General features: G+C 44.4%; 2 protein-coding genes across 3 annotated transcripts; one reads left to right on the top strand and one right to left on the bottom strand.

Annotated features, from left to right (window-relative positions):
- Positions 1-14744: 14744 nt before the first annotated feature.
- On the bottom strand, positions 14745-21190 carry LOC311236529 (caspase-7-like). Its single transcript, XM_084324208.1, has 4 exons — positions 20749-21190; positions 17960-18123; positions 16994-17123; positions 14745-16486 (listed from the first exon to the last, which is right to left on the bottom strand). Exons 1-4 carry the CDS (start codon positions 20972-20974, stop codon positions 16239-16241), a joined length of 768 nt encoding a protein of 255 aa, XP_084180334.1. The 5' UTR covers positions 20975-21190; the 3' UTR covers positions 14745-16238.
- A 12303-nt stretch (positions 21191-33493) lies between these two features.
- On the top strand, positions 33494-51936 carry dusp11 (dual specificity phosphatase 11 (RNA/RNP complex 1-interacting)). 2 transcript variants are annotated; one of them, XM_084325337.1, is made up of 10 exons: positions 33494-33543; positions 34233-34370; positions 34977-35052; positions 35228-35359; positions 35891-36014; positions 36128-36188; positions 36865-36911; positions 39947-40022; positions 45863-45991; positions 48400-51936. In XM_084325337.1, exons 2-10 carry the CDS (start codon positions 34345-34347, stop codon positions 48965-48967), a joined length of 1239 nt encoding a protein of 412 aa, XP_084181463.1. In that variant the 5' UTR covers positions 33494-33543; positions 34233-34344; the 3' UTR covers positions 48968-51936. The 2 variants fall into 2 exon arrangements, with proteins under 2 accessions (XP_084181463.1, XP_084181464.1); XM_084325338.1 differs by lacking the exon at positions 33494-33543 and adding an exon at positions 33793-33924.
- The last annotated feature ends 20153 nt before the right edge of the window (positions 51937-72089 follow it).

Here is a 72089-nt window from a genome sequence, read left to right as displayed (position 1 = left end):
TGAAAATGCGCGTGGCGCACGCCTCTGAATCCAACCAAAGCGAAAACGATCGCTTCCAGCCCGCGTGCAGCCGGTGGGCACAGCTACGTCCGTTAACATGGGAGCGAAAGTGAACCGCCTGCCTTTGTGCGCGACTGGTGTGTTTGCGCTGTCAGGCCTCTTGATTCCTGCCTGCTGAAGGAGACCCAGTAATTACACATCATTAGTCTGGGCCACGGAGCCATTGTGTGTACACACACACACACACACACGCATGAAGGCCATTGACAAAACCCAGAGTTAGACAACCCTCATGTATCATGGAGACCACAGCGATTGGGGGGGAGGAGGGGGGGGTGTTTAGATATAGAGCGATGGCTAGAAACTCTCGCCTCCCTGTTAAACCACAGTGAGCTCAGTATTCTCAGCTGCAGCTCTGCCAGCAGACATGCTGATCTTAGATCTGTGTAAACAGCCTGTAACATACCATTACTGAGCTCACCCCTCACACACACACACGCGCACAGAGACACGCACACAGACACACACTCACCCTCATGCACACACAGACACACACTCACGCACACAGACGCACACTCACGCCCTCATGCACACACACACACACACTCTCACAGACAGACTCACACACATACTGGCTGTCTCAGGTTACACCCCATTTCTCCTATAATTAACTTCCACAGAATAGAGCCCTGCGACGTGAGGCTATCCGTCCCACCAGCCCCTCCTCCACGGCGTCTTGTGTCGCAGGGCCGGGTTCCTGGTCGACACGTCTTGTTGTGTCGCAGGGCCGGGTTCCTGGTCGACACGTCTTGTTGTGTCGCAGGGCCGGGTTCCTGGTCGACACGTCTTGTTGTGTCGCAGGGCCGGGTTCCTGGTCGACACGTCTTGTTGTGTCGCAGGGCCGGGTTCCTGGTCGACACGTCTTGTTGTGTCGCAGGGCCGGGTTCCTGGTCTCCTCCTGGACAAGTCTTGTTGTGTCGTAGGGCCGGGTTCCTGGTCGCTCTCCTCCTGGACACGTCTTGTTGTGTCGTAGGGCCGGTCTCCTGGTCGCTCTCCTCCTGGACACGTCTTGTTGTGTCGTAGGGCCGGTCTCCTGGTCGCTCTCCTCCTGGACACATCTTGTTGTGTCGTAGGGCCGGTCTTCCTGGTCGCTCTCCTCCTGGACACGTCTTGTTGTGTCGTAGGGCCGGTCTCCTGGTCGCTCTCCTCCTGGACACGTCTTGTTGTGTCGTAGGGCCGGTCTCCTGGTCGCTCTCCTCCTGGACACGTCTCGTTGTGTCGTAGGGCCGGTCTCCTGGTCGCTCTCCTCCTGGACACGTCTTGTTGTGTCGTAGGGCCGGTCTCCTGGTCACTCTCCTCCTGGACACGTCTTGTTGTGTCGTAGGGCCGGTCTCCTGGTCGCTCTCCTCCTGGACACGTCTTGTTGTGTCGTAGGGCCGGTCTCCTGGTCGCTCTCCTCCTGGACACGTCTTGTTGTGTCGTAGGGCCGGTCTCCTGGTCGCTCTCCTCCTGGACACGTCTCGTTGTGTCGTAGGGCCGGTCTTCCTGGTCGCTCTCCTCCTGGACACGTCTTGTTGTGTCGTAGGGCCGGTCTCCTGGTCGCTCTCCTCCTGGACACGTCTTGTTGTGTCGTAGGGCCGGTCTCCTGGTCGCTCTCCTCCTGGACACGTCTTGTTGTGTCGTAGGGCCGGTCTCCTGGTCGCTCTCCTGGACACGTCTTGTTGTGTCGTAGGGCCGGTCTCCTGGTCGCTCTCCTCCTGGACACGTCTTGTTGTGTCACAGGGCCGGTCTCCTGGTCGCTCTCCTCCTGGACACGTCTTGTTGTGTCACAGGGCCGGTCTCCTGGTCGCTCTCCTCCTGGACACGTCTTGTTGTGTCGTAGGGCCGGTCTCCTGGTCGCTCTCCTCCTGGACACGTCTTGTTGTGTCACAGGGCCGGTCTCCTGGTCGCTCTCCTGGACACGTCTTGTTGTGTCGTAGGGCCGGTCTCCTGGTCGCTCTCCTGGACACGTCTTGTTGTGTCACAGGGCCGGTCTCCTGGTCTCCTCCTGGACACGTCTTGTTGTGTCGTAGGGCCGGTCTCCTGGTCGCTCTCCTCCTGGACACGTCTTGTTGTGTCGTAGGGCCGGTCTCCTGGTCGCTCTCCTCCTGGACACGTCTTGTTGTGTCGTAGGGCCGCTCTCCTGGTCGCGTCTTGTTGTGTCGTAGGGCCGGTCTCCTGGTCGCTCTCCTCCTGGACACGTCTTGTTGTGTCGTAGGGCCGGTCTCCTGGTCGCTCTCCTCCTGGACACGTCTTGTTGTGTCGTAGGGCCGGTCTTCCTGGTCGCTCTCCTCCTGGACACGTCTTGTTGTGTCGTAGGGCCGGTCTCCTGGTCGCTCTCCTCCTGGACACGTCTTGTTGTGTCGTAGGGCCGGTCTCCTGGTCGCTCTCCTCCTGGACACGTCTTGTTGTGTCGTAGGCCCGGTCTCCTGGTCTCCTCCTGGACACGTCTTGTTGTGTCGTAGGGCCGGTCTCCTGGTCGCTCTCCTCCTGGACACGTCTCGTTGTGTCGTAGGGCCGGTCTTCCTGGTCGCTCTCCTCCTGGACACGTCTTGTTGTGTCGTAGGGCCGGTCTCCTGGTCGCTCTCCTCCTGGACACGTCTTGTTGTGTCGTAGGGCCGGTCTCCTGGTCGCTCTCCTCCTGGACACGTCTTGTTGTGTCACAGGGCCGGTCTCCTGGTCTCCTCCTGGACACGTCTTGTTGTGTCGTAGGGCCGCTCTCCTGGTCTCCTCCTGGACACGTCTTGTTGTGTCGTAGGGCCTGTCTTCCTGGTCGCTCTCCTCCTGGACACGTCTTGTTGTGTCGTAGGGCCGGTCTCCTGGTCGCTCTCCTCCTGGACACATCTTGTTGTGTCACAGGGCCGGTCTCCTGGTCGCTCTCCTCCTGGACACATCTTGTTGTGTCGTAGGGCCGGTCTCCTGGTCTGTCTCCTGGACACGTCTTGTTGTGTCGTAGGGCCGGTCTCCTGGTCGCTCTCCTCCTGGACACGTCTTGTTGTGTCGTAGGGCCGGTCTCCTGGTTGCTCTCCTCCTGGACACGTCTTGTTGTGTCGTAGGGCCGGTCTCCTGGTTGCTCTCCTCCTGGACACGTCTTGTTGTGTCGTAGGGCCGGTCTCCTGGTCGCTCTCCTGGACACGTCTTGTTGTGTCGTAGGGCCGGTCTCCTGGTTGCTCTCCTCCTGGACACGTCTTGTTGTGTCGTAGGGCCGGTCTCCTGGTCGCTCTCCTGGACACGTCTTGTTGTGTCGTAGGGCCGGTCTCCTGGTCGCTCTCCTCCTGGACACATCTTGTTGTGTCGTAGGGCCGGTCTCCTGGTCGCTCTCCTCCTGGACACGTCTTGTTGTGTCGTAGGGCCGGTCTCCTGGTCGCTCTCCTCCTGGGCACGTTGCCTCATCATCACGGCTGATGGAACCCTAAGCTGGAGCTGTAGTGGATCCTAGTTTCATTATAGACGCAGATAAAAAAAAAACATGGATTAATAAACTGAATTTATTAAAAAGATATTTGCAAATACTTGCTGTGTGTTATTTTATTTGGATGTGTTGAACACTTAACTTGAACACAAAAACAAGAGGTTTCTAAAATGAGGTTTTCTTTTTATTGTATTAATGATCATGTCGAACATGAATTATTGATTAAATATTTACATTAAGACTATTTAGTCCTGCTTTAACCCTTTCACTACCAAAGGGTTAACCCTTTCACAGCCACACTGCAGAAGGTTAACCCCTTCCACTACCACACTGCAGAAGGAATACCACACTAGACGGTTAACCCTTTCACTACCACACTACAGACACAGGTTAACCGTCTAGTGTGGTAGTGAAAGGGTTAACCTTCTGTAGTGTGGTAGTGAAAGGGTTAAAGCTGCTGTAGGCAGAGTTGGGAGAAGAGTGAGTTGACCTGCCCAGCAGAAATAGAGCAGGCTCTGCATCACTTTTCAAGCCCATGTGCAAAGGTTTTCCACAGACTCCCAGAGGCACCCGGTAGCTTTAAGCTGGAAATTATTTTGTATTATATATATATATTTATATCCCAGGCTCTGATTGGCAGGTGGTTTGCACATACTGTTATTTTTTTTTTAAGGAACGCAATGATGCCTGGTCTTAGTTTTCCCGGGGCCGTCTAGTTTTTTACCAACGGATTTCCAGTTCAAGTTCTGCGATCTGACGTTTCTGGTGCGATCTGATTGGCCACTGACGTTTCTGGTCATGTGACATGTGCGCCCAATCGCGTGATGCCTCCATTTCCGCCTCGAACAGCCTGCAAACTACCTAACGCCTAGTTTATCACTGGTTAAGCTTAGGCAACTCTTTCGAAGTTGGTTAAGGTTAGAGTTTGGAATCAGGGCTGGTGTTCTATCGCCCTGCTCTAAGACAAACTCTAACCTTAAAGGGGAACTCCAACATTTTGGGAAATTAGCTTATTTAACATCTTCCCTGGAGTTAGACAAGAAGATGCATACCTTTTTTGTCTCTGTGCGTGCATTTTAGCTTTGGGAATAGACGCTCCGTTAGCATAGCTTAGCTTCATCACTGGAAGTGGGGGAGGGTTAGAGCCTTACAGTGCCTTACAGTGTATTGCAAGGTCTGACATTGACCAAACTTGATATGCATGACCTTGGTGGGCTCTAGGTCAACTCCTGAAAAGGGGGTCAATGTCAGACTTTGCAATCAAAAGTTAGGGGGCTAATAACCCTTGCCATAATTTCAGTGCGCCCCTAACTTTTGATTGCAAGGTCTGACATTGACCCCCTTTTCAGGAGTTGACCTAGAGCCCACCAAGGTCATGCATATCAAGTTTGGTCAATGTCAGACCTTGCAATACACTGTAAGGCACTGTAAGGCTCTAACCCTCCCCCACTTCCAGTGATGAAGCTAAGCTATGCTAACGGAGCGACTGTTCCCTAAGCTAAATGCACGCACAGAGACAAAAAAGGTATGTATCTTCTTGTCTAACTCCAGGGAAGATGTTAAATAAGCTAATTTCCCAAAATGTTGGAGTTCCCCTTTAAGCTTACTCTAACTCTAAGCTTAACCGGTGATAGAAACAGGCGTTGCACGATTGGCGCAGATGTCACACGCCCAGAAACGTCAGTGGCCAATCAGATCGCAGAACGCGGAACTGGAAATCCGTTGGTAAAAGTAATCAGGCGACCCGGGGAAAACCACTTGGCAGGTCAGAAATATCTGATTGCATCGATAACCAATCGGATGTTTTTGGCCGGTGTTCCTGGGGTCACATCGGAAAACTAAGACTACCGTCACATTCACCATCAAAAGGTGTAAAACCACCTGCCAATCAGAGGCTGGGAAATATATATTAAAAAAATTTCTGATAAATTCAGCTTAAAGCTGCTGCTGGAGCCTCTGGGAGTGTGTGGCAAACCTTTGTTGCCGCATGGGCTTCAAAAGGGATTTTGCTCCATTTCTGCTGGGCAGGTAAACTCACTCATTTCTCCCAAGTCGCCTACTGCAGCTTTAACCCTTTCACTACCACACTACAGAAGGTTAACCTTGCACTACCACCGTCTGTAGTGCTTAGTGAAAAGTTAACCTTCTGTAGTGTGGCAGTGAAAGGTTTTAGGCAATGAAAATCTATCCGTCACCGTTGTAGCTTTCCACAAACCTCAATTTGAGCTCCTGTTGTGGTGACTTATTATCCAGTCGCTTTGTATTTAGTGGCATTTACTATTTAATTCTGCTTTAAACTTCTTCCAAGTGATCTCACACACTTGGAAGAAGTTTAAAGCAGAGTTCTCTGCTTTAAAGATATAAATAGAGTCCTCTCCCTGGAGAGCCATAGGGCTCCACTTTAGAGACCTTTGTTTTGCCCGTGGCAGGCATGCAAAACGGAGATCAATGTTCTTGCTCTTATCATTGTGTGTTATCAACTACACACAACTACCACTTACATGATGATGACGAACAGGGTGAGATGTTATGACTCTGTCATAATGTAAAATATATGCCAAAAAAGAGAAAAGTACATACCTGAGATAGCCCGTTAAAATGTTGCTAACAGGTGAGGATGTCCTCTTATCAGACAAAGGGTCTGTGTTATGGATCCGGCCTTTTTAGAGTTTAAATGTTCAGAGAGAAAAGAACGTTTAACATTCAAATGTTACTATAGTATCTATACTATACTATCTATATCTACATATCCCTTACTCTTACTAGTTATACCACTGGCCAGTATGACTTACTATCATAGTGTCTTTTTTTACCTGTGCCACTCTACATAATAATACTATAGCACTGTACATACATCTGATTAGCACTAATACTCAGTAGTACCCATTTATACTCCAGTTTAATCATATGTACATTGTACATACGTATATTGCTATTGCACTTTACTGTTACATTTGCATCTTATTCTGGTTAGATGCCAACTAATAAAGACGATACATTTCAAAATAATAAAAAAGGCAATGTAGTGTAGAATCAGATGGTAAATGTTTGATAGAAATTAGAGATTGGTAGTTCACTATACCTGTGCCTGTTACCGCATCGCCCTCTACTGGTCACAATATGAATAGAGGACAGTTCCTGCACTGGAGCCAAAACTGAAATGAGGTTTTCTAATATTGATTAAAACTTGGAAATTATCTTCTGCCCTGATCAAGTTTATGATTTAAAGTAATAATCTCTTACATTTTCTTTTTTAAAACTTAATTTTTTAGCGTTTATCGCTTTTCTGGTCAAGCATGACCGACAGAAACAGGTTGAAATGGGATGTAGAGCAGGGGAAGACATTCTGAGAAATGACGGCGGGTCTGGGAATCTAACTCGTGTCCCCCAGATCCGTGACGAGCACGGTTTTCCCCGACGCAGAAATAGCACCGAGATATGCGGTGAGCTACGGGAGCTCCCCCATCTCTTACATTTTCATATAAATAAATGTCTTTATCGCAGACTCATAATTAATTATCAAAGTGTTCCTTTATTCATTTAATGCAGGTGTCATAGGAGCATGGGGGAGGGGAGGTACAGACAGAAGAGGTAATAATAGCAATAGTAGTAGTAATGAACATAGAACATAGTGTTTTTTTTTCTTTTTACATGTTCTAAACACTGGTGTCTGGTAGGACATTCCCAGGAAAATCATACGACACACAGGAAGTGATGTGTTTCACATCACCACCAGTAACTGCAGTTTGTTTGGAATGAATAGAAGAGGACTGCCTGGTCTCCACTAGCCAGGGTTTAGCCGCGCACTCTGGCCTCGTCTCCACTAGCCAGGGTTTAGACTCGCTGTGGCCTTGTCTCCACTATCAGGCTTTAGCCGCGCTCCACTAGCCAGGGTTTAGCCGTGCTGTGGCCTCATCTCCACTAGCCAGGGTTTAGCCGCGCTGTGGCATTGTCTCCACTAGCCAGGGTTTAGCCGCGCTTTGGCCTTGTCTCCACTAGCCAGGGTTTAGACGCGCTGTGGCCTCGTCTCCACTAGCCAGGGTTTAGCCGCGCTGTGGCCTTGTCTCCACTAGCCAGGGTTTAGCCGCGCTGTGGCCTCGTCTCCACTAGCCAGGGTTTAGCCATGCTGTGGCCTCATCTCCACTAGCCAGGGTTTAGCCGCGCTGTGGCCTCGTCTCCACTAGCCAGGGTTTGAGCGTGTCCATTGTTTTTAGAACCTGGCCAAACCTCGCTGAACCCTGGCTGAGACAGACACCTTTCACAACCTGGCCAGACCTGGCTGGGACTGTTGTATCATCAAGTTCAAGTTTCTTTATTGGTTGTCATACAAAAATACAGAATACTTTTATATGAAATGCTTCTTTCTGTTTTGCTCCTGAGAGTTTGCTAGATAAAAATAGATAAGTATAAAATAGAAAGTCAAGTAAACTCATGGTTTAGCTTGTGTACCACAGTTGGTGTTTTGAATTTTGAAAGGTTGCCTAGCAACCCGCGGAGTTTACAAGAAACGCAATGGAGACACAAACCCAACAATACCATACCATACTAGACCATGGCTAGACCCTGCCAGGCTGAACATAGCTAATAATGGAGACAAGGCATTATTACTCAGTAGTTAGCATGAATGTTCAAGGTGGAAAGCAAATCAATACAGTACAAAAATGCAACAGCAATGACCACATATCACCAATAGATGGCGCCAAAACAAACAAGATTGAGGATCATGCGGATGACCACTTTAACAAACGAGTCCAATAGCTACTTACTACCTTATTTGTACAATCAGTCAATCAGCTGCGTACGACAATGCGTTACCAGATAAGATAAGAGGAAATTAATCACAGGGAAATGACTGTGTTGAAAGAGATAAGAACAGCACAGCAAGAGATAAGAATATGAACATGACCCACTTGGAACAGTTTATGTACAGGATTATAGTAACACAGTTATACAGAGTTATGTAACAGAATTATATACATAGCCTTATAGTGTGCAAAGACATATATTCAGGTTTGTGCAAAAGAAAAGTTTTGCAAGGGTTTAGCCGTGCTGTGGCCTCATCTCCACTAGCCAGGGTTTAGCCGCGCTGTGGCCTTGTCTCCACTAGCCAGGGTTTAGCCACGCTTTGGCCTTGTCTCCACTAGCCAGGGTTTAGACGCGCTGTGGCCTCATCTCCACTAGCCAGGGTTTAACCGCGCTGTGGCCTCGTCTCCACTAGCCAGGGTTTAGCCGCGCTGTGGCCTTGTCTCCACTAGCCAGGGTTTAGCCGCGCTGTGGCCTCGTCTCCACTAGCCAGGGTTTAGCCATGCTGTGGCCTCATCTCCACTAGCCAGGGTTTAGACGCGCTGTGGCCTCGTCTCCACTAGCCAGGGTTTAGCCGCGCTGTGGCCTCGTCTCCACTAGCCAGGGTTTAGCCGTGCTGTGGCCTCATCTCCACTAGCCAGGGTTTAGCCGTGCTGTGGCCTTGTCTCCACTAGCCAGGGTTTAGCCGCGCTGTGGCCTTGTCTCCAGGGTTTAGCCGTGCTGTGGCCTTGTCTCCACTAGCCAGGCTTTAGCCGCGCTGTGGCCTTGTCTCCACTAGCCAGGCTTTAGCCGCGCTGTGGCCTCGTCTCCACTAGCCAGGCTTTAGCCGTGCTGTGGCCTCGTCTCCACTAGCCAGGGTTTAGCCGCGCTGTGGCCTCGTCTCCACTAGCCAGGGTTTGAGCGTGTCCATTGTTTTTAGAACCTGGCCAAACCTCGCTGAACCCTGGCTGAGACAGACACCTTTCACAACCTGGCCAGACCTGGCTGGGACTATTGTATCATCAAGTTCAAGTTTCTTTATTGGTTGTCATACAAAAATACAGAATACTTTTATATGAAATGCTTCTTTCTGTTTTGCTCCTGAGAGTTTGCTAGATAAAAATAGATAAGTATAAAATAAGTATAAAATAGAAAGTCAAGTAAACTCATGGTTTAGCTTGTGTACCACAGTTGGTGTTTTGAATTTTGAAAGGTTGCCTAGCAACCCGCGGAGTTTACAAGAAACGCAATGGAGACACAAACCCAACAATACCATACCATACTAGACCATGGCTAGACCCTGCCAGGCTGAACATAGCTAATGGAGACAAGGCATTATTACTCAGTAGTTAGCATGAATGTTCAAGGTGGAAAGCAAATCAATACAGTACAAAAATGCAACAGCAATGACCACATATCACCAATAGATGGCGCCAAAACAAACAAGATTGAGGATCATGCGGATGACCACTTTAACAAACGAGTCCAATAGCTACTTACTACCTTATTTGTACAATCAGTCAATCAGCTGCGTACGACAATGCGTTACCAGATAAGATAAGAGGAAATTAATCACAGGGAAATGACTGTGTTGAAAGAGATAAGAACAGCACAGCAAGAGATAAGAATATGAACATGACCCACTTGGAACAGTTTATGTACAGGATTATAGTAACACAGTTATACAGAGTTATGTAACAGAATTATATACATAGCCCTATAGTGTGCAAAGACATATATTCAGGTTTGTGCAAAAGAAAAGTTTTGCAAGGTGTGCAAGGCTGGTGGAAATGTACATACAAACTATAATACTGAATATGTTAGAGTAGTTTCTCTGATATTTCTCTGTTCTCTGATATTTCAGCAAACACCCCTGATGTTGTTGTTGTTAATGAGAATAACAGGGAGTGAATTGAAAATGGGGGACCCTGATGTAAACAAGACAAACGTCTTTCTCTGGTCTGCATCCCCTTAACAATTGTATGTATTGAGCCGTACTCTATTGTACCCATTCTGCAATCTGTTAAATAAAGTTTTCATTCATTCAGTCAGTCAGTCAGTCAGTCAGTCAGTCAGTCCAGGGGCGTATTTGGCACGGGGGACATTGGAATGGGTCCCCCCCATTTTTTCAGAATGCAGTTATGTCCCCCCCCCTTCTGACTACCTGTCCTACTATTATGCAAAGAGGAGTAGATGGGGGTCGCATTCTTGCCCTTATCTAGAGCTAAACCAGCAGCAGTGACGACACCAGCAGTGTGTGTGTGTGGTGCGTTCCTGAAATCAACTAAGAGTGCACTCGCTATTTGCATATCAATAGCGCCGGTCGTCAGGTGTGTTAAATACGACCGGCGCTATTGATATGCAAATAGCGAGTACTTACCTGGGCTTGCAGTTAGGAGCACTTGGGAGTTCAAAAGTGCGTTCATTCTCAGCACTCTGTTATAACGGCGTTCAAAGATGTGCCAGATTTCATATGTATTTCAGCCGAAAACCCAGTTAAAATACACCGTAAACAGGCTTTAAAATTATGTGGAAAACCAACCGATCTGGCAACGCGCCTGTACACCCCCTGCTACGTCATCAGACTCATCACAACAACAGCTGAATCTGCGTCTGCGAGAAGAAGAACTAACAAAATGGGCCGTTCAGACAATATCTCCTTTAAATATGTTCGAAATGTCAAACAGACCTGGGTACCTACAGGCTACAGTCTATCACTACTTTTGGGAATCTAAGCGTTTATCCAGGTTCTGGGGCCAAGTGATTGATTGATTGAACACTTTATTAACATATTGCAGAATGGGTACAGTATAGTACAGCTCAGTCATGAATTGAAAATGGGGGACCCTGATGTAAACAAGACGAAAGTCTTTCTCTGGTCTGCATCCCCTTAACAATTGTATGTATTGAGCTGTACTGTATCAGGGTCCCCCATTTTCAATTAATCAGGACATACATGACATACAGATAGACAGTACTGCTACATCTATACATTTATGACATACCAGATTTGCAAATACAGTACTGTTTGTGATACAAAAAAGATACAAAAAATGCGGTATTGCACCCCTGGTATTTAAAAAAAAATCTAGGTAGAGAGGGGGGGGCTGCCATTAAATTTTGAACCTGAGAGTGCTGGTCTGGCTTCATATGACACACATGACATACAGATAGACAGTACTGCTACATCTATACATTTATGACATACCATAGCTTTTGTTGTTGTTGTTGTTGTCATATTCAATGGAAGTATTGTAACATCCTTGTATTGTAAATACATTTCACAATGGGAGCCATCAGAGATGAAAGGCGTTCCTACTGGTTTAGAGGAAGATAATTGTTTTTTGGTTGTTTGAACCCTGGAGATCTCTGAATGCAATGTAATTCTGTATGTATGAGCTCAGTGTGTCGTTTACATGGAGAAATGGCGCCACCGCCTGGGAAAATGCGGTATTGCACCCCTGGTATTAAAAAAAAATCGAGGTAGACAGGGGGGGGGGGGCCCCCCCTAACCCCCCCCAGCGACGTCACTCGCCACGCCCACAAATCTGTCCCCCGCACACCTGGAGAGAGAGTTACGCCAGTGAGTCAGTCAGTCAGTCATTCATTCATTCTCATTCTGGAAGTTGGCTGTACGTTTGACTACAGTCTAGATAAGAAGCCTTTACAACCAACATTTTTAAGTATCAACTGTTAGAGCATACCATATCACAACTGGGCTACAACTGTAAACTTTTAGTCTTCATATTTGGAAGCCTGGGTCATGTTCACAAACTTCACAAGTTGGGTGTTAGAGGCCTTCAGATGGCCGGTCTTCCGAAGGGAAGAGGCAAACAGGTAGCAAGATATTTCTCAGTGTCAGCTATTTATTGGCAGCCGCTCAATTTGGAGAAGACGCTGCTATCTGTATCTATGAGCTGTATGCTACTTGTCTGGTTCATCATCATCCTGTGTGTGTGTGTGTGTGTGTAACTTTGGTTGCCATTGCCAATTTGGGCACAAATGTAACAGAGTAACCCACAATGTCCAAGTGCACTGATAATATTTGTGTCCTTTAAACATTGTATTTATGTGGACATGAATAAAGATTCTAAGTGTGTGTGTTATTGTTAGAGTCCACGCTACAGACTAGCACCCCAGCTGGGCTACGGTCGGGTGGGTCTGTTGCTTGTGTGTTATTGTAGAAAGGTATGGCAGTATAAAAAGAGTGCTCAAGCGTTCCTCGACACACCTGGAGGGGCCTCCTCTCCTCTCACCACGAGGTAAGGCACAGGTACAGTATCTAGGTGATTATCATTATATAGAGGCGCACAAGCTGCTAGCCGGAAGGGCTATACAGTATCACGCAATACTATCTGCCATGTAATGTAATACTTTTCCTGCCAGGTAATGTTGGGTAGATAGATTAGGTTAAGTAGTAGGAAAAAAAGACTGATGAAAGACGGCCACTGTTCACCCTCTTCGACGCCAATTACCTAAAGCCTGACATTTCTTTCTTTCCCGGTCAGTTCTTATGTGGAGGTAGACTCCCAAACAAAGAGAAGATTCATTTTATCCTCCATCTCTTTATGTGATCCACTCTAGTTTGGAAGTTGCATTTGCCTACATCACATAAACACTCTCTTTTTCTGATGCTGAACGAGTCATGCATGCACTCATTGGTCTTTGCTGACGGAGAGGCGCAACAAACGCGGGATATTTGTTCATTTTTAAGGCCCTTATTGGTAAGCTACCTCCTTATCTCACATCGTTATTGGAATGGAATTTTGGTACCTATGGAACCCGTTCTTGTGACTGGCTGGTCCTTAAATAAAAAAGGTGATATTCTCCTTCGAAATATTCTTTCACAGGCACGCCTGGCATTACGATGCCTGCGTCTGCCAGCAATTACTGCTGCCATGATCACCTGGGCTGTGACGCTGGCATGATGCCTTATAAATAAACATTTAGATTTATGCCCTTTTATAGCGCTTAGGGCTTTGCTCTTAGTTACCACCATGCCTGCGAAGACATGCCTGATGTTGCCTTGCACAAAAGAATGATCCCAGTCTCTTCCACACAGTGAGGCATACAGTTTATTAATTGAACAATGGGTATCGGATCGGTACTCGGTATCGGTCGATACCCAAAGCCCAGGTATCGCTATCGGTATCGGGACTGAAAAGGTCGGATCGGTGCATCCCTATAGTCTAGAGAGCAGCTTTTTTTCATGGCAGGACCCCCCCCCACACACACACACACACGAGATAAATCACACGTAGGCATATGCACTTGCTAATTGGGGAAACAATTTAATAAAAAGACAAACAAAATTGGAATTATTCTTGAAAATAGCATGGCAAACTTGTACAGTATATTCTATTCACAAATTGTCATTTAATAAGAATGTCGCTGGCTTTACACCGTGAAACCTTTATGCAATTTTAGTTGCTTGAAACGAGTTGCATTTGAGTTGCATAATGTCAGGCCCTCTGTGACACACTTGAAGCTGCAACAACTACTAACCTTCACAGTGTTTCTATTTCTATTTCTATTCTTTCACTAGTATGCACTCTCCTACTAAAGAATCTACCGTGACTATATTATTACCTACTATGCTAATATGCACTCAAGTCTGTATAGCACTCAAGTTCAACACTGTTTGACGAACAATGTTACTTAACCTTTAGCTGCCAGAGTTGTACCCTTCCTGCTGACTTGTTGTACACAACTTTGTTGCTTTAGATAAAAATCATCAGCTAAATGACTAAATGTAAATGTAAAGTGGCAAACATCTCAACTTTGTGAAACTGGTTTCATGCAGCAGCCAATCAAAATACCCATAACGTGTCAGGTGATGATGTCAAACTAATGACTATTGATTTATTTTCAAATGATTCACTCTTGAGTCGTCAGTCTTCCACCCACAGGTCAGGTTTTTTCCTAGTGTGTCAACAAGCATTAGTGCACGAATAGCTCTCTTCCTAGGCTGCGTTCACACTGCCAGCCTGAGTGCTGCGTTCACACTGCCAGCCTGAGTGCTGCGTTCACACTGCCAGCCTGAGTGCTGCGTTCACACTTCCAGCCTGAGTGCTGCGTTCACACTGCCAGCCTTAGTGCTCAATTCTGATTTATTGCTCAGATCTGATCCTTTTTGTTTGGCTGTTCACATTATTATATATATATATTTTTTTTAAATCAGGCCAATATCATATTCCAGTGTGAACTGACCCGCATGCGCTTAATGAACAATAAAGAAGATGGAGGTAAAGAATTTTGTGAGAACTTAACAACTAATGAAACATTTGAATAATATCATTCTAACATAATAATGATGTTGTTACAATGCATAAAGTCCCAATACAGAGTATTTGACCATATACATGTAATCAGGGGCTCTCAAACCTTTTTATACCACAACCCCATTTTATTTAGGAATTTTTTTGGGCAACCCCACACTAAATGTATCGCGTAATTTCAACGTGGAATTAAGGAATATCAAAATAAAAGCACACATTGTTGAACTTGATCATGCATATTTAGTAGAAGATTTAATTACAGCAGTATGTTATCAATACACTTTTATAAAACGAGGCATATTTAGCCAAAATATGTTGACAGAACAGTAAAAAAAAAAAAATTATAAAAAGAAAAAAAAGGTTTACTTGCCAATGTGCTGACCCCAATTTGGGTCGCGACCCGTAGTTTGAGAACCACGTAACTCACCTTTACAGTCACATTTGGAAAACATGGAAAACAACTTTCGTAACTTATTGCAATCATAATACGGTCTGTTCTGTTTCACTCCAGTGTCCTCGGACAACAAATGCAGACGTGTGACGTGTCTCTGCAGAGCCGCGAGACACGTCGTCAAACATGTTCAGGCTCAGCGAACCGACTAGAAGTTAAAACGTGCCTCCGTGTCTAGAGAACATAACGTAACAGATATACAGATACAATACAGAGCAAACTGCTGATGTTCCCATTAGTAATGTCGCTATACGGAGGTGTAGTGGTTACATCATTGTTGTTTCCGGCCGGTCCACCTCACTTGAAATTGCAATGTATTTCCAATGGACACATTTCTAAATCGTCTCGTTTAAAACAAATAAAGCATGAACATTGGCACGGTGTACCTTTCTGCGTGTATTCATCCACAGTCTGTAGCTCAACATGAAACGTAATAATCGTAAAATAATTACGTATCATTTTATTTCAAACAAAAATGCAATAATGTTAGTGATAGAAGGGGACTCATTTTGTACAAAAATGGAAAGCTTGCCAATGTTCATGAGGCAGAATTATTACAATAGCCGATAATACATTTTCCAAATGGTAAATCGCTATTTGATTTGATTTGATCTTTATTTATCTTGAACAACCACAAACACACAAACTTGAAATAACAAAAAATAACAAAAAATAAATAGAAAGTTAAATAAGAAACTAAATAAAATACAAATACAAATAAAATAAAATATATCTTCCTAGACATGGAAGCAATTGTCAACATAGCTCAAGACAAGGTTTTGTTCGAGAAGGGACAGAAAGAAGCAAAGCTTATCTCCTGCCCCTTCCTAACAATATAATATTAATATGTAATAAGTTATCTATCAATATCAAAAATAATATACCTATCCACTACAGCAAAAGATAAATAATTACAAAAATAATAGTTCACGTTATTTGCAAGCTATACGGGTGGACCGTGCGGGAAACTACACCTCCCTATTCAAATGTATAGCTGCATACCCCAAACAAAGGCAGATGTACACATATTAGGGATGGACATTTAAAAAAAAATGATATACTCGATTAATCGTGTATTACTCGTGGAGGGAATTTATTTTATTTAAAACTTAATTTTGTTCATTCACGTATATGTTTAGTGAACCCAACAAACAGTTATAATCTTACACATACATGTGAAACAAATATGTAAAAGTTTGAGTTTAGCTTCCTTTTTTTTGTGTGTGGAACACACACACACACACACACACACACACACACACACACACACACAAGCTTAACTGGCAGAGGCAGTGCGTGTCCTGTTGAATGGGAACACTTCCTGGGTCATTCGTGTTAAAAAGCAGGGCATTTCCTTTTTCCCTCCCAGTGCGCGGCCTGTGGCCTGGAAGGTATAGGCCACGCGGTGGGAGAGGCGTGTTAGCAAGCGGGTCAGCTCCAGGTCACGACCCCCCTCTTCCTCCAGCAAGGTACAGAGGGTCTGGAGGAAGACGGCTCCCGCTGGGTGCATGAAGGCCCCGTAACCTGAGGGGGGGGAGGGGGGGGGGGAGAGAGAGAGAGAGAGAGAGAGAGAGAGAGAGAGAGAGAGAGAGAGAGAGAGAGAAACATTATTAGCATAGAAAATGCCATCCGGTGTGATCTATTTATTATAGTTATATAATGTTAATTGTCAAGGGGTTTGACAATAACTAACTATACTCTACAAAAACATACATTTATGTTTTTTAAAGTGACCTTTGCTTTTTCCTAAAGTGACCTGTAGTGTGTTTGTGTGTGAGAGAGTGCAGGATGTGCGTGTGTGTGTGTGTGTGTGTGTGTGTGTGTGTGTGTGTGTGTGTGTGTGTGTGTGTGTGTGCGTGTGTGTGTGTGTGTGTGTGTGTGTGCGCGTGTGCGTGTGTGTGTGTGTGTGTGTGCGTGTGTGTGTGTGTGTGTGTGTGTGCGTGTGTGTGTGTGTGTGTGTGTGTGTGTGTGTGTGTGTGTGTGTGTGTGTGTGTGTGTGTGCGTGTGTGTGTGTGTGTGTCAGGGGGCTACCTGGCGCGGTGGCGTACATCACGGCCGTATCCATGGGAACAGAGAGATACTGAGAGAAGCTGTCCTCTGTGACGTCACTTCCTGCTGAGTCTACCTCCACCCCCCCGTCCAGCTCTCCTCCGCGACACGCCTGGGGGGGAGAACACACTGAGGAATGAGGCTCAGCCTCAGAGCTAAATGCATTGTACTTTGTACTTGTACTCCTTTTACTCCATTGTACTTTGTACTTGTACTCCTTTTTTTTTCTTTTTTTTTTTTCTTTTTTTTTTGATCTTTTTCCCCCTCCATTTTTCCTCCGATTTTCTCCCATCCCAATGTTAGTCGTATGCCAATTCCCAGTCCCTTCCTGGTCGCTGCGCACTTACCCCCCACAGTCGGTCTGGGAGAGTGGAGGCTACCACGTGCTTCCTCCGACACACGTCCAACCAATCACCGCTTCTTTTCACCTGGCAGCGCGGATTCTCACTGAGAGGGCGTAGCGTGTGGGAGGACCACACTATCCCCCTCAAGTCCTATCCGCGCTTAGCAGGCGCCCCGACCGAACTGTAGGAGTCGCTGTTTACAACGACTCGGACCCACCCCGCCAGCTTCTCCCACCCTCTAATACAGCCAATTGTATTAGTGCAGACGGCCAGCCAAGCGGGTGACTTGTACTCCTTTTACTCCATTGTACTTTGTACTTGTACTCCTTTTACTACATTGTACTTTGTACTTGTACTATATGTTTTGAAGTAACTCAAGGCTTGGACTCTCCTATGCATTGCAATACAAGAATCTCATATATAATATTTACCTTGTTAATACATTCATACATTATCAAATACCTTTCTGTTTCTATTTAAGTATACTTTTGAGCGGGAACCTTTTTTTTAATGAATTGTGTACTTAATTATCACTGCATGCTTGACTGTGTTCTGACTTTGTGATTGCAGTGTGATTGTAGCACGTGATGGTGATGACGCTGACCTGGATGAAGAACAGTTTGGTCTTGCCCTCCATGGCTACGTTATGGAAGCAGCTGAATATGCGGGACAGCCTGACGGGTTGCCCGTCTGCTCCGAACACACAGCCCTCCTCGCCGTGAGACGACAGCACGGCCAGGAAGCAGTCCTTCACAGGCCGCTGGCTCTCTGCAGAACAAACACACATCATCGCCGTGGTTACCGAAATGTCACAGGGTTATTAAAACATTTATTTCTGTTGACTGCTGCTCACCCATTGCTCACACCTTTCTGCCTGCGGAGCAAGACAGGACGAGACATGCGATGGCATGTATGTGCAGATAAGCACACACACACACACACACACACACGCACACACACACGCACACACACACTACTACTACATAGTGTACATAACTTCCACAGTGCTCATTAAACAGACATGCTGTCTGAATAGATAAAGGGACATTTTGTCTCTCGGTATGCAAACTCAAACATAGTCAGTCGACAGGCGTGTGCATGCTTCCTTCACAATATGTTCTGGACAATTTCTGTGATAATGCATTTAAGATGAGATATGTTCCTTTATTGATCCCCTTGTTATCATTTCATGATACCAGTTGAGAGGAGTCCTCCACAGTCATGTTTTAATCAGTTGTTTTGCCAGACAGTGGAAAGATCGGTGTCTTCTTCCCCCCTTAACCCTTCATTTTTTACCTTAACGTTAATAATAATAATAATAATAATAATAATAATAATAATAATAATAATAATAATAAATTGGATTTAAAGTGAGAAGCATTCTCAGACTCAAGGACACTTTACAAAGACAGAGAGTAAAGAGTAAAAAAAATTAAACAAAGACAAAAGCAACGGGATGAGTAGTTTATAAGAAAAGAGTCAGGGGGGAAGCATAATCATAATATTGCTGTGTTTGTATCAGGGTGGGTGGCTGGTCTAGGTGGGTCTTGGTCTTGGTCTGTGTTTGTATCAGGGTGGGTGGCTGGTCTAGGTGGGTCTTGGTCTTGGTCTGTGTTTGTATCAGGGTGGGTGGCTGGTCTAGGTGGGTCTTGGTCTTGGTCTGTGTTTGTATCTCGGTGGGTGGCTGGTCTAGTGGTGAGTGCACCTGCCTCCCGCTATCACAAATTATTAGTTCAAGTCCCAGTCGCGCTGTTTCTATTTGGACTTTCGCCGATACGAATTACATAACCATTACGCACCGTACATTATGTACCTTTTTTCCTGTGGGCGAGGTTAGTACTTCGTTATGCTTTCTGATGAGACAGTGTTGCTCCCCCAGCACCTGATGACTTCAAAGTTTTAGGACTTTATCTAGTCACAGGATAGTATATTATCTAGTCACAGGATAGTATATTATCTAGTCACAGGATAGTATATGATCTAGTCACAGGCTAGTATATTATCTAGTCACAGGATAGTATATTATCTAGTCACAGGATAGTATATTATCTAGTCACAGGATAGTATATTATCTAGTCACAGGATAGTATATTATCTAGTCAGAGGATAGTATATTATCTATAGTCACAGAGTAGTATATTATCTAGTCACAGGATAGTATATTATCTAGTCACAGAATAGTATATTATCTAGTCACAGGCTATTATATTATCTAGTCACAGGATAGTATATTATCTAGTCACAGGATATTATAGGATATGATCTAGTCACAGGATAGCAGGGGCGGGGCTAGGGGGTGGCTACTTGGGCTCAAGCCCTGAATGTTTTCTGAAAAGCCCCGAATCTATTTAAAAAAGATAAAAAATAAAGATTTTTGGACAATTAAGCATTGTTACATGAAAATATGTTTGCACCAGATTTAGCAGAAGCTAATTTCCATCTGTAGTCTATCCAGCTGCTAACTGTATTTGAGTGAGTTAAGTCTTGGTGTTATGGTAGACTCAGACCTAAGCTTTAAATCACAATCAACAAGTTGACAAAAACTTAATTCTTCCACCTTAGAAACATAGCTAAAGTACGGCCATTTATAAATCAAAAGGACGCTGAAAACCAGATCCATGCCTTTATCTCAAGCTGACTCGACTACTGTAATGCACTTCTTACCGGCCTCCCGAAAAAATACGATGATAACTATTTTATTGCAATGCACTATTGCATTATTTTATTCTATTTTACTAACTATTTTATTGCACTGCACTATTTTACTTTGTATCAGTGATAATCAAACCGTAAACAAAGACGCATATTAACACTTTCAGCGCCAGATGGCGCTGTTTACTGTTACTGTTGAAAGGCCAGCGCCTTTTAACATGGGGATACGTGTTTGTGTGGCTGTGTTTGCAGGCCTAAAGCTATATTATATATTATAGCTATGGATCTAATAATATAGTCGATTGTCATTGAGTTTCTTCCGGTCAAGATGCAAAAAACAGATAATTTTTCCATCCATACATTTCCATACAAATACGGTAACCATGTAGCCTAGTAGAATAACCATGTAGCCTAGTAGAATAACCATGTAGCCTAGTAGAATAACCATGTAGCCTAGTAGAATAACCATGTAACCTAGTAGAATAACCATGTAGCCTAGTAGAATAACCATGTGTATCAGAACAAAAAGATATTCTAAAAAAAGAAAAGAAAAAAGAAATGGCTCCTTTGTTGTTATGGCATTCCTCATGAAAACCATTAATAATACAGAAATAGATGTTTCCCTTCCAGGAAGACGGCTTGGAAGACTGCAACTGTTCTCCAGGGGCTCGGCAGCCACGCGTGCAGAATGTACAGAATGTACAGAATGTTGTGTCGGCGTGTCACCGCGCGCGTCCCCACCTTTCTCAAACAGCGTGCAGATCTCCTCACCGCCCAGGTCCGTGTGTATGGTCACCGCGAAGCCCAGTCTGCTCAGAGTGCCGTGGAGCCTCTTGGTGTCTCTGTTGGCCCCGGACCTCTTACACAGGTTCACCCCGGGGTCAAAGTGCGCCACGGACACCAGGACCGCTCTGTTGTTGGACTCTGCGTCGCCGTCCCCCCCGCCCTCCTTCTTCCACAGTGGCATGGTCACAGAGAGGGCGCCGGCCGGTCCACGTGGGAGAGAGAAGAGTGCCGTCTGGTTCGGCTCTTGTGTCGAGTCCTGTTCTTTTTACGTCCTTAGTTCTAACGGTGAAATGGACAATAGGTAGAAAACTCAGCAGCAAGAGTAGTTAATAATAAAACACACCGGTTGGAGAGCCGTGAGTCCGTTATGTCTGTCTCCTGCTCGCTCTCCGTGTCTCTGCCTCAGCGGATGACCTCCTGCACCTCTGTAAAAGGTGCCACGGACACGCCCTCTTTCAACACCTGTAAACCCGTATATGGACGTCTTCCTGTCGAGGATCGCGTGCCTCTGTGATTATGGTGTCGATGCCGTTACGTAACTGGTCTTCCCCGTTTGCCTCACGCTTTTTGCTTCTGGGAAACACTGGACACACGCTACGGTGCTACAGCCTTGAGTGCATATTATTAAGATAAGATATTCCTTTATTGATCCCCTTGGGGGAAATTCAGGCATCATAGCGGCATGGGGGAGGGCGGAGGGGAGGTACAGGTGGTATAAGACATGGTACCGGTGAGCGGTGACATAATTATAGTACAGCGGAGAAGTGAAAATTAAATAGAATAAAAAAGCAGTGTAAACAATATAACAAATCAATACAATTAACTCTGGACGTGTGCATAGATGAGGGTGTGTAATGTATGCCCTCTCAGTTATATTTGCCCTACAATAAATAGTTACAATATATAACAATCCAATAATCTAAATCTAATCTAATATATAATCTAAATGACTGTTTAACAGTTGAGTGCATATTAGCATTGTAGGTAGTAAAAACTGTAGATTCCTTAGTAGCGGAGTGCATACGAGTATACATACTAGCTATCGAACACCCTACCTATGGACATTAGGGGGGGAAATATATATATTTTTTAAACGTACCTCTTCACCTTAGCCTTTTAATACACTCCGCTGCTGATTGTACTGTAGATTGCACTATTTTACTCTTTTATTACAGGTTCTAAACTGTCAGGTATTGAACTGTGTGGGTATCAAGCAGGAAGAAAGACTGTCAGGTTAACTGTGTGGGGGACCCAGGCCTGGAACTGCGCCCTGAGAGGGAGGTTCCAAGGGTCAAAGTCAGTGGATATCAAACAGGAAGGAAGACTGTCAGGTTTTAAACTGTGGATATCAAACAGGGAAGGTAACGACAGTTTTTAAACTGTTAAACAGTCATTCAGAACTATCTTATTGCACTGCACTATTGTTCTATTTTACTCTTTTTTATTATTGTCTATTTTAAAAACGGCCATAGAATCAAACCAAAACAAGGTGGCCTATTGGGATGTTGGATCCTAATGTGATTTCTTTATATGTCTGCACTTCATGTGCTCATTTTGTGCCATTTTGTATTGTCTGCTGTTGTGAAGCACTTTGAGCTGCAATCCTTGTATGAAAGGTGCTATACAAACAACGTTTATTATTAGTATTACTAGTAAATGGTTAGTATTATTTTCTCTCACTTCAGGTATTCGTTAAAGTCGACAACGGAAGATGGGCAGGTTTCAGCTGTTCTGACTGTGGTGGGAATATAGGCTGTAGGATAATAGAATTCCTTCATAATAAGTGTAGAGATCAGGCGACAATATTTCTGTCTTTTTTCTCCCTCATTCTAAATGTTTAGCAGGCCTTGGTGTCATTAATACACCTTTCTTTTCATGATCTCAAGCAATATGCAATTTGATGATGTCATTGCATTTTCTTTGATCCTGGTAACTTGTAACTCAAAGAAACTAAAAAATAAACTCCTTTGTGGAAAATGTCTACTTTTAGTAGTCTTGTGATTAGAACGCCGATATCTAGCGTTCTGTTGGAATGAGTGTGTCCACACACTAGGACGGGTTCCTATAGCCTAAATGAACTTGGTGATTCACATTGTGGTTTCACGTTGAATGATTGTTTGCTCTTGGTGGAGCCCTCTGTAAGCCTCATAGGCAGGCCCGTTTCTTGCCATATGGAGACTATGCGGTTGCATAGGGCCCCCTAAAATGCTTTTTTTAAATTATATATATATATTTTTTATTCACTCAATACAGTATATCCTGTAGGGATGTAACAAATCATCAGCTTAACATGTTTTACCGATAGGCTACTGCTTATGACCGCAAGTGAGTGTTTCTTTATATAAAAAAAATGTAATACATATAAGTAGCTTACTGACAAAAATGTTGTTGCATTTTCAAACTTTATTTAACTTTAACTTTATCTTAAATAGTTCCATTTAATGTCAATATTGTAAGTCAGAGATTTAAGGAAAATGCAGTATCTGTCTCATGTATGTGCATTTGGGAGATGTTATAATGCAGATTCGGTAAATCCTGTAAGGTTTCAGGAGTTTCTTGATGTAGGGGAGCCCCAGTGTTTCCTATTTATTATCACTTTCTGTCATTGCTGGGGTCAACTTGAGATGTTTGATTTGAATTTGTGAGAAAAAAAGATATACGTTTTTCTCACGTAGTTTCACAAAATAGGGGCCCCCAAACAACATTTAAAATAGGGGCCCCAAAAAGCTAGAACCGGCCCTGCTCATAGGCTCCGGTCAGGTGCAGCCACACTGCTGACTCTGCTGCTGCCATATATCATATTCATGACCTACGGGAAAATATAACTTTCAGTTTCATAATTACATCCATGTGGTTCTGCCCAAGACGGTGAGGTCATGGGGTGTCTGAGAAGGAAATGAAAGGAACTGAGGTAAGATAGAAAAATCACATGACCATGACCACACATTTCAATTCATCATCATCAAACCGTTATTTTTTTATCCACTTTTTCTCCTCTTTTTCAATTTTTCTCCCATCCCAATTTAGCCGTGCCAATTCTCCCCTCCCCTGTCTTGAACGTTGCTCGCATATGCCCCCCACTGGCCGGTTGTAGGGAGGATAGAAGCCTTGCATAAAATGTGGAGGCAGCCTGTCACATCTTTTCACCTGCCAGCGCAGACTCTCATTTGGCGAGGTGTAACGTGTGGGAGGCTCACACTACCCCCGCCATTTTCCTGTCTCTGCTGTGCAGGCGTCCCCCAACCGACCTGTAGGAGTCACTGTCCACAACGTCCAGATTACCACCCATCGACTTCCACCCGCTAACTCTGCCAATTGAGTTAGTATGACGGCTGGCCCAAGCCGGAGGCAACGCCGACAGCCGGAGTCGAACCCGGTGTCTCTAGCGTTGGTGACGAGCGCAATGTCCGCTGCGCCTGTTAGATTTTGACCATGATCAGCCAGTATCACCTCTTCATCTGTGTTCGTGTAGTTTCTGCGTTGTGTTTATCTCTCGACCTTCTCATACTGGCTGTACATCGTGGTCATCCCCCTTATATGCAATCCGTAATCATAAGAATTCGACACTGGCAACGTGATACCTTTCTTGGAAAAACGTTGTTTATTCCATAAACAAAGCCTCGTAATCAGATGTAACCCCGTTCTGTATTGTCATTGTTCAGTCTTAATTCTCTTCTCCATCGTCTCTTCCAATGGTTCGAGCCTCGTTGTTAGCCAAACCACCATTTCCTGTTAGCTGAAGCTAGTGATGATGTGTCACTCCCCTCCCCCACCCAGCGAGGGTGGAGAGGGATGAAAGTCTCTGATCAACGTGTCCGCTCTTCTGTGTGGTTCGTATCTCAGTCTAACCTACACTGCCAGAAACTCACAGCTATAAACTATAGTCCTTAACAACGGCTAAACCCGCCCCCTTGTCTTGTTACTATGTGACATGCTGTCTTCTTTAACCCAAATCACTATAGCAACTGTAATGTCAAACTCTCCCCATAGCTCTCTCTCTGACCAACAACCCTGCCTGCTCTCAGTGCTTATCTCGTTTGTTTATGGTACAAGCTGCCAAACGACCTGTCTGTAAACTATGCTGCTGGACTCTCACCCTATGCAGACAAAGGAATATGCGGACTCCCTGAGGCTTTTGACAGTCCAGAGGAGTTGAAGAGGAAGGTGGAGGATCTGGCTCAGCTGATTAAGGAGTCGGAGTACCTGGTTGTCCACTCAGGGGCAGGTATCAGCACATCAACAGGCATACCCGACTTCAGGGCCCGGCTTGCAACCTGGGGTGATCGTGCCTTTCAGGTAGCTGCTTCCAAGCTATGGAACGCCCTCCCTTTCTCGCTGAGATCAGTAGAAACATGCAACTCTTTAAAAAAATAAAAGAAACAGCTAAAAACGCTACTGTTCAGACAGGCGTTTGGCTAGTTCTATCTTGGTCTTATTTTGTATTATATCTCTAGTTGGTGTGTTTAATTGGTTCTATGTATTATTAATGATGTTGTTTGATGCTCTTAATTTCTTTTGATTGCAAAGCACTTTGTGATCCTGTATCTAGCAAGGTGCTATATAAATAAAATGTACTTCCTTACTTACATGAGATGTGTAAGTGTGTGTGTGTGTGTCAGTCATATCTCAACAAGTAATGGCCAGATTGCTATGAAATTTGCCAGATTCATAACCCCTTGGATTGGTGATTCCATGACATTTTTCCTAGCGCCACCATCATGCTTATATTTTCAAATGAGTGCATCTCCTGGCCTGTTTGTTATACAGTCATAAATTGCACTCGCTGTGAACATTCATGACCCCTAAAGGAAGACGCATGTTTATGACAGTGACCCAGTGACCTTTCCTGCAGTGATGTCCTAACCCAGTTGTACAGTAAATGACCAAGTATGGCTTTGTCAGTATTCCAATGTACAGTGTCCCCCACCCACCCCCTACCCAACCCCCCCCCCCCACCTCCAATGTACAGTCCCCCCCCCACCCACCCAACCCCACCCCACCTACCAAACCTCCTCCAATGTACAGTTTCTACGTCAAATGTATATACACTCTTTTCTGGACACTTTTTGTATCACAAACAGTACTGTATTTGCAAATCTGGTATGTCATAAATGTATAGATGTAGCAGTACTGTCTATCTGTATGTCATGTATGTCATATATGTTATGATGAATTGAAAATGGGGGACCCTGATGTAAACAAGGCGAAAGTCTTTCTCTGGTCTGCATCCCCTTAACAATTGTATGTATTAAGCTGTACTGTACTGTACCCATTCTGCAATCTGTTAATAAACTTTTCAATCAATCAATCAATCAATCAAACCTCGGAGCACTGGGCTCTGCTTGCTACCGTGGAGACACAGAACTGACTGCCCTACTTTTAAGATCTATAGATCAGTCTGAGTAGATGCTGTCACCCACCGATATATACATTATATACACATTGAAAAACATGGACATCCTTCAACACAGAGCCAGAATGAGTGAATTACCATGTAAAGGGCTAGGACGAAAGTCAGCCTTTGTTATCCTCGAAAGGTATTGTAATTATGCTGACCAGTCCACCCGAGTAGATACAGGGGTCGAGAAAATGTTTAAATACCAAACGGTCTCGACATTAGGACACACTACAGACCCGAGCTGTGTGTCAGAGAGATTCTTTGTATCCTGTGAGAGCTACTGTATCCTGCCGCTGTTGTTCTGCTGAATAAATTGACTGAGAAACCTGAAGCCATTTGACTTTCAACCCGCATCCAAGCGTCTACTTTCTTGCCGTGAAATTGGTCATTCTATCATCGTTGTTTACAAAGTCACCGCTGATTTGTAACTTCACCCTCTTTTCCAATGATGACGAGTTAGAGATCAAATAAAGACAAACATAAAAACAAGATTAAAAGTAGTAATACAACCAGATAAAAACAAAGCTAAAATGGGGGATATCCCCTGAAATACAAGATAACTTATTGGATCAATTAGTGTGGATTTTGAGAAGTCTTTCAAGTTGGGTCTAGTTGATTCTGTTATCATCTGGGTTAGGGTTAGGTTACCACTGACTTCCTTCAGGTGATCCGTGTTACTATTCAGCCAGTTCAAGTTAGAATCTCCCACCACCAATAGTTCATAATCAGAATTTTTTTTATATGAGGCTTGCTAGAATGTCTACAGTTTCTGGCCTATACGCAATATCTTGCTTATAGACCTGTTCGCTGTTTACAAACATACCGTGTTTCAGCCAATCAGCAATACCAACTGAGTCACGTGACTACGTGACCTGCGTGTGCTGCGCCAAAAGAAGTACAACGGGGCTCTATGGAGAAACCATGGCACTCCTATAGCTCCCATCATCAGTGCTACTGACAGGGTCCACCGACCTCCGACCTGTCACAGCAGTATGAAAGAAGTGTGACACTTTTATATGTTTCTTGTAAAACAGGCACAAATACGAAAATGATGAACGCAAGTCCCTATTATTAGGCTCCTCAAATATCGTCATTCTTAAACTGTGAAAATGTATGTACTAATATTTGACAACATTGAGTAATAGCCAACCAGGGGATGCTGCTGCGTATCGATGCTCTGCCATCCTTGACAACTCTTAAAAGTATGTGCATTGCAGTTTGTGGGGTATCACTCTGGAATGGTCTGGATGCGAATATAAAATTAAGCAAAAATATCAATAAATTTAAAGGTAGCTATAAACAAGCACTTATGGACACATATAAGAGAGAGGAGCTTGAGTAGTAATGTGACTGCCTATAATTTTTTGTCATTTGGATATTTGGATAAACTCTACTTTTATTTTATTTTTTATTTGTTATATTATTTTTATTTTTATTAAATTATAATGTCAAATATTGTAAGGAAGGGGCAGGTCTTGATAAGTTGTTTTACTTCCCCCTGTTCCTTCTCGAACACTTATTGTATGGAAATAGTCTTTGACTATTTACCTTTTTGTTTTTAAACTTGTTTTATGTTTCTATGTTCGAGACAAATAAAAATCAAATCAAATCAAAGATCCACAGCGAAGGGGATTTGAGCTAAACTTGCAGTTTGGCTGAAATATGTGGGGAGGCCTGATGAATCCTGATGGTTTTATGGGCTCTTTGCTTGCTTGGTGGTAGTTTGAGTAAATATTGGTTGTTGTGAGTTTGTTCTTCTTTCTTGGTAATGACATTGCTTTGGGCTATGGTATCTGTGTGACGCAGCATCCTGTCATACTGAAGAATAGTGGTGCATCCTTAATTGTTTAAGTCACCATCATGTCTCTGTAATCTACTACTACTGTGCTAAACACACTGAGTACTACTATATACTATACACACTGAGTACTACTATGTACTAAACACACTGAGTACTACTATGTACTAAACACACTGAGTACTATGTACTATACACACTGAGTACTACTATGTACTATACACACACTGAGTATTTTTGTTTGTTTTTATTTAACCTTTATTTACCCAGGCAAGCAAATAAGAACAAATTCGTATATACAAAAGCAGCCTGACCAAAAAGCAAAGGCCTTTTGATGGAAGGGGGAAAATTACAATAAATAAGGGAGAGAGAAGGAAAGAGAGAGAGAGAGGGAAAAGGAGAAAGGGAGAGGAGAGTGAGAACCAGAGGGAGAGAGAGAGAAGAAAGGGGGAGGTAGGTGAGGGGGCTTAGGGGGGAGGAGAGAAGAGTATGAGGGATATGCGTGCGATTGGGAGGCAGCCAGCAGGTGCATTGATTGTTTGAAAATGTTATTATTAACAGATTGCAGAATGGGTACAATACAGTACAGCTCAACACACAACTGTTAAGGGGATGCAGACCAGAGAAAGACTTTCGTCTTGTTTACATCAGGGTCCCCCATTTTCAATCCATCTTAACATATATGACATACATTGTTAGGGTTTGAAACCGACCTCAACAGCACGGCACAGACAGGTAGTTCAGAGTTAGCCAAACACTAGGGCGTATTTATTTACAGAATCAAAAAGAGTCAAGTAACAATTCTGAACAACAAAAAAGGAGAATGCCTTCGGCAGAGTTATCCGCGGCTCTGCAGATCCTCCCGGTGTTAGAGGTGGGGAATCGGCGTAGACGCCGTTGCGGCTCTGCAGATACTCCCAGCTCCAACTCGGAGTGGAAACGGAGAGAGAGAGAGAGAGATCAACAACAGTCCAACAGTACACAGAGGCAGTGCAGTTCAGTCCTCCTTTAGCTGAGTCCAGTATGAAATACAAGTGACTTGATCTTCGGTATAAACTACACACAAGTTAGCTGAGTCCAGTACAAAACAAAACGGTACCTCTTCAGTGTTATCCAAACACACAATTTAGCTGAGTCCAGTACAAAACAAAACGGTACTTCTTCAGTGTTATCCAAAACACACAATTTAGCTGAGTCCAGTGCAAACAAAAACGGTACTTCTTCAGTGTTATCCAAACACACAAAAACAGATAATCCAAAAGGGTTTGGTTCCAAAACTCACCAAAGCGCAAACGCGTAAAGCGGGCAACGAGGCGCAGTTCCAAACGGATGATCAAGATATTCACCAGCGGCAATCCAAAGATGTCCTGGAGGGAAAGTAGACGAGGCACAACAACGGGGGGAAGGCAGGCAGAAGCAGTAGTGTTCAAAACGACCCGACCACGATTGAAAGAAGGTCCCAGTATATGAAGCCTCTGGAGCGCTAATCACAAACTACGACAGGTGCGTGATGGAATTGGTAATCGCTCCAGAAGCGTGTGGCGGGGAATGCACCAATCAACACAGTACCTTGAAGAAGCGTGTGGCGGGGAATGAACCAATCCTCACAGAATCCTCACATACATGACATACAGATAGACAGTACTGCTACATCTAGACATTTATGACATACCAGATTTACAAATACAGTACTGTTTGTGATACAAAAAGTCCGAAAAAGAGAGTATATACATTTGACGAAGAAACTGTACATTGGAGGAGATTGGGTAGGTGGGGTGGGGGGGAATTGTGCAACAGTCAGTTATGATGTTGCAGATTTTGTTTAAAAGCAGTGAGCGATCAGGCGGACTAAGCGGACTAAGCGCTCGTCACCAACGCGAGAGACACTGGTATCGAATCCGGCTGTCAGAGTCCGCGGGAGGGAGAGTCAGCGGGAGGGAAGCCTGTGGGGTGGTAATCTGGTCGTTGTAAACAGCGACTCCTACAGGTCGGTCAGGGCGCCTGCACAGCGAGGGAGGGAGATGGTGAGGGTAGTGTGACCTCCCACACGTTACACCTCACCAATGAGAGTCCGCGCTGGCAGGTGAAAAGATGCCGCTGGCTGTCTCCTATGTCTCGGAGGAAGCATCTGATAGACTTCAGGGCTCCCTAGACCGACCAGTGGGGGGCATATGCGGGCAACAACCAGGAAGGGGAGGGGGGAATTGGCATAACGACTAAATTGGGATGGGAGAAAAACACAGAAAAACAGGAGGAGAAAAAGTGGATAAAAAAAAAAAAGCAGTGAGTGATGTGAGGGCAGTGAGTTTAACCCGGATGAGTCAGGAACCGCCCAGCACTGGTGATGAGTGTATGACACACCCACACCAACGCACAACTAGCATTACTGATTAGAAGTCTCTCAACGTCATTGTAAATGAGAGCTTGCTCTCAATTATCTTTCGAGATCAAATAAAGATTGAATGTGCCCTAACCGCATTCCCTGATGAGAAGTGACTGTGCTGTGTGTGTGTGTGCCCTAAAGCAGGGGTTCCCAAACTTTTCAGGCCGGGGCCCAGAAAATAAGGCGTCAGAGAGCCGCGGCCCAATGCACATCGTCTGGCTTTTTTTTTTTTTTTTTTTTTTTAGGCGACCGATTTTTTTAGCCAAATATCACTTCAATCCTATTAAGTTAGTTCAAGTTAGTTATTCATTTATATGTGCTATTTATGAGAGGGCTAACTTGTTGCAAAATAATAATGATAATAATAATAGCCTCATTAAAATACTATTGTTGCTTCGGTTGTTTTCAGCGTTTTATGTGCATAATCTGTTATTTAGTTTGAAATGTTCGTTGAAATAAGTAGATTTTTCGTTTTTGTTTATTTATTAAGTTAATATAAAACCATATAGTCACATTTTAGAATACAATAGAATAGAATTTTAGAATACAACTAGAAACACTGTCCTGGCCTGCTTCTAAGTTCAGTGGCATGACAAAAAAAATAAAATAAAAAAAAATAAAAAAATAAAAAAATAACAAATAATTTTTTTTTTTTTTTTTTTTTTTTTAAATCATCTCGCGGCCCATCCGTGGCTGCTCGCGGCCCACCTTTGGGTCGCGACCCCGACTTTGGGAACCACTGCCCTAAAGCACCGGTCCACACCAGTCGCACGTGTGCTTGTGTCCACGCTGAAGCGTCATCAGCACAGTTTTGCTCACGTGGGCTCTGTGGCTGATGATGGCCCGTTCTCACCAAAAGCAGCAAATATGCGAGGAGGAAGACAAACTGGAATGGTCCAACTCGCTGCTTGATGGGCGTTCACTGAAATAATGTAGGCCGGTTCCGTCGAATAGATTATGTCACGATGCCCGCACATTCTTCTATGCATGGTCATGGCCAATTGTTGTATTTTTCCCTTTATCGACATTGGCAACTACATATAAAACATATCCATTGCATTTTAGCCTATCCAAAAACCTGCAAGTAAGTCAGTACAGCAGCTAACGGCGTGTTTTGGGAGAGTGACAAACAATTCCATCATAATGTTATGTCTATTAGTTATCTAGCTTATAGCCTATGATTAAACCCATCAGAACCCCCCTCTCCCTCTCCTGTGCTACGACACTCGAATTCCCCCACAGGGATTAATAAAGATCCATCTTGGCGGCTGGGTGGCGCAGTGGGCAAGGTGCTCGCCACCAACGCAGGAGATACTGGTATCGAGCCCAGCTCTCTGCGTTGCTTCCGGCTTGGCCGGCCGTCGTACTAACACAATTGGCAGTGTTAGAGGGTGGGGAAGCCGGTGGGTGGGTCCTGGTCGTTGTAAACACCTACAGTTCGGTCGGGGCGCCTGCTCAGCGAGGAAAGGATCTAAGGGGGGTAGTGTGATCCTTCCACACGTTACACCCTCTCAGTGAGAGTCCGCGCTGCCGGGTGAAAAGAAGCGGTTGATTGGCTACACATGTGTCGGAGGAAGCATGTGATGATAGCCTCCGCTCTCCCAGACCGACTGTAGGGGGTAGAGTGTGCAGCGACCAGGGGGGGGATTGGGAATTGGCATAACGACTAACATTGGGATGGGAGAAAAACGGAGGAAAAAGGAGGGCGGAAAAGATTTAAAAAAAAATAAAAAATAAAGATCCATCTTATTATCTTATTAAACTCCAACAATGTCTGTTTCTCTGCAAGTTAGTTGTCCCTGTTCTGTGGCAATACGGTGTAAACTACAATGCAGAAGGTGCCGAACTTGGACACGTGGCTCCAGTGTGCAGGAAACATGTGTCGAGTTCACCTTAAAAAGGTGCAGAGGGCGCCCTCGTGGCGCATACCATAGTGCCTCGCGCACCTACGCGGCCGACCCGGCCCAGCTCCCGTCGTTATTTGTCGCATGTCCTCCCCACCTCCCGTTTGCCCTCTCTTCTGTCGGTCCTGCGTGACCAATAAAGCTGTAAAAATGCTAAAAAAAAAAAAAAGTGCAGCAGTGACATAATCCTGAGATGTGTGAAGAGCCAGTGAACTGTGGAGGTTCACACGAGGCAATGTGTCTTGAATGACCAAGGAAAGTACAGGGAATGTGAAGAAGGTGGAGGACAGGGAGGCAGGTTAAACAGTTTGGAAGAGTGGGGGACAGAGGAGTGTATCTGGTTGGCAAAAAAGTTATTGGCATGTATTGTTATGGTATAGTTAACTGCAGTGGGGAAGTAGTAAAGAAGAGTCAGAAAATAGAAGTAATGGAAGTATGCTGCTCAGAAATATCTGAACACGAAGGACTGTTCAGCATAACAGTAATGTAACAGTATATGTCCCTATGTCATAAATGTCATGTCATAAATGTCACTATGAATTGAAAATGGGGGACCCTGATGTAATAATAATAATAATAATAATAATAATAATAATAATAATAATAAATTCAATTTGTACCGCACTTTACATTTGTGAAAATCTCAAAGTGCTACAGGAGATAAAGACAAAAAGTTAAATGAATAAAACAATTAAAATGAATAAAACAACCAATGAAATGGAAGAACATAAAAATAAAATAAAATTATAATAAAATGAATAGAAGTAAAAAATAAAGAAAAATAAAAAAGTAAAAGAAAAATTCAGGCAAAAGCCTTGTTAAAAATAAATGTTTTTAGGCCCCTTTTAAAAGCCTCGACGGATTGTGGTGCTCTCAGGTGGATGTAAACAAGACAAACGTCTTTCTCTTGTGTGTATTGAGCCGTACTGTGTATTCTACCCATTAATCTGTTAAATAAAGTTTTCATTCATTCATTTCAGCTAGTAGAGGAGTTACTAAGAGAGGATTTCCCGCCTTCTCTCTGGGCCCCTGAGCCTAAAATACGATGTGGATTTTCTGTTTCTGTTTTAATTTGAGTTTTATGAAGAAGGAATAAAGACTTCTTCTACTTAATAACAATTTTCGTATGACCAAAAGAAGTGGCTACAGTCCAGTAGGTGGCAGTAGCGCAACAAGTATGGATGCCAGCCGCGTCAGTCATCTTCACAGAAGAAGCAGCAGCAGCAGACCCCAGTAACGTGGACAATGGACGGAGGCTAACTTCTAGGTAACGTTAGATAGCGCTACTTGCCTACTTGGTGATTAATGATTGAAATCCTGCGTGTTATAAAGAGACATGTCGCTACACATTTAGCTGAACAAGTTGGTATAATCGTATCGGAGCTGTAGTAGCATTGCATCTTGCTTCCAAGTCCGTAGCTATCTGACGTGCTAGCGTTAGCTGTTTATCAACAAGCTAACTTTAGCCCGGCTCTATGTTTTAACCAAGCAAAAAAAGGCACAGCATGAGCTGTTTTATGATGAATTGAAAATGGGGGACCCTGATGTAAACCAGACGAAAGTATTGAGCTGTACTACTGTACCCATTCTGCAACCTGTTAATAAAGTTTTCAACCAATCAATCAAGAGCAAAATAGACAACGTCAAGGTAAGAAGACATAGAACACCAAATCACAGTTCTTCACATTAGGATCCAACATCCCAATAGGGCTTCCTGTTTATGGTTTGATCGTCACACATAATAATATAGACAATTTTAAAATAATAAGAAAATAGTGCAATAAAACAGTTAGTAAAATGATGCAGAGTAAAATAGAATAGACAGAATAAAATAATGCAATTCTGAATGACTGTTTTAAAACCGTCTTTTTACCCACTTTCTTCCCTGATTGATATCCACACAGTTAAAAACTTAGCGTCCTCCTCTCTCGTTTGAAATGTTTCTTTCTTTCTCAGACTTGCAACGGCTCCGCCTGTCCCTTGGGTGCAAGTTGCAAGGTTCCTATCCTGTAGCCGGGGACTTGCTAAAGCACTAACGCCAAATAACCAAAGCAAGGGAGTCAAGAAGATGACAAAAAATGGGATACCGGACAGGTAAGCGAGGGAACTGTCAGCTGCCCCCCCAAAGATCACTGTCCCCTTCCCACGCTTAAGTCTTCTAGGCAAAGGGTTACAGCCCCACGCCACATGGGGCCAGACATTTCTTAGCAATGCGTTGAGTACAAGCCGTCCCGGCACGTCAAGCCCGGCCAACTCCTGCCACTGTATGATGAAGGCACGAATGCCAACACCACCCGCAGCACGGGACGGGGCCAGTTAGCCTGGGCATTGTCCAACTAACACCTCTCCCAAAGGCTAACCGGCCATGTCCTCTTCCATTCATTGTACTAACATGCAGCCAGATAGCTTTCTACTGAACGCACAGAGAGGAAACTGGTATCTATCTTCTTGTCTCTCTCTGGAGAAGACGGTAAGCTAATTTCCCAAAATGTTGGCGTGTTCCTTTAACAAAGCTTTGCAATCAGTCTAGTTACTTGATTCAAACATTACTGACATTTGCCTTGCCTTTATGAAATCTTACGGTGCTGTGCTTTGGAGAAAACACCTTTTTAACATAGTGAACAAGGCGCCTATTAGATGATGATGAATTGTGGTCTGGTTAGGCTACTGTTGCCAATTGTTTTTTCTTTTCCATGTTAGATGGCTGGACTATCAGTCTGTTGGGAAACGCATCCCTGGGACTCGATTCATTGCCTTCAAAGTGCCCTTGAAACAGGTCAGGAATACTAGTTGATGGTAACTAACATTAGCCCACTCTCACATAACTCACACTGTCTGGTCTTTCATAATGTTACGTGCAAATGATTTTAACCTGGAGAACTCTTGTTTCTTTGGTGACGACAAAAATCAGTATCTTAAAATATGACATGTTATGAAAACCTTTATTCCAGTCTCTCAACTGCCGTGTGCAAATGTCTGATGCTTTTGGACCCTGGGATTTGCTGGATGCTCTGCAGAAGGAAAAACAAGAACTTGGCTTGATTATAGACCTGACGTTCACTACACGCTACTACAAAATGCAGGTACTGTCGTGGAAGTTTATAATACTAATAGATAATGTGAGCAAATAACAATTTTCTGAGTCCAAAGTTGAATAAAAATGAGAGATTTATTCCTGTATGGCCACACAAGGAAAAATGCTCAGTTCACAGCCAGAGAAAACATGTAACACAAAATGTCTGACCGAGAAGTGAGAACGAAGTCTGGTTGAACATACAATTAATACATGAATATGACGTAGGAGAATGGAAAATAACAAAGAAAAGACAAGATGGTGGTTAGAATGATCAATACTACGACTATGTTATGGCTATCTTAAAAGGAAAACAGAGCAGTTCCCACAAGCTATGTTATGGCTTCTGAAGAAACACATGGTGTGACCCACAGCATCTGGCCTCTGATAGAATACATATTGTAACACAGCCTGTATAATGACATGATAATATCTCCCACCACAGTACACATACGTTTTCTTTTAAACTCTTAATTATCTTTGAAATGACTGAAGTGTGTTGTTGTCACTTAGCTTTGAGACTTGTGTGTGTGTGTTTTAGGACATGCCAGAATCCTTGTTGTGTGTGAAGATTTACACGGCGGGTCACGAGATTCCCAGCGACGAGACCATCCTGATCTTCAAGCGGTCGGTGCGCAGGTTCCTGCACGACAACGCAGACAACGGTTAGCACACCCCGGGAGAGAGAGTGGATGGGTGATGAGGTGATGAGATGCTCATGCTAGCCACGCGCTTTTGTTTTGGATAAACATTTACAATTTCATCCTTTCCATGACAGACAAGTTGGTGGGAGTCCATTGCACCCACGGACTTAATCGCACAGGCTATCTGGTCTGTAGGTACGTGTGAACTGTGTTACAACTGGCAGTGCCAACGAGAGTTGAGGGCCCAGTCTGCAATTCTTTTGAAAAATGTAAATGTGGAGTATATTGACATGCATACAAAAATACATAAAACAAACAAAAGCTCTTTGGAACTTCCCTAATCCAGTGTACATCAGATTGGGGCTTGGCGATATCATGGCCAAAATATATCACTATCTTTCTTAGTTTTGAGTGACGGTATAACAGTATTTAGTTTTCCACTACAATGTAATGTCACATCTTTATTTTGTAATACAATTGCCATGGTGCTATTTCATTCAAAATCATATTTTTTTCTTCTCAATACTGCTGCAAGGATCACTAGTTGATTAGCTAAAAATATATAGTATGTGTTTTTTTTATTATTATGTATATATATACTGTGAATGATGGTATTGTAAAAGTCCATACCTTTGCATGGATCCGTGACGGTACACCTTCATATTTTGTATACTTTTCACAGCCACAAAATACAGCAAATACAATCTAAAAACCCTTCTTTACCTGTATAGTGTTAGTCATTGTATCACGTGTCTTCATCGTTCCTTTTTGTTTTGGTGCCGGTGGTTTGTATTTGTTGACATTCGGATTACGGATTGGGCCATGAAAACAATAGCCTGAACTGCGGTCACCTGCTCTGTCTGCCCTACAGGTATCTAATAGATGTGGATGGGATGGACCCAGTGGCGGCTGTGGAGTGTGAGTATTGGCTTCACTAGCGTCAATTAACCTTGATAGAGAAAAGAGGGCAGGGTTTGAGATAGGTCAATCACAGCCACGCGCAAAACACAAGAGAGTATTACAGTCAATGGTCCTCATTCTCGAACGGACATACGTAAAACTTGCCAATGAATTCCTTCATAACTCGATTTACGTACTTATTCTGCGTTCTCGAACGGCTTCGTATTGTAAATTCTTTGTAGGATTTACGTTCTCTAAAAGGCAGTCGTAAGTCGGACAGACTGGTGTGCACCCGTGGTTTTCGGCAGCCTTTTCTGGGACATGTCAATGGGGATTGCCGATACTACAGACATCTGTGGAATTAAATAATTATAATGATAATTAATATTACAATATTTCTATCATTAATAATTACGTTTTGCATTTATAGTCCTCACTCAATGAGGCATCGTGAGCATTACACACACACTGCAAACTAAATAAATAAGAACTAAACCGATTGCCGTGGATATAGCTACTGTATAGTGGAATATACTGTATTACATTTACATTTACATTTAGTCATTTAGCTGACGCTTTTATCCAAAGCGACTTACAAGTTCTGTACGACAAGACAGCAAGAAGGGTACAACTCTATCAGCTGAGTAACAATGTTCATCAAGTGTTGCGTGTTACAGTGTAGGTTAGTTTATTAGGACAAGTGCATGACAGTAAGGTTAGTCAGGGTTAGATTTTTTTTTTTTTTTTTTTTCATTTCAGATAATGGTTGAAGAAGTGAGTCTTTAGTCGACGGCGAAAGATTGGACGGGATTCGGCTGTCCTAACTGGGATGGGTAGTTCATTCCACCATTGTGGGGCAAGGACTGAGAATAGGCGGCTTCTCTTTGATGACCCTCCGGGAGCTTGGATAGGAGTAGGTCTGAGGCGGCCAGAAGATGCAGAGCGTAGGGGTCTTGAGGGTGTGTAGTTAGAGACCATTGACCGGAGGTAGGCGGGAGCGGTTCCCTTTGCTGCACGGTATGCTAGGTCGAGGGCCTTGAAGCGGATACGTGCAGCAATGGGGAGCCAGTGCAGGTCCCTAAGAAGTGGGGTGACATGGGCCGACTTCGGTAGGTTTGATATCAGGCGGGCCGCTGCGTTTTGAATGAGTTGAAGAGGCTTGGTGGCAGTGGCCGGGAGGCCAGCTAGCAGTGCGTTGCAGTAGTCGAGGCGGGAGATGACTGTTGATTGGATGAGGAGTTGGGTGGCTTCTTTTGTCAGGAAGGGGCGTATCCTTCTGACGTTGCTCAGGAGGAATCTGCAGGTTCTGGTTGTCGCTGCGATGTGAGCAGAGAAGTTCAACTGGTCGTCGAGGACAACACCGAGGTTCTTGGCGGTCGGGGACGCGGTCACAGCTGCATTCTCGACTGTGATGGAGAGGTCGGTCAGGGGGGAGGATTTGGCCGGCAGGTGGAGCAATTCTGTTTTGCTTAGGTTCAGTTTGAGGTGGTCGTCATCCAGGCGGAGATGTCGGACAGACAGGCCGAGATCCGCTCAGAGACGTGGATATCTGAGGGAGGGAAGGAGAGGAAGAGTTGAGTATCATCGGCATAACAATGATATGAGAGGCCATGAGACGTGATAATGTTACCCAGTGATTTAGTGTAGAGGGAGAAGAGAAGGGGTCCTAGGACCGAGCCCTGGGGGACACCCGTCCGGAGGGGGCGGGTGGCCGACAGAGTCCCTCTCCATGACACTTGGTAGGAGCGGTCGTTGAGGTATGATGTCAGCCATGTCAGCGCAGATCCAGCCACTCCCATTCCTGCGAGGGCCGCGAGGAGGATCTGATGGTTGACTGTGTCGAAGGCTGCAGATAGATCTAGGAGAATCAGGACAGAGGAGAGGCCTTTCGCTTTTGCTAAGTGAAGTGCCTCTGTGACCGCAATGAGGGCCGTTTCTGTGGAATGGCCAGTCCGGAAGCCAGACTGATTGCCATATACTGTCTTCTCTATATTATTTATTGTTGGTTTGATGTGAGGCAGCCTCAGCGCATCGTCCCAGCAAAGTAGGCTTCTATTATTATAATGACTTGTTTTATTTGGTATTATAGTAGTAAGTCCTACTGTAGAACATGACATATTAGCATGACATATTAGCATGACATGTCATTTAGTAATGTCAATACTGAACGACTGCGCGATTGGCTTTTGACAAGCGTGCAGTCGTTCAGTATTGACATTACAATGAGATGTCATGCCAATATCACTTCGATATGACATCCGTGGAATTAAATAATTATAAATACGACACTATTTGTATCATCAACAATTATGTTTTACATTTATAGTCATGACTCAACGAACCATGTCAGAAAATAAATAAATAAAAAATAACTATTTATTACTCTGCCTCGAGATAGCCACCTGTTGTATAGCCACCTGTGGTATAGCAGCTGGTTATGTGCAGAGCCCATTTCATCGATGCCAACCGGCGCCTCTTCTGACAACAAACCTATCCATTGCGAGTCCAGGTTACACACAAGACCAGATGTGGGCTTCACGATTATACATGTAGTGAGATGTGTATTGGAATAATGTCTGTTGGCCTCTGTTGATGAAGGGGCGAGACATGGCAAATACACACAGCTGCCCTGAGTTGGGCTTGAGTTTTTTTTTTTGGTCAATGCGCCTACCCGCAACCCCACTTTTGGTTGCGACCCGTAGTTTGAGAACCGCTGCTCTACTGAACTCCTAACCTGAATTGTATTTGATTAGCCATGTTTTAACAATGAATTTTTTTATCAACCAAGAAGATTTGACCACACACATGATTAACTTCTCTGGTTCCACCACAAGTCCTCTCTTGGTCTACTTGAGTGTTCTCCTAAATATTCCTCACTGAAAAGGGAGGGTTTACAGGAAAACATGCACTGGTGTTGCATCTCTCTTGAGTGCCGTCCGTTGCTTTAGACATACAGGTATATACTGGTACGTAGGGCTATGTGACAAAGAGAGCTCAATGCTAGTGGTGGAGTGATGTGGTTTTAATGATCAATCACACAATGTCTTTTCCAGTGTTCAACTCTTCGAGGGGCCATGCCATAGAGAGAGAGAACTACCTAAGTGATCTACAGTCGGGACCCAAGAGGAGGTGAGGACCCTTTCCGTCATGAACACAATACTTGTTTTATCATGTATTCATGATCATGGGAAGCCAAAATTGTAATTGAAAATGAACCTCAATGAATTCAAATCAAATGTATTTGTAAGGCCCGACAACACACGTTAATGTCCCCATGGGCCGGACACGTCTTCTTTAAACAAGTCGAGAAGAAACATCACAATGAATCAAGAACAAAACAAAAACACCATGATATCCAAAATAAAATTAAAAATAAATGAATTAATGCAACACTCCCAGACATACCCCAAGCAAAGCTAAGGTAAAACTCACAAAAAACCTAGCAATAGGAAAAAAGGGGAGAAACCTTAGAAGGGCCATTCAAGGGGGGATCTCCCTTCTTAGATGTCGGTAATAGTAGTGTTGCTATAAAACAGGCGAAACAGTTGGTAAGTATGTACATATATAAGTGTAATGAAACGCAAATAAGTACATGCAATAGAAACTGGGTAGAACATTTTGAAAGATCAAAATAGAGCTGATGACGGATTCATTTGAGGTGTGGGGGCGGCGTAGAGAGGATTGTATCCTCCCGGCCATCACCACGGGACGTCCACCACTCCGGTCATCCCCACGAGACATCCACTCACAGGGAGATGGGGACAGGCGTTAGACAGTTTGCGTGTTTGTGATGGGCGGACATAGCAATAGATACATGTAGTAAGAATATGTGTGAATAGAATAGATGTATATGTGAATAGAATAGAAGTACTTAACCCAGCAATGAACTAGAACAGGCATGGTTTAGACATTGCAGGTCGGACAGAAGACGGTATGAAGCTGATCCATGACCTCAATGGTGCACATAACCAATGTGGGGGTAGAACAGTCACTGCAATCTTGGCCATCACTCCGAGACATCCACCACCTTGGTCAACACTACGAGACAACCACTCAGAGAGATGGGCAGATGGGGCAGGGGTTAGAGAGTTCCCATGTTTGTAGTGGGCGGAGTTGGAGCAATAAATACATGTAGTGGGCATATATATGCATACATGGTGACAATAGAATCAAAGTATACAAGATAATTGTGAAATTAAGTAATGGATAGAACTAAGAACTACTGCAAGCGTATGTATATAGGATGAGATACAAGACAATGGCTCAGGGCCATATGCCCCGGGGGGCGGGAGAAACCACTCAAGGCAGAGCAGGTAAGGTTCAACGCTGCAGGCCAGACAGAAGGCGGTATGAAGCTGTTCCATGGAACCGGTGGTGCTCATGTCCAGTATGAGGTAGAAGGTCACTGGAATGTCTATATCGATAAATTCACTCAGAGAGACAGACAGGGTTAAAAAATGCTCCCATGTCTGCAGAAAAGCAGACATGGGAGCAGATAACAGACATCCTAACTAAACTAGACGGATTACCCAGCCCTACTCTTTGACGAGGAACATGATGGTGGTCTTAGTTTTCTAATGCGACCCAGGGAACACCACTTGGCAGGCCAAAAACTACAGCTCCCTGCATCAGTAACCGATCCAATGTTTTTGGTTCCTAAGATGTGTTCCCAGGGTCACGTTGGAAAACGTAAGACCACCATCGTGTTCCTTGTCGGAAAGTACAGGCTGGGAATTTTTCTTTTTATAATTCTTTGTGAAAAACCCGGCTTAAAGCTGCCTCTGGGAGTCTGGAAAACCTTTGTTGCACATGCGTGGACTTGAAAAGTGGTGCAGAGCTTGCTCTCTTTCACCTGGCCAGGTAAACTCACAGACGTTGTCTAGTCAATCCTTTGAATTCATAGCGACATCATGAATATGTCGCTATGGGGTCAAAGTGGGTATCAAACAGGAGGGAAGATTGTCGAGTTTTAAACTGTGGATAGATACCAAACGGAGAAGGTAAAGACGACTTTGAACTGTTAAACACTGCAGTAATCCAGAACTATTTTATTGCACTGTAAAAAAACTTATTTTATGTCTGCACTTTATGTGCTCATTCTATGTATATTCTATTCTACTATTTCATTGCACTGCACTATTGCACTATTTTACTCTGTCTATTTGATCTTACTATTTTTATTATTGTCTATTTAAAACTGAATCAAACCATAAACTAGTTGGCCTGTTGGGATGTTCGATCCTAATGTGAAAAACTGTGTTTATTTATGTGCTCATTTTATGTGTCTTTTTCTAGTTGTAAAGCATTGAGCTGCAGTTTCTGTATGAAAGGTGCTATACAAATAAAGTTTATTATTATTATTAATATTGACAAGCATTTCAAGGTCTCGGGATGAGAGTTTCAGGGAAAGAGAGCACCAGACCCTTATAAACAAAGACCATAGACTTATCCCTACCTCAAACTGCCTTGGCCACTGCTGCCAATCGTTGGAGAATTAACAGCTGGAGAACTTGAGAACTGCACCGACTCTTGTGCAGCGCGTCACTATGTCATGGACCATGTATATACTATCATCATTACTGACCGATTGTCATTCCACTACCATGATGTTAGCAGCTTAGCATAATACGCTACAGCAAGCCAGCCAAGGCATTAACCTGGTAAGGTTTTCTTCCTTGGCTAAATTATATTCTTTTTCTAACAACAGAAATAGTTGAGGAATCCTGTTTGTCAGGAAACAAACCAAAGAACTATTTATTTGAGTTGAATCTAGGCTTCAGGGAGTGATTGGAAGTGTTGTTTATTTATTTGTACTGTAAAGTCCTGTTGCACCCCGCACCAAGCTACTCTCACCACTTGTATTAAGTAAACTATACCACCATGGTCTGGGTGAATACTCTTTTATCATTGGCCGGGCAGGTGTGTTAAAACTGTTGAATGCACATAGTAGTTCGGCTCGGGTTTAATCACCATTCTATCGCTACCCAACCTGTAACCATAGCAACATTAAAGCACTGTCAAAGCTCACTCGTTATCAACTGCGGGAAAGCACAGCTGACTTATCAACTTGATAAACTAACGACGGGGAAGGAAAGTGCAAAACTTTCACAAAATGTGCGAATGCTTTTATTTTATATTGTTGGCAAAGGACCACGGTATGAGTGGAATAATCAACTTGTAGATGTGCGTTAAAATGCTTTCAAGGCACTCCGCTGAGGCAATCTACCCTCCGCTGTGCGCCAGGTTGTTCTTCGCCTCCACGTCCTGCCTTAACACCACTTAATGTGCACCTGCTCATTGATTATCCCTACATATATATATATTATTTTTTTGTATCCACTTTTTTCCCAATTACCCGCTGTGCCAATTCTCCCCTCCCCTGTCTTGAACGTTGCTCCCATATGCCCCCCACTGGCCGGTTGTAGGGAGGATAGAAGCCTTGCATCACGTGTCCCCTCCGATACACGAGGAGGCAGCCTGTCGCATCTTTTCACCTGCCAGCGTGGACTCTCATTGGCGAGGTGTAACGTGTGGGAGGCTCACACTACCCTCGCCATTTCCTGTCTCTGCTGTGCAGGCGTCCCCAACTGACCTGTAGGAGTCGCTGTCCACAACGTCCAGATTACCACCCATCGACTTCCACCCCCTAAGTCTGCCAATTGAGTTAGTATGACGACTGGCCCAAGCCGGAGGCAACGCCGACAGCCGGAGTCGAACCCGGTGTCTCTTGCGTTGGTGATGAGCGCAATGTCCGCTGCGCCACCCAGCCGCCCATATATATATATATATATATATATATATATAGGCCTGCCGCGATAAGCAATAAATCGATTAATTGCCGCGATAATTAAAATTAATGCAATGATTTTGACGGGCGCGATTAATTGCTATTTGCGCGTTTGTTTTAATGAGGCGGAACCAGTGCCCACTGTCAGTCACTGTCCGTGTTGGGAGGCGGGCCGCTGGCTTTACTACAGAGCAGAGAGCACAGCACAGGAGCTCCGTGGGGCAACACCACATAGCTTAACTACATTTCTCAATAGTGTTGCTCCTTTTAACCAAGTAGCGTTATTTGTAGTGTAACGTTAGCGTTTTAACGTTAGTAGCTAACGTTAAAACTAACTTAAAGTTAGTTGTTCACCAACAATCTCAACATTTGTTTTATCATTAGCTCATGTCGATCTACTAGTAGCATCAGCAAGCTAACGTTAGCTGGCCCCAGTCCACTAGCAGCATGTCGATCTACCAGCAGCATCAGCAAGCTAACGTTAGCTGGCCCCAGTCCACTAGCAGCATGTCGATCTACCAGCAGCATCAGCAAGCTAACGTTAGCTGGCCCCAGTCCACCAGCAGCATCAGCAAGCTAGGATAATAACAACAATACTTCCGGTCCGGTCGGTGGGCTTCAAAATAAAAGTCTAAAACACCGGAAAAGACGGAGCGGTGGGCTTCAAAATAAAAGTTTTGGGAAATAAATTTCTCAAAAAAAAATTCTCTAACCGGTCGCAATAATATCGCTTATCGCGATATTTTCGGGGGCAATTAATCGCCCAGCAAAATTTGTTATCGTGGCAGGCCTATATATATATATATATATACACTGTACATCTCCAGACGCTGTGCTACTCTTGACATTTCACAACGGTTAATGGCAGCCCGTTGATTTTGATTGCGGTGAATGTCGAGGCAATTCTTGGGTCACTCGGTTGTTAAGATAAGATAAGATATTCCTTTATTGAACCCATTGGGGAAATTCAGGCATCATAGCAGCATGGGGGATGGGGGGGTACAGGTAGTAAAAACAACACAAGCAGTGTAAACAAATAAGTCAATATAATTTACTATCTAACTAACTGAAATATACAGTATTCACTATTCACAGTATCACATAAGGTGCAGTATGCATAAGGTAGTGTTATAATTTACTATCTAACTAACTGAAAGAAATATACAGTATTCACAGTATCACACAGTACAGCACTTTGGTTGACACGTGTCATGTTAACCCTTTCTTTGCCAAGAACGTGTTACGACGTCATTCCCCGCCATGCGTAATCTGCCAATGACGTCGTACAGCGTCTTTGAGATCAATATTTAAAAAATCTGTCATGGCAATCGTATTTCACCCACGGAGACTTGACGGGTGCTGTAGATCTCTTCTCAACTCTCCAACGGTTCAAGACCGCCATCTGGTGGCCGATCGGCGAATTGCCAAAACCGGAAGTGGGCGTCCGGAAGTGGTGCTCACCCATATTTCGTCCGGCCACTCGCTATCGCTCCCGGGGCTCCATCTCGACACACTGGATAATCGATCGGTTGCCCGAACTCAATAAACAACGTTATTTGGACGTATATAGTATTATACAACCTGGAAATGGATCGCATATATCAACATCCCATAATAGCGATCTTTCTGCTCCACGCTGATCACCCAACGGTCAGAGAATTTTTTATCTTGACGTCAATTGGTATCAAACTACATTTGATGATCTAATATATGTATTTATGGCTATAACTCACATTCTATGGAATGCTGCAGAAAACGATAAAAACATTTATACTTTAGACAGTATTTTAGTATGAATGTGTGAATGAAAAAGTAGAACGTTGCTACATCCTAAACGATAGATACTTGATGTTGAATGGGCCATAGTAATGTCAATTTAGCAATACAATTTAAAAAGTTATAGCCCTGCAAAGAAGGGGAACATCTCCATAGACTTACAGTACTGGCAGAGAAGGGATTAAGATGAGAATAATCTCCGGCAGATAAAGGGTTAAATGCGCTATATAAATAAATCTGATTGATTGATTGATGCATATGGTAGTGTTATTGTCCTTTTTTAGGTTCCTATTAGTTCTAGTTGGATGTCTGGCAGCAGTCGCTGCCCACTGTTGTGGAGCGTCATTGTTTACAGGCCTGTTCTCTAGTGTTAAACCTGTATGCGTTTGTTTTTGTGTTTGTCCAGTAATGAGGGAATTGAGAAGTGTGGGGCGGAGCCGGCGCGAGGCCTCGCTGTGCAGAGACCACGTTACACGCCCTCCTCTGACCTCGCGGAGGAGAGACCGCCGCATGCTTACAGTCACTACAACCACAGGTGAGTTTAGTTAGACCAATGCGTACCACTTTAGGTGATGCCATGACTTGACATCTTGAATTATAGACTATTTATTTTCATAGGCACCTGTCACATTACCCTGTTAAAACGGCAGTCAAAGTGTATATTTTCAGCACTACGTTCCTCCGCACATTGCACTGGAAAACGGACGATTTAGACGCGAGAAGAACTCATGAAATCGTTGTAGTCCTAAGTAGGGATGGGTACCGTATCTGGTACTTTTAACTCTATCAGTGCCAGAGGGCGCTGTGTAATCTGTGGTTAAAAGGCCAGCGTTCTAAAGTATAGGAATATGTGGCAGTGTTTATAACTATATTATATATTATAGCTATGGATACAGTTAGGGCTGTCCCCGACTAAGGATTTGGATGGTCGACTATGATTGGCCAAAATTTGCCGTTAGTCGACTAAAAAGAATTTTTTAAATAAAAAGAAAAGTATAATATAATTTTTCTTTTAATTTTTTATATATATATATATTTTTTCCCCATTCCATTTGGGCTGTGGGGGGTGCTTAATGTCTGAAGGAGTCGACTGAAGGCTTCTTGTCCTCTGCAAAAGCATGCAATTGATCCACTGATGGATACATCTTGATATTTTTCTAGTCTAGTGTGTTCATTAGATGGGTGAAATCCTCTTTCAGTGCCTCTGTGCCTGTTTTCGTAGGCAGTTAGCCTCTGGTATGCGTGCCATTAGCGTTAGCCATGCTTCTAGGCCTCTTTTCTTTTGGAAAGAATGATACAAATATATATAATTTAATTTTTTTTCTCAACGAAGAGGTTGGCTAGTCGACTATGGCTCCTTTCGACCGATTAGTCGACGAATAGGGGTCAGCCCTAGATACAATACTATTGCCCATTTGACATCGAGTATCTATCGTTCAATATGTGAAAAAGAAATAATTTTTTCATCCATACATTCCCGTTTTATACCGTGGTGAATATAAGTATGGTTTTAGGGTAATTCATGGGAGTCTGGTAATAGCCCCCAACGTGTATTATACTAAATGCATTGGCGTTCCGTCCCTACACATGCTACAATTAAAAAAATCAAATTCATATGATAGGTATTATGTTCCATCATGAATGCATGTTTTTTGATGCTTTGATCGTCACCAACGGAATATGTTATGGACTAGCGTTACACACATGCGCTTGGATCGCAATGAAGGCATGCTTTGATCAATGCAAGATTGATATCATATAGCCCTTACCTTGACTAGGATGTGCCCCAAAAAGAATATTCCAAATATCTGTTTGCGAGTCCCAGTATTGGTGTCGATCGTGTTGCCAACATAATCCGCCATACATCATCCATCTGGATCATTTGACGCTCCTCAAGCCGATCGGGACAACCGCCCGGACCTATATAATCGACGCACAGCCCAAGACACAGAGTTTCAAAGGGTGCTTGATACCGCCGCCTGGTAGGATGCGGCCGGTATTGCACTTTTGGGATCTCCGACTCATTCCCTATGATAACACCAGGCTCCCTGGATGGATAATGAATGTAAATATCGAATAAAAGAAATAGTGATGAAAACCCGACTTTATTCGGGTATGGCGTCCATTGAGTTAAGGGTATCTACCGAATCACGTCGGTACTACCGAATACAGATTCATGTGAGATCCACCGGTGCCACATTTCGGTAATGCAAAAAAAAACAAAAGAAAATGTATGTCCGATGACGTCAACATTTCGTTTACACTTTACAAAGCTAGAAATTATACAAAATTAACTGTAATTAATTACAGTAGATTTCATTCATGGTATTTGCTGCCCTGCAACAGGTGCCTGGCGGTATCCAGATTTAAATCTGCCATTGGACAGAGGAGATTTGGGCCGATCCATAGATGTATGACTTGGCCACAATAAAGTCATTTATAGGCCTGATATTCTATATTCACATTTCAAATGGCATGTGTCCGGATGGCAAAATTCAGTACTGTATCTACAAAAAACCCTGTAAAATATCTGCCCTTTATTCATTTTCTTAGATTTTTCTGTACACTTGATCTCAAGAAGGTGCTGAATGAGCTTTAAAAAAAATATATATATGTTTCACTTTTGGTCAATGTTAGCATGGTGTTATTCACCATCAAAGATGTTTCCTTTGGTTCATTACAATTTACTCAAGCATAGTAACGGACACAATATTTCGGACACTGGGAATACATACCCGGGGTCCATAGGTGTCCCTAGATACCAAGAACATGCAAATGGACCTTGTAGAAGTGGAGCAATCTTTCATTTACTTGGGTATGTACTTTTAGGCAAATTTTTTGAAAATATGGCTAGGGCTTGAGAGGTTAAAGCCTTTGTTCTGGCTGTTGAGATCCGTCATGTTGTAACACCTTGTCCCGCTTTTCCATCGTGTCTCTCCATAGACCTCCCGACTACAGAGGAATGAACCACCAGTCGTACCCCTGCCCCCCCCCGCAAGGCAATGGCCTCCTCCCCCCTCCCCATTGGCCTCCCCACCCCAACTTCCCTCCCCACTTGCTCCCCAACCCCCATTTCTTTCCGCCCATGGCCTCGAATAGAATGGGCCCCTCTCCCTCTCCGTACCAGTGGAGAGCCCCCAAGCCCGACTCCCAGTGGAGGAGCGCCCCCGATCCCTACTCCCAGTCGAGGCAGCCCCCCAATCCAGACTCCCAGTGGAGGAGAGTACCCCCCAATCCTGACTCCCAGTGGAGGAGACCCCCCAATCCCGACTCGGAAAGTAGGAGGCCCCCTCACCTGGAGGAGAGCAAACATAGAGCCCCGCACCGAGAGGAGAAGAGGAGAGGCCATTCCCCCCCGCACCGAGAGGAGCAGGCGAGGAGGAGAGGCCATAGCCCCCCTCCCCTGCCCCGCTACACTCCCGGTGCACCTTCGGCCGACAAGCCAGACGACCGGAACGGCGGGGAATCCCGCAAACCGTTGCGCAAACACAGACCGAAGCACAGAGACTGATGAAAGCACCACGGAGAGAAAACCGCTAAACGATCACGAGACAGAGCCATTTTACTGGAGCGAGGACGAATGTGCAAACACACACATAAGGCGTTTACAAGGCTCCCCAACCAGAGTTTTATTTTTCTTCCTGTAATGATCCAGATGTCACCATTACACACATTTACAGTACTGGCAGTTATGACTCATTAAAATGGCTAAACATCCATTTGGGCACAGGGGGGGGAGAAAAAAAAAGGAGAGAATTAATTTAAAAGAGACCCATATGGTCTGAATTTACCACTTTCATACCGACCTCGGCAACGAGCAAATCACCGTCTGGTCCTGCCAAGTCCTCCAGCAGGAGCGCCTTCTTTTCTCTCTCCTGGAAAAGGAGTTGGAGGGAGGAGGAGACTTTTTACTTAACCCTTTCACTACCACACTACAGAACGTTAACCCTTTACTATCACACTACAGGCGGTTAAACCGTCTGTAGTGTGATAGTAAAGGGTTAACCTTCTATAGTGTGGCAGTGAAAGGGCTAACCCTTTGTCGTGTGGCAGTGAAAGGGTTAACCTTCTGTATTGTAGCCGTGAAAGGGTTAACCATTTGGTAGTGTGGTAGTGAAAGGGTTAACGGTCCTTTTTTAACAAACTTGTGAAGTCGCAACTAAATTTGACACAAGCTTCAGTCTTACAGTAATCTGACGACAGCCTTTTTTTGGTTTGTTTCGTTGCCAGGGATTTTAACACATTGGGTGCCACGCCCCTTTACCCAGATAACTAGGGATGCCCCGATCGATCGGCCACCGATCGTTATCGGCCGATAATCAGTATAAATATGCGATTGGTGATCGGTGATAATGCTTTATTTTCGCCGATCGTCAAAACCGATCTCACTCACTGAGTTCTGTCTCGGACACCGTTAGCTGCACACAGTGGTGCGCGTCTGCTCATCCTCCAGCCCCTCCCGCACGCATGTAAACACGGGTCTAGTCTAGTGGGATGGGAGGACGGCGTCTCCCTGAGCTAACGTTAGCTACCGTTACAAAATGACCCAGTCAACTATTCACTTTTAGTTTAATACATGATGAGGCATTGTCTAACCGAACGGTATCTAGCCGGCTAGCTACTGATAGCTCCTGATATCAACAAATGCTCCAGCAATAGTCTAGTAGAGACGTGTATGATACTCTGTTAGCTCACGTTAGCGCAAGTTAGTTTACTGTTCAAAACGAAATGGCCCATTGAACTAAATAATTCACTGAGGCGTTGTATTAACGTTATATATCCGGCTAGCAGTAGCTACAGATAGCTCCTGATATCAATGTCTTATAACACTGATTCAACGCGTATTCGAGCTGAGGGCTTGCTGAGCAGAGTAACGTTATACCAATAGGGTCCAGCTGCAGCGCAGGAGAATCCTGGCCGTAGCTCGAGGCTACTCGAGTATAGGCCCAGCTGCAGCTCCGGAGAATCCTGGCCGTAGCTGGAGGCTACTAGAGCACACACAACAGACAGTGGAGCTTGTTGCGTGGTGGCGATGTCTCGCAGATAATACAAGTACAAGTCTAATTATATAATATATATATTTTATATAAAAAAAATTAAAATTATATAAAAGAATTTAAACTTTTTTAATCAAAAACTATCGGTATCGGATCGGTATCGGCCGATATGGCTCACGAGGATCGGTGATCGGTATCGGTGGCAAAAAAACGTGATCGGGGCATCCCTACAGATAACCCCTTGAGTGCCAGCGCTTTAGTCAATGGGAGGTCGGGGATATTTGCGAACGCTTAAACTATATCTTAAATTATGGCTATGGGTCTAAAACACCCCTCGCTTATCAATGACTTGCTTGCAGTCAACATGTACGAAACTGATTGTTTTTTCATTGGTACATTTCCGCTTTATACCGTTTTGAATAAGAGTATAGTTTCGGAGAGTTCTAGTAATTTCAGAGAAATTCCGCGATAATAGCCCTTTAGTGGAATACACAAAACACTAGGGATGCCCCGATCACGTTTTTTGCCACCGATCGTCTATGAGCCATATCGACCGATACCGATATCGATACCGATCGTTTTTGGTTTTATAAAAAATAAAATTATATATATATATATATATATTTTTTTTTAATAAAATATATATATATTATATAATTATACTTGTAGTTGTATTGTCTGCGAGACATCGCCACCACGCAACAAGTCAAAATGCTTGCTATCTGCAAACGGCTCCACTGTCTGTGTGTATACTCTGCTTTGGTCAAATCATTCAGCATGGGGCCTGACGTTCTGCAGATGGATACTATTGAGTCAGAGCGATGGTTCAACAGGGTCTGAAACGTGTTATGAAGCATGATAGCTAATTAGCCAATGTTCAGCTGCAAAAACGAACAATGTCAATTATGTTATAAGACATTGATATCAGGAGCTATCTGTAGCTACTGCTAGCCGGCTAGAGGACGTTAGACAATGCATCATGTATTAAAATAAAGTGAACTATTTAGTTTACTGGATCATTTTGTTGTGATCTAACAGTGATCTAACGTGAGCTAACGTTAGCTACCTATGCTAACGGAGGTCTCATGCTGGCGTATCCCTATCATTCTTAAACTGAAATGCGCATTTGTTGATATCAGGAGCTATCAGTAGCTAGCCAGTTAGACAATGCATCATGTATTAAACTAAAGTGAATAGTTGACTGTGTAGTTTTGTTTAAACAGTAACGTTAGCTCAGTAGCTTGCTAACGTTAGCTCACGAGCGATAGCTAGTTAGCCAACGCTACCCAGCACTTGCGAAAACGAATGCCAAACTGTCACGTTGATATCAGGAGCTATCAGTAGCTAGATAACATCAGACAACGCCTCATGTATTAAACAAAAGTGAATAGATGACTGGGCCATTTTGTTTAATGCTGGTTATGTTGAAAGAGGAGCTCTGCGGTGCTCATGCACTCGACTCTTGCCGAAGGGTTTGTTGACATGATGGGTCTGGGAGGGGGAGAAGGAGGAGGAGGAGGAGGAGGGGCAAGACGTGCAGCAGCAAAGTGTGGCTGTGAGCGAGTGAGAACTCTGCAGAGAATTGGATCATGTTTTCCGTGTCATCGATCGGCAAAATTAAAGCATTATTGGAATTCACCGATCTCATATTTATACTGAATATCGACCAATACCGATCGCTGGCCGATCGATCGGGGCATCCCTACAAAACACGTAATTTTTCGGCTGATTTATGAATCGTTTTCAAATAAACGCTAGATTATTGATAGTATATGTGTACTTATGCACGCTAGAGAAGCGGGCTGACAAATCTATTATCCATGACCTGGTCAGCGCTAACGTCATACACGCACACACACACAGACACGTTGTGATCGCTATGAAAAAAACATCTGATTAACCCAATACTGGTAAAATAGTCCTTACCTCACATCAGATGTTCTGCAAAAAGATTAATCCAATTCCTGATCGCCATTCCAAATATTGATCGCGTTTATTGATCCAACGTTATAGTCCGAAACACATAATCGAAAGCTGCTCCGAGCCTCCCCAGTGAATGTGGTAACAGACACTGCTCGCCAGAGATGGGGACACCCTGGACCGGACTTTTTTTCTGATGCACATGGCCACTCAATCCAATCCAATGATGTGCATTAACATCCGGGAGACGATAGGCGGCGGTATTTGCCCTTTTTGAGCTCGGAGCCATTCCCAATGATAACGTCAGGCTGGATGGATGAAAAATGAATGGATATCGCTAATAAAAGAAATAACGATTAAATAACGAGAACTTGTCATTGGCACTCAACGCATGGCGAGTTAGGACGAGAAATCTCGTCGTTGGCACTCAAAGTGTTAATGGGAGAATGTTTTCAGATCTAGAGCCGTATAGGCCTACCTTCTGTCTCTGTGGGGGGTTTACACGGAGTACCTAATGTGTTTTGGCTCTGGGTCAAACTGCGTACAAACTGGCTCACTGCCATGTATTAAGTTGTGAATTAAGCCAGTGGGAGCTGGTGAAATGTTGTTTTTCATGTTTTAAAAATGGGTTTGTGTTTTACATTTTAAAATGCTGATATTTGTATGTTTAGACTTTACATCTGCTTTATTGGTTGACTGATTATTTTCATTAAAGCGGCAAAAACAATTTTCTGACAGTATTTTTCACATTTTCTAAACGTCCTACTCAATCTGCTCTACCAGTCTGATTCTTTTCATTGTTGACAACCTGTGCTTTATTTAGCTGCCTATTTCATTTTTTAAGTGAATCTCTTAATTCCTTCAGTATTATGTTTGTAGGTGAAGTATTTACCTACTTGTTTAACAACCAGGAAATGCCCAAGAGGAAGTTGTATGTATTTAATTTAATTAAATTTTAATTTATTCGTACATGGAATTGTTACAGTCCAACAGTGTCTTCAGTAGTTCACCTACGTTTAGACGAGCGTTTTGTGAACAGAAACCGCAAAAGTCATCTTGCGGTTTCACTTTTAATTTTACGTTTAGACAAGCGTTTTGGGGTGGAATTCTCCGTCCAGATGACGCTGTAACGACGGAGCCCCGCTGTCACACGATTGGTGCATATGTCACATGACGTGCTGTGAAGACCCGCCCTACTCTGCCTCTGATTCGCAGACTGTGGATGGGGAATGTGATTTGACCAAAGCAGAGTCACTCACAGACAGTGGGTCCACTCACGCCGCGGGACAGATTCTTGTGTATTTAAAAGTACTGCCAATGTAGCCTTCAGGTGATCTCCGTTGATATAGTCAGACATACTTGCTTTGTTTACGTCTCGGCTACTGGCGCATACCTGCTACCTGTGACGTAAGCAGTACGCGCGACCAGAGCCGTGACAACCCTTTCGTCATCGTTTTAACAGATTTATACGGTTTAACAGTTTAGACGAGAGCGCAAAGCTTTTGCGTTTCTAGGAATTCCACCCTGGAAGGTAGTCTCACTTTTTTGCGGTTTCACCCCGTAAAAACGCAGTTTCCGTATAAACGAAAGGCACATCCAAAAAAATATTTTTGCGGATTCACCTGCTAGCGTTTCCGTCTAAACGGGGCCTTATAGATCCACTAAATTCCATGGCTGAAAAGAACAGGAAGAAGAAAACTCTTATTGTACCTGCCCCTACACACATACATTATACAGTACACTGATAGACTGTTCATAGCGCAATGTTTACCAAACAAAATGTACATACTTATTTTGCAGAAATGAAAACATCAACACAATTAAATTAACTTAAATAAATACATTTTGTGTATCAATCAGTTAAATAGCATTTTCTGATGTTCATTCATTTATACACGTATATATATATGTATAGTACACTGTTCTATTATGTCATGTATTCTATATTATACTTCTATATACTATACTATATAATTTTAATTTTTTTTTATATTATAACTAAATAATACTATATCATACTATTATACTATATTATATTATACTAGACTATATTATATTGGTATACAGTATTATACAATATATTTTTGTATTTTAGTTGAAATCTTGTAATTCATGGACAGAAACCTTTTTTTTCTCCAGCAAATCTCTTGATTACAACAAGCTTGTGCCAGTAAGGCATTTTTTTATGTGGATACTGATATTCCAGGGAAGTACAGAGAAGATCTCCCTCTTCAGGGGAAGAATGTGGAAAAAGGTGCTCTGGTGAGTTTTGCACAAATAATCTGTATAGTCAAAGGCATGCCTCCAAAGAGAAGGTATACAGACCGCACTCAAGGAATATAGTTTGTTTTAATACGCACAAAACGTTTTTGACTGTCCGGCCTGCATCAGTGTGCAATGAAGAATGGTTGCAACAAACAAGCCTTAACTAGGCTGTGATCGACAACATGACAGGTGGAAAACAATCAGTAATTAGCACAGGATAGGTTGACAACATGACGGGTGGAAAACAATCAGTAATTAGCACAGGCCCTTTTTTCTACTTGTGACGCACTATTTTTGGACTACGCACCTGTCTGAGCGCAGTGGTTATACTTCCAAAGAGAAGGTAGCCATAAGGAAAACATGTCTGAGTGGAGGTGATCTGTCATAGGTGTCCACTGTCCAGCCCACAGTGTTTACAAGACACCACACAATACAAGTTAATGCTATATACAACATGGGGCGACAGTGGCTCAGGAGGTAGAGCAGTCGTCTGGCAATCTGGAGGTTCCCGGTTAGATTCCCGCTCGCTCGCAGCGTGTCGATGTGTCCTTGAGGCTTGAGCAAGACACTTAACCCCTAATTGTTCCCGATGAGCAGGTTGGCACCTTGCATGGTTGCCTCCGCCTTCGGTGTGTGAATGTGTGAGTGAATGGGTAAAAAGAAATTGAGTAACAAATTGTAAAGCGCTTTGGATAAAAGCAGCCATTTACCATTTACAACATAAAAATTACCACCCAAGTTGAATAAATACACACTATATGTTTAGCCATTTCTCCCATTTCTTTTTGCAAATAAAGTTTACCACAACACAGTTCAAGCCTTTCAAAATAATCTTACTTTCAAAAGTAAATGTGCTAAACAGTACACCACAACTATAACGTCCACACCAGTGACCAGTCTGTCCTCTGGGTTAGGCTGTAATACCATTGGACTGACGGTGTTTCGGCACGTCCGCCTACCTGAATGTAAGTACACAAGTCTTGAGTTACCTTTTCTACCAGTATTTAATTCGTGCTGCACCAATGCAAATAATACTATATTATAATATTGATTATTAATAATAGCCTTAATTAAATAAAACAATTTTTTGACAACTATCGGGTTCAATCTTTTTTTGGAGTGTGTGATTCAGCACCTTGGCCAGCTCCCTACACAGACGCCGGACTGAGCCCTGCGCGCAGAGCTGTCACGACTCCGACTGCTGCTGCTCCTGTTGTGTCAACATGTCGATGAAGGCACTCAGAGGGATGGCGAACGGAGCCATGGACGAGCTTTCCTCGGCCGTTGGCAGCGGGAACAACAAGCAGGCTGCCGCCCGGGAGCACGCCATGGCCGTGAGCCGTGACTACATATCCCAGCCTCGCCTCAGTGAGTTGTGTCGTGAAATCACTGCACGAGCTGCGAGCTCCAAGGACAGAGACGAGATGCGCACTATATGCAGCGCTTATGTCTGGTCTAATTCTATATGGGCTACATAGAATCATGTTTGACAGTCGGTTATTTCATTGACAATTACACATAGCTGAAGAACGGGGCTTGCCTTTACAAGCTCTGCTGTTGTGGTATTCTATCTGTCTTAACCTCTGTTATTAGCATATCAAACTTGTCTTCCCCTGTCCTTAGCATATAAGACTGCGTTTCCTCTGCCCACAAGCATATAATACTGTGTTTCCTCTGATGTCCTTATCATTTAATACTGTGTTTCCTCTGATGTCCTTATCATAAGACAGTTTCCTCTGCCCTTATCATATTCTGCCCTTATCACATGACTGTGTTTCCTCTGTCCATAGCATATAAGACTGTGTCTCCTCTGTCCATAGCATATAAGACTGTGTCTCCTCTGTCCATAGCATATAAGACTGTGTCTCCTCTGTCCATAGCATATAAGACTGTGTCTCCTCTGTCCATAGCATATAAGACTGTGTCTCCTCTGTCCATAGCATATAAGACTGTGTCTCCTCTGTCCATAGCATATAAGACTGTCTCCTCTGTCCATAGCATATAAGACTGTGTCTCCTCTGTCCATAGCATATAAGACTGTGTCTCCTCTGTCCATAGCATATAAGACTGTGTCTCCTCTGTCCATAGCATATAAGACTGTGTCTCCTCTGTCCATAGCATATAAGACTGTGTCTCCTCTGTCCATACCATATAAGACTGTGTCTCCTCTGTCCATAGCATATAAGACTGTGTCTCCTCTGTCCATAGCATATAAGACTGTGTCTCCTCTGTCCATAGCATATCAGACTGTGTCTCCTCTGTCCATAGCATATAAGACTGTGTCTGGAGTCAATGGACCTCTGGTGATTTTGGACCGGGTGAAGGTGAGACATATCGCGCCTTAAGTGCTAATGTCCCCTGCATGGCAATCTTGGAAGTGGCCTGTCACTAGTGATCGGTTCGTGCCTGTGATCAGAGGTCAATATACACACATCCATTCGTGTTCTTCTGCAGACCAACCTATATGGGTGAAACGCATATTCCGGTAAAAAATTCTGGAGGGGAACAATCGGGGTGCTACCATATATATACCACATACCACGCGCATGCATAGCGCGAGCACACGGGCAACGTTTTTGTGTCTGGCACTTCAACTCCTAATCAGCCCCCCCCCCCCCCTCTCCCTCCCCCTCTCTCTCAAAAGCTCAGACTGAGCAGTATAGGAACCTATTTTCCAAACTGCTCAGCCTCCTTGAAAGATCCATCATCACCACTAGCCTAGATGTAGATATAACCTGTGACCACACCCACATCTTTAAATCAAATCTATACATACATTTCCATGAAGTAAAAAAATTGCCTAAATCACTATAAATCTCACCTAAGATAACCTACCTCTTGCATTATCAACCTCCTGACCAAAACTATCAGCTCACTGCCATACGATTCACACAGCTCTCCTTTGCCTATATTATACAACACCATAACAGTAGATTTAATTAGGATAGCGTTAGCATTAGTACACGAGGATCGTATGGTTAGCTTATTCATTGTTAGTTAGCATTACATGATGTTAGTGTGGTTATTAATAGCTCATCATCAGTGGTGCAATGTTCCCTCGCGTGCGTGCAGAATAAAGACTATGCCTAATTGCCTCTAGGAATTGAATGTAACACATTTCATTCACAAGTTTTGTGTGAATGTATCTGAGGACATATTTGAACACACCTGACGACCTGCGCTATTGTTATGCAAAGTAGCCAGGTGGGCACTTGGCGAGTTGGCGCATCAGTCGAGTGCATCTCCTGCTCAAAGAAGTTTGGTACGCCGTGCAACCCCGTCCAATGAGCACTGCATGCCTGCTCATCATCATGTATTTAACTTCATTACTCCACAGAACATGGACATACCGTATAATACCAATACTTTCCTGAGCACATAGACATTCACCCGACACACCCGTGAACATGAACTGTTTATATGAAGGGACACAGGCACTTACTATTACTAACACATTCGGCAACACTGCTATGTAACCCACCATAGAGATATATATATATAAAGATTAGATGACTCACCCGCGCTGCTGGCCAACGGAGACCGACGTTGACACATGGTGGCCATCTTGCCACAGGGTAGCATGTCCACTCATAACATGAATGTCTATAGTGCATGTACTACTATTGAAATAACCATAGCTTGCTAAATCTTCAACCGTTTGGTTTGTTAAACGATAAGATGTAGTTATCATACTGCATACTTATAATGGACTTTAATATGAAAATAAAAATAGATAAATAAAAATCCTTCCAAGCAAGAATCATAGCCACGTTAATAAAGTTTGTAATAAACCAAACTGTTTGTAAATCCGTCAAGATTTCAGCGAGTTAAGAGTATGTTTGTTTGTGCAGATCACTCACCTTAACTCTTTGGCGGCCAAACGCGTAATATTATGTGTTTCACTGCCAACGATTGAGCGCCAAAAATGTAATAATACGTTTTGAGATCCTTTGATATTTTTAATGCTAACTGCTAAGGTGAAATGCTAATGTAAAATGCTTACTGCTAAGGTGAAATGCTAACTGCTAAGATGAAATGCTAACTGCTAAGGGGAAATGCTAACTGCTAAGGTGAAATGCTAACTGCTAAGGTGAAATGCTAATGTAAAATGCTTACTGCTAAGGTGAAATGCTAACTGCTAAGGTGAAATGCTAATGTGAAATGCTAAGGTGAAATGCTAACTGCTAAGGTGAAATACGAACTGCTAATGTGAAATGCTAACTGCTAAGGTGAAATACTAACTTGTATTATAAGTTGATACATCTAGTGACCCAAAAGGGGCTATAGAAGGGGACATGGGGTGGGACTCTTGCTTGGTCAAGCAAAAAGGTGAAATGGTGAGGTTATGGAACCGCCTGGTCCAGCTTCCAAATGACAGGGTGACAAAAAAGATATTTAACTGGGACAGAGCACACGGTCATCCCTGGTCAAGAGAGATGTCCATGATTTTTTCTTCTGCTGACTTAAGTATGATTTTTATGAATAATCTGCAGTGTAAGGTTCACATAATTATAACAAAATTATCAACAATCCATCAAGATAAGTAGAAGGTGGAGATATGGAAGAAACCTAAACTTAGAAAATATGTTGTAATTAAAGCTGAGTATTTTACTGAACCTTATGTAATGTTAAACTTAAAGAGAAGACGGAGGTCTCTGTGTGCCCAGTTGAGGTCTGGCACCCTGCCATTGGCTGTGGAAGATAGATTCCAAGGTAAACCTGAGGAGGAGCGGTTGTGTGTTCTATGTGATCTGGGAGTGGTGGAGGATGAATATCAATTTGTTTTTTATTTGGCTTTATTTGAGACAATTCTAATTATAAATCCGGATTTGTTTTGGCAGTCTAAGAAGTTGTATGTTGAGTTGTTTTTTTGTGGAGGACATCTTCAGTTTTGCAGGATTTTTGGAGAAAGCATGGCACTTGAGACAAAACACACTATATCCTATATAATTGTATTTGAATTCCTCTTGTTTCTTTGTTTCTTTGTTTACATACATTGCGTACAGCTTGTGTTATATTACGTTCTATTGTATTTTCTTGTATTTTCTTTTTCTTGTGGCCATCTTGGTCTATATGTCATTTGTCAAGTAATTGGTCAAGTATATTATTATATACCTATTGTTATGTGTCTTGTAAGCCCATATGGGCTGGGCATACACCTGTTGTAAGACATGAAAAAAATCAAAAATCAAATCTAGTGATCTATGCACGAAAACCTTTTACCCCCCCCCCCCCAGCAAATCTCTTAGTTAGACAGATATCATTGTATATGATCCCAATTATAACATTTGCTATGTCGGATGAGGAAGCATATAGAGTTGGTGCGTATGACCAGAGAGTTGACATGTGCATGATGTGTGGTCCTGTGTCCGCCTCGCCTCTCCTCCAGTTCCCCAGGTACGCAGAGATCGTACACCTCACCCTGCCAGACGGAAGCAAGAGGAGCGGTCAGGTCCTGGAGGTCACCGGCTCCAAGGCTGTCGTCCAGGTGTGTGTGTGTGTGTGTGTGTGTGTGTGTGCGTGTGTGCGTGTGCGTGTGTGTGTGCGTGTGCGTGCGTGAGACACTTTGCACGATTTTAAACGTTGACCTGCTGCCCCCAGGAAAGCGCTTTAGACAGTCTGCCTGTAAAACAAACAGAGGAAGTTTGGGTTTGTTCCAGAGGCCATTCGACTGGTGAATGGCCACAGTACAAGGAATGGTCAGTTTACTAACATGCACCATTTTTTGACCCCCTTGATTTCAAAATTTTTGACGAAAGTGCACATTCTTTTTTGTACTGACCGAATTTATTTATTGGACTTGACAGATCAACAATGTAGGGATCCCGTTCTAACAGTGTCATGTCTCTTGTGCTTTTAGCTGTTTGCCGTATTCATTCTCTGAATTGCCCCTTGTGCGACTAATAATCTTTTTTTTAATTGAATTGAATTGAATTGAAAAACACCTGAACTGTAAGACTGTTACCCCTGAATTGAGACGTGTCGCGACGTCTCCGTCTGTCTCACACTAGGGCTGAGCCCAAACGTTTGAACGTTCGGACCTTCGTTCGTTACGTTGGCATTCGAATTCTAAATCAACATTAGAATTTTTATAATTTTTTTTTTATTATTATTATTATTATTTTTATATATTTCTTTTATGCGTCTATTCATTCTGTTTAAACCAATGGGGTTTTTCTTCACAATTGCAGATAAAGATTAGGCTATACTCATATTATAGTATTAAAACTGATGAGTTATATTCATTATAGAAAGTTGATTTAATAAAAAAAAAATACTAATTTAATCAGATGAATCACTTTGAGGATTTAGTTTGAGGATATTTTTTTAATTTTCTTTTTAAATATATATTTTTTTATTATTAAAAACGGAGGTTCGAACATCCTTTTGAAAAACCCTGATGAAGTTCGAAGCCCAAAAACAGGCTTCGGGGACAGCTCTGTCTCACACCTGTCCTCCTCCGGGTGTTTGATGGGACGTCAGGTATCTGTCTGTCTCACACCTGTCCTCTCCCAGGTGTTCGAGGGGATGTCAGGTATCTGTCTGTCTCACACCTGTCCTCCCCCAGGTGTTCGAGGGGACGTCAGGTGTTACGATTGGGTAGTGAAGGAAGGCGATGAGAACTCAGTTCGCGGACAGGAATGGAGGAGGCAGAGACGGCAGGATAACGTGTATACAGACTTTACTAGATGACGACGGCACGTTACAAAAAGAAACATAAACGGCTCAGCCGAGCTGGCGCTAATAACATAGAACTGAAACGTGAACACGGAAAATAAAACTCACGAAACAAAATACTACATCTACTTACAAACTCTCAATACAAAACAGCAAGGCAAGGGAGAAGAGAGGAGACACGACAGGCAGGGGAACACCGAGGACTTGGAGGAAATGACGCCACGACGAGGAGAGGAAGACACACACTTAAATACCTATACTAATTGTTACAAAGGATCAGATTAAACCGAATATATATATTTATTGATTGATATATATTGCATAGTATTTGTATATCGTTTGATATCCCTTGTATATTCCTTGTACATATACACGGAATATCCCTTTAGCCTATTACAGACCATAATATTTCATTCTCCTATTGGACAGCGGTCCACAGGCGCCAGAGCCATGCCTCCGGAGTCAGGTTCAAAGTCACCGTCAAGACATGTCTGGACATGCCCGGCCTTGCCCAGGGCTACGAGACAGAAATGAGGTTGGCACTAGTTTGTTCGCCGTGCATATAAATATGGCGCAGGTGAATACAGAAGCACTTAGTCAGAAGTCCAGAGTTACCCAATAAGTTGAAGCCTCACCCACGATACTCCGTGCGGTGAAGTATGGCCTGTTTGGCCCCAAAATAGAGCATTGAGACCGCGTGCGAATTAATAACTGAATTGTCAGAGTTTGGCGCTATACCGTCGAGTGCGACATATTTCTATTAAGTCAGTAATAGTCTATTTGTGTATAGTGTATCGTGCGGCTAAAGTTCTACAGTGACCAGCATCACCAACGCTTCCTCGTACCAGCTAGAGTGCTTATCCAGGCTGGGCTGCTTTCATGGCGCTTTCACCCGAGGAGACCTAGACGAGAACCGTGTGGACATGTACACTGGATTAATCTACCCGACGACTACATAGCCCTTTGCGGCTGGATTATATTTGTTTTGGTCCTGTGATTTGTGGAGCGGAGAATCGCCGACGCCTACACGTGTGGGATTTACCCTGTGAGGAGCCAGGTCGAGTCGGCGCCTCAGAGAGCCTGAGGCCGGCTAGCTTTCTTCACTGTGGAGCTACAGTCTACGGAGAACAGCTGTATTCGTCTGTGGATCAAGAGACTATTGCACCGTCTCCTGTACTTGGAGTCTCCTTAGTCATCGTTGACCAGACTCTCTACTACCGACAGATCCTCTACCCCTGCTGGCTTACAACCGGGGGGACCCTTCCAGTATCTCCCGCTATATATTACTAGTGTACCATAGATATAATTCCCTAAGATTCAGGTTGTATAATTACCTCCTGTGTAACCAGAGAATGGACATTCATTATTGATTTGCCTACGCACATTCCTTTGCCTTACAAGTGCATTCAAAGTATAATAGAGAAGTATTATGTACCTTTTGCTGCAATAAATACTTAAAGACAACTTTGTGTAGAACCGATTCATTGTGGGAAGTGTTCATTATATTTAGATATCATGTACTGTATGGCCAGTAATTAAAGTACATAAAGCGGTAGTGGTTTAATGATACCATACTTATCAATACAGTCAGGGAATTGTACCCCTCAGTTACAATTGGTCCTTCGAGCCGGAGGGTAACTAGCGTAATATTAATATAGTGGTATTAATATTGACATGGCCTATGATGAACACTCCACAAAACGGTTCTCCTAAAGTAGATCGCCCGCAGCGTAGACGGCAGACACCTCAGTACTTAGAGGATTACGTTGCCAATATACTACCTAGCTTTCTACAGACGGTAAACGCGGAAAAAGTAGATCGTAAAATTATGTCCGACCCTATCGACCAGGCTACCCCGCCAATAGAGGCCCTAGTGGGTTCTAACGTAACTGACCAAGCTCACGGTAGGGACCAGGAGGGACCCGACATGACTTTACCCCCCGCCAAGACCGAAGAAGTAGTCCCCGGAGAGCTCCAGGATAAAGACAGCTCTCCAGGGATGGAACTCTACCCGCTACAAGAAGAGGAGAGCACCCCGGAGATGGATCTCCAGGACTCGCCACAGGAGAACAGATCTCCAACGAGTACTGCCAGGAGCGGATCACCTCAACCAGCGTCTTCCCCCAGCGAGGCGGACAAGATGCTGGCACAGGCATTCCTCGCCAGCCTAGCAGCCTCAACAGAGCGCGATCGACTCCAAGCACAGACGCTTAGTGAGCGCGAACATTCTTCCATGGAAAGAGAACGCCTTCAAGCGCAGCAACGGAGCGACGAAGACCGTATACGTCTAGAGATTAGACGCCTTCAGACGGAAGAGAATATGGGAAGGGACCGGGCCGAGGCCCAGCGCGCCGCCGCCGAAGCCCAGCGCGCCGCTGCCGGTGCCCAAAGAGAAGCAGAGCGCGACCTCGCTCTCACCAAGCGCGAAGCCGAGCGCGACCGATTACAAGCGCAGATAATGGAGCAGCTGATCACCAGGGCAACACCCCCTCCCTCCGCACGGGGTTCCAGGGCCTCGTCAAGACAAGGATCAAGGGCACCCTCCCCTACCCGATCAAGCGACCCTGAGCCCGACCACCAGAGAGAGCCTATACCCCCCTCCGAACCCCTTCCCCGACCGGTCCAAGTGAGACCCAGCTACAAGGAAGAAACGGTCTACACCGCGGAGAGGCTAAATAGACGACTACAGGATCTAGAGGACCTGCCAGAGGAAGAAGAAGAGGGAGAGGAGGAGAGTCAAGCCCGACAGCAGCACAGTACTCCACAGGACCAGGAGGTCCAGTACAGCCCAGGCTCTACCCCCGCGGCTCTGCGCTACAGACCCCCGACTCAATTCACGGGTGAGCTTGACGCACGACCAGCCCCGAGGAATAGCACCTGGATACGCGGGCCATGGTACCCAGCAGGTACCAGCCCACCAAGAGGCGTAAGAGGAGACTCGCCTAGGAGGCCTCTCTTCCAACGCTCACCGATGTGCCAGCCATCCATGGCATCATACATTGGCACACCGACGTTTCCGGACTTCACCCACGAGAACAGAGCACAGTACACGGAGCTACGAATGTGCTTAGAGACAATGATGTCCGATGTAGCTGATGAACCGTACAAGTATGCTATCCTACTGAAGCACCTCAAGGTGCCCCGAGCGCACAATATAGCGCTGGCCTATGCCACCTCTACTACCCCATACACAGCGGCTCTAGCAGCACTCGACCAAAGATATGGACGCATATGGGACTACGTAATACAAGAGATAAGGCATATTGACCGCCTACCCCCAGCCACAGACAATCGCTCACTAGATGACCTGTCTATCAAGGTACAATCCCTGGTAGGGATGCTGGGGGCGCAAAGAGAAAAGGGTATGCACGAACTGTACGCGAACTCTAATGTCGAGAGGATTTTAGAGAAGCTTCCGCCCGCCCGACAAGATCGCTTCAGGCGGCAAAGAGACCACCGTGATCCTAACGGTCCCGAGCCATCCCTCCTAGACCTAGCCGACTTCCTGGCGAGAGAAGTCAACAGCCTACGGTTGGATACGTTCATGCGGAGCACCCCAAGCTCCAGAGAGGGACCTAGGAGAGCAAACGATGGCCGAAGATTGGTGACCGTCATGCACCAATCAGAATCAGTACCGAGCAGCAAGAACCACAGTACCCCCTCGATGAAAGAGAAGTGGAAGATGGTGTGCCCGTACTGCGAAAAGGAACACTGGTTGTCACAATGTGACACGTTCAAGAAGATGACCGCCGACGAGGTGAGTCAATGGATAAAGTCCAACCGACGCTGTTACCGATGTGCGCGCAGTCACATGGCAGCCGATTGCCGCTTAAAGAAGAGGTGTAGTCGGTGTGACGGAGCCCACCTAGATGTCCTACACGACAGTAACAGAAGAAAGCCTGCACCCTCAAGCAGCACAAAGGCAAGTGTTATGTACATTGACCCCGCCAGCAGCGGGGGCGCCCGGGTGCTCTTAAAGGTGGTCCGCGTAACACTGAGTTACCAAGACAAGGTCATGGACACTTACGCCGTCCTTGACGACGGGTCAGAGAAGACCCTTCTCCTCGCGTCCGCTGCGGCCCAGCTGGGGCTGCGGGGGAGCGAAAACCAGATGACGATTCGGACAATAAGAAGAGATCTAAAGACGATAAAGGGCGAGAATGTCTCCTTCACTATCGCAGCAAGCGGGCAGCCAGAGAGACGGTATAGGATTACTAATGCTTTCACCAGCCAAGAAATAGGCCTGTCGCAGTACACCTACCCCATCGCCAAGCTGATGGATAAATATGTGCACCTGCGTCAACTACCTATACCGCTCATAGACGGTGCCACCCCGACCCTGCTGATAGGCTCCGACCATGCAGACCTCATCGTCCCGATAGACCGGGTCCACACAGGGCCCAGAGGCTGTCCTGCAGCAGTCGAGACCCGCCTAGGATGGACATTACAAGGCCCCCTCGCTAAGTCTCTTAACCGAACAGCAGCCACTAACTGCCTCCACTCCAGAGTGACAGAAGAAGACACCACCCTCCTACAGCATGTCGAGAGGCTATGGACACTAGAGACAATGCCCTTTAAGAACGAAAAGAAAGACATTCGTTCCAAGGAAGACATTTACGCTATAGCCCTCCTCGAGCAAGGGACAAAGAGAGTCAAAGTCAACGGAGTGATGAGATACGCAACTCCACTCCTGAGGCGAGAGGGTATGCCTACCTTCCACGCCCCAAAAGAAGCGACGGAGCGGTATCTATTGAACACAGAGCGGCGCCTAGCCAGAGACCCCGCTCAAGAGACGGTGTACCGCGCTGAGATTAACAAGCTAATCACAGCGGGACACATAAAGAAAATTGACATTAAAGAGGCCGATCAGACGACCGAATCATGGTACGTGCTGCACCACAAAGTCCACCACAACGGCAAGGATCGTATTGTGTTCAACTGCAGCTACCAGATCGGATCACAAAATCTGAATAAAGAGCTCTTGCCCGGCCCAACACTCGGCCCCTCTCTACTAGGCGTGTTACTACGTTTCCGCCAAGACAAGGTGGCCATCAGCGGCGACATCAAAGGGATGTTCCTGCAGGTGAGACTAGTGGAGGAGGACAAGCCCCTGCTGCGGTTCCTATGGAGAGAGAGGATCGGGGATGAGCAACCAGCCATCTATCAATGGGAAGTCCTCCCTTTCGGAACCACATGCAGCCCATGCTGTGCTACGTTTGCACTGCAAAAACACGTCGCAGAGGACCCAGCAGCTGATGAAGAGGTCCGACAAAGTGTAGGAAATAGTTTCTACGTGGACAACTGTCTGCAAAGCGTCTCGACGCCAGAAGAAGCCGAGGCCCTTCTACTCAAGCTCCGCGCCTCCCTGATCAAAGGCGGCTTTGATCTCAGGCAGTGGGCCAGCAGCGACCCGCAAGTATTGCGCAGCCTCTCCCCCGAGGACAAGGCAGCAAGCAGCGAGACCTGGATGGCGACCATCCCAGGAGAAGCCCAAGAAATGACATTAGGACTAGTCTGGCGCTTCAAAACAGACTCGCTCCATTATAAACACACACCCCTGACCAAGGAGCAGGGAAGGTCGACTGCACTACCGACCACCAGACGGAGTGTATACAGAACACTCGCCAGACAATATGACCCGTTGGGATGTATTCTACCTTACACCACCAGGGCAAAGATGATTGTAAGAGCGTTATGGGACAAGGACCAGGGCTGGGACGACCCCATACCCGAACACCTTGCATCCACATGGAGAGAGTGGGAGACGGAACTCAGCTCACTCCCAGGTGTCAACATACGCCGCAGCTACTTCCCACCCACAGTGAGGCCGGAGACGTGCCAGATGGACCTGCACGTCTTCAGCGACGCCTCCGAAGTAGTCTACGGTTCGGTGGCCTACTTGCGTGCCCGAGAGGAGGGAGGAGAAATACATACTGCTTTCATCCTGGCTCGCTCAAGAATAGCCCCACGAAAGCAACAATCTATCCCGCGTCTAGAGCTCTGCGCAGCCCTAGCAGGAGCGCAACTCGCCACGTTAATCCAACGTGAACTCACCATTCCGGTGCAAAGAACAATCTTGTGGTCAGACTCCACAACAGTACTCACATGGATCCGGTCTGATTCGTGCAGATACAAGGTCTTCGTGGGAGTCAGAGTCACAGAGATTCAAGATTTAACAGAAGTAGCAAGCTGGAGGTATGTGGACACAAAACACAACCCAGCTGACGTCATCACCCGGGGAATGTCCCTGGATGACCTCACCCGTCACAACCTATACAGTGACGGGCCAGAGTTCCTCAAGCTCCCGGAAGAAGAGTGGCCTACACCCACCCCACGGGAAGCGAGTAAAGAGGAGGCCGAAAACAAGAAATCTATGTTCTGTGGATTGAACACACTCGTCTCCACAGACCCCGACATAGACGATTGCCTCACCCTAGAGAGTGCGCAGCTAAAGACATTCCTGTGGCACCACCCAGAGGTTCAGCTCACTACTGACATTACTGCAGCTGACTACGAAGAAGCCGAACTTCTTCTACTACAACGAGCCCAGAGAGACTCGTTCCCCGATGAACTAGACTGTCTACAGGGAGCAAAGCCCGTCCCATCAGACAGCAGACTGCTCCACCTAGCCCCCGAGAGCGACGCCCATGGTCTCATCAGAGTGGGTGGTCGTCTGCGGAGAGCTCCAGACTTACCGGATGACGTCAAGTACCCGATAGTCTTAAACAGCCGACACAAGGTCACAGAGCTGATCATAAAGAAATACGACAAGGATGTGCATCACGCCGGGGCAGAGAGAGTCTTCGCGGAGATCAGACGTCGTTATTGGATACTGCAAGGGAGAGAAGCAGTGCGGCGCTTCCAGCGAACCTGTCTAGACTGTCGTAAGTGGCGAGCGCAGCCCAGTATACCCCGGATGGCTGACCTACCTCCCTGTCGCCTCCGACTCGGCGACAAGCCTTTTCACTCCACCGGTATGGACTGTTTCGGCCCGCTGTATATAAAGAAAGGAAGAGGAACCGAGAAGCGGTGGGGTATTGTATTCAAACTCTACAGGGGTCAGTGTTGGGTCCAAAACTGTTCATCTTGTACATTAACGAGATATGTAAAGTATCCAATATATTTAAATGTATTTTATTTGCGGATGACACTAATCTTTTTTTTTCTGGTGAGAATGTCCAGCAGCTTTTAGAGGTCATCACATCTGAAATGAAGAAATTGAAGGAATGGTTTGATAGAAACAAATTATCATTGAACTTGAGCAAAACTAAAATTATGTTGTTTGGAAACTGTAGATTGGATACTCAGGTACAAGTTAAAATAAATGATGTGATTATTGAAAGAGTTTATGAAAATAAATTCCTAGGTGTAATAATAGACCATAAAATCTGTTGGAAACCTCACATAAAACATGTCCAATCTAAACTCTCACGAAGCATTTCAGTCTTGAGTAAAGTAAAGCACATCCTGGATAGAAAATCACTCTACATTCTCTACTGTTCACTAGTTTTACCATATTTAAATTACTGTGCTGAAGTCTGGGGAAACAATTATAAGTCTACACTACAACCACTTTTTATACTCCAAAAAAGGGCCATAAGGATAGTTCACATTGCAGGTTATCGTGATCACACTAACATATTGTTTCTGGAGTCAAAGACATTGAAGTTAAATGATCTTGTGGAATTTAAAACGGCACAATTAATGTATAAAGCAAAAAGTCATGCACTTCCAAGAAACATTCAAGAATTGTTCTTTGATAGGGAGGGGGGTTATAATCTGAGGGGAGAACACAATTTAAAGGTGCTAAACGTACGCACTACCATGAGAAAACACTGCATCTCAATATGTGGAGTGAAACTGTGGAACAGTCTTAATGTGGTGTTAAAGCAATGTCCAAACATGAGACAATTCAAACTGATGTATAAGGAAATTATGTTCACAAGGTACAGGGATGAAGAAGGGACTTGATATTCACAGGTGTTTACATTTTTATTTTGTTTCTATTTTATTTTATTTTATACATATATAGTTTTTGTTTTTTTGTTTTGCATATATATATATATATATATTTTTTTTTTCTTTTCTTTTCTTTTCTTTTTTATGTTTAAAATAGTACACTCATTTGAGTAGTGGAAAAGGGGTAGGATTAAATAAGTGTATACTTCTTCCTACTCCTTTTCGAACATGCAGATTGAGTTGTTTTTCTTTTTTGTTATTGTTTGTTGTATTCATTGCATGTTCGAAATAAAGACTTCAAATCAAATCAAATCAAATGCATGACCACCCGAGCGATGCATATAGAACTCCTTCCAACCATGAGCACAGACTCATTCCTTATGGCCTTCCGAAGATTCACATCGCGGAAAGGCAAACCGTCTATATTATTGTCTGATCACGGGACAAACTTCAAAGGCGGAGAAAGAGAGCTGAGAGAGAGCTTCCAAGCTATGGGCCCAGAACTTAAGACCCACCTCGCTCCATCCCAGATTGACTTCCAGTTTAATCCCCCGAACGCACCTCACTTCGGTGGAACTTGGGAACGAGAAGTACGTTCAATAAAGACAGCCCTGTACGCCGTGCTTGGGGCCCAGACCGTGGCGGAAGAAGTCCTAATGACAGTCCTCACGGAGATCGAGGGAGTATTGAACTCAAAGCCCCTCGGTTACGTCTCAAGTGATGTAGCAGATGTCGACCCAGTCACCCCCAACACACTCTTGATGGGGCGGCTGGACCCCGCGCTACCACAGACAATGTACAGGCCTGAAGAAGCGAACGGCCGAAGAATGTGGAGGTACAGTCAAGTATTGGCTGACAAGTTTTGGAACAGCTTCCTACTCCACTATCTACCGTCTCTACAGACCCGCCAGAAATGGGTGAAAGAGAGAGACAATTTGACAGAAGGAACAGTCGTCATGATTATCGACCAGTCACTACCCCGAGCTATGTGGCCGGCTGGCCGCGTAAGCAAAGTGATCACCGGTGCCGACGGAAAGGTCCGAGCAGCCGAAGTGCTCGTCCAAGGACGGATCTACACCCGACCCGTGGCGAGGCTAATAGAACTGCCAAGGCTCCCCGATACTATCGATGACGACCATGACCCCATGACTTTGTGAACTGCCCGACCCCTCACAACAGACATTGAGTAGTGGACAGTGCGGTTAATCTGTCTCTGCTTAGCTAATTAGGTGGGACTAATTAGGGGGCGGCTGTTACAAAGGATCAGATTAAACCGAATATATATATTTATTGATTGATATATATTGCATAGTATTTGTATATCGTTTGATATCCCTTGTATATTCCTTGTACATATACACGGAATATCCCTTTAGCCTATTACAGACCATAATATTTCATTCTCCTATTGGACAGCGGTCCACAGGCGCCAGAGCCATGCCTCCGGAGTCAGGTTCAAAGTCACCGTCAAGACATGTCTGGACATGCCCGGCCTTGCCCAGGGCTACGAGACAGAAATGAGGTTGGCACTAGTTTGTTCGCTGTGCATATAAATATGGCGCAGGTGAATACAGAAGCACTTAGTCAGAAGTCCAGAGTTACCCAATAAGTTGAAGCCTCACCCACGATACTCCGTGCGGTGAAGTATGGCCTGTTTGGCCCCAAAATAGAGCATTGAGACCGCGTGCGAATTAATAACTGAATTGTCAGAGTTTGGCGCTATACCGTCGAGTGCGACATATTTCTATTAAGTCAGTAATAGTCTATTTGTGTATAGTGTATCGTGCGGCTAAAGTTCTACAGTGACCAGCATCACCAACGCTTCCTCGTACCAGCTAGAGTGCTTATCCAGGCTGGGCTGCTTTCATGGCGCTTTCACCCGAGGAGACCTAGACGAGAACCGTGTGGACATGTACACTGGATTAATCTACCCGACGACTACATAGCCCTTTGCGGCTGGATTATATTTGTTTTGGTCCTGTGATTTATGGAGCGGAGAATCGCCGACGCCTACACGTGTGGGATTTACCCTGTGAGGAGCCAGGTCGAGTCGGCGCCTCAGAGAGCCTGAGGCCGGCTAGCTTTCTTCACTGTGGAGCTACAGTCTACGGAGAACAGCTGTATTCGTCTGTGGATCAAGAGACTATTGCACCGTCTCCTGTACTTGGAGTCTCCTTAGTCATCGTTGACCAGACTCTCTACTACCGACAGATCCTCTACCCCTGCTGGCTTACAACCGGGGGGACCCTTCCAGTATCTCCCGCTATATATTACTAGTGTACCATAGATATAATTCCCTAAGATTCAGGTTGTATAATTACCTCCTGTGTAACCAGAGAATGGACATTCATTATTGATTTGCCTACGCACATTCCTTTGCCTTACAAGTGCATTCAAAGTATAATAGAGAAGTATTATGTACCTTTTGCTGCAATAAATACTTAAAGACAACTTTGTGTAGAACCGATTCATTGTGGGAAGTGTTCATTATATTTAGATATCATGTACTGTATGGCCAGTAATTAAAGTACATAAAGCGGTAGTGGTTTAATGATACCATACTTATCAATACAGTCAGGGAATTGTACCCCTCAGTTACACTAATCATTATTGAAAACACCTGGCAGGCCAGTCTAAAACATAGAAACAATTAACACCAACTAAACAGTAAAGCAACTCGCAACACAAAACCAAAACAGTGAAACCACATCAAACAAGGGAAGGGAAAGTCAACAACAGCACACACCATGACACCACATTAATCACACTATTAATTATAGTCAAAACATTAGTCAACATGTCCACTGTGCTGGC

This window comes from Notolepis coatsorum (assembly GCF_963971535.1).
Source record: "Notolepis coatsorum genome assembly, chromosome: 11".
NCBI classification, from domain to species: domain Eukaryota; kingdom Metazoa; phylum Chordata; class Actinopteri; order Aulopiformes; family Paralepididae; genus Notolepis; species Notolepis coatsorum.
The sequence above is the reverse complement of the archived record's forward strand: the minus strand, read 5'-3'. Positions and strand labels throughout refer to the sequence as shown.

Bases quoted from the DNA above. Each gene is read 5' to 3' on its own strand.
- dusp11 (XM_084325337.1), top strand. From the start codon at position 34,345: ATGACAAAAAATGGGATACCGGACAG. The intron at 35,360-35,890 runs GTACTGTCGTGG...TGTGTGTTTTAG, and splicing joins CACGCTACTACAAAATGCAG to GACATGCCAGAATCCTTGTT. The intron at 36,015-36,127 runs GTTAGCACACCC...TTTCCATGACAG, and splicing joins GCACGACAACGCAGACAACG to ACAAGTTGGTGGGAGTCCAT.
- LOC311236529 (XM_084324208.1), bottom strand. From the start codon at position 20,974: ATGCCACTGTGGAAGAAGGAGGGCGGGGGGGACGGCGACGCAGAGTCC. The intron at 18,124-20,748 runs GTGGGGACGCGC...TTTGTTCTGCAG, and splicing joins CTGCACGCTGTTTGAGAAAG to AGAGCCAGCGGCCTGTGAAG. The intron at 16,487-16,993 runs GTAGCCCCCTGA...CCCCCCCCTCAG, and splicing joins GATGTACGCCACCGCGCCAG to GTTACGGGGCCTTCATGCAC.